The following is a 60,948-nucleotide window of genomic DNA, read 5'->3' as shown; positions in this document are numbered from 1 at the left end:
GACCGCTCTCAATGGAGCCTTGCACCCCCAGGAGTACCCGCTTCCACTACCAGCAGATATTTTCGCCAGGCTAGGTAATTGCACTCATTTTACACAAATAGATTTATCGGATGCTTTCCTTCAGGTCGAAATTGCTGAGCAGAGTCGGAAGTTTCTAACCATCAACACGCATAAAGGGCTTTACTCCTACAACCGACTACCACCGGGCATCAAGGTAGCTCCTGCGGCTTTTCAACAGTTGATGGACAAAATGCTCATTGGATTGCGGGGAGTTTCCCGTTACATGGATGATATCATTATCGGAGGTAGGAATCAGAAAGAACATGATGATATTTTAAATGAAACGCTCGCTAGAATTCAAGATTATGGTTTCACAATTCGCGTAGAAAAATGTTTTTTTAATGAGAAGCAAATACGGTATCTAGGGCACATAATCGATAATCAAGGCATCAGACCAGATACGGAAAAAGTTAAAGCTATAACCAATTTGCCAGCACCATCAGATGTCAGTGAAGTAAGGTCATTCCTCGGAGCAATCAATTATTATGGGCGTTTTATTCCAAATCTACGAAATTTGCGGTACCCACTGGATGCGGTACCCTATTATTAACCCACTATGATCCGCGACTTGAGATAGTGGTATCAGCTGATGCGTCTTCCGTTGGTCTGGGAGCAACTTTAAGTCACAAATTTTCTGATGGCAGTATGAAGGTTGTACAACATGCAACACGATCTCTTACAAAAGCCGAGCAAAGATACAGTCAAATCGACCGAGAAGGGCTAGCTATTATTTTCGCAGTGACCAAATTTCATAAGATGATATTTGGTCGGCATTTCCGTCTTCAGACAGATCACAGACCTCTCTAAGAATATTTGGAAACAAGAAAGGTATTCCTGTTAACACTGCAAACAGGTTACAGCGTTTTGCCCTTACGCTTTTAATGTACGATTTTGAAATCGAATATGTAACCACGGAGAAATTTGGAAATGCCGACATCCTATCAAGATTGATAAGCGAGCACAGCAAGCCAGATGAAGACTATATAATCGCCAATTTGGAGCTAGAGAAGGATGTAAAATCAGTAGTCATCAGCAACATCTCATCCCTACCAATCAATTTTACGGAAGTAGCCAAACAAACGGGAAAAGATTCAATTTTATCAAAGGTACTACATTTTACACAAAACGGTTGGCCACATAATACTATTTATACAGGAGAATTAGCAAGTTTTTATGCAAGAAGGGAAGCGTTATCAGCAGTGGATGAGTGTCTATTATTTAGCGAGAGAGTCATAATTCCAAACAGCGCTCAGGAACGATGCCTCCGACAGTTCCATCGTGGCCATCCTGGCATTCAAAGGATGAAATCGTTAGCTCGTAGCTACGTATATTGGCCATCCATCGATAAAGACATAAGCGAATGCGTAGCCTCTTGTGAGAGGTGTCAAGCTGTTTCAAAGTCACCTGCTCATTCAACTCCTATTCCTTGGCCTAAACCTTCATCACCATGGCAGCGTGTGCATATCGATTACGCTGGCCCTCTGGAAGGGGACTATTTTTTAATTGTCGTGGATGGATACTCAAAATGGCCAGAGATTGTAAAAACATCAAGCATTACGGCATCGGCGACTATAGCAATTCTACGAGGAATATTTTCACGTTTTGGAAATCCAGTCACGCTTGTAAGTGACAATGGCACGCAGGTTACTAGCGAGATTTTTGCTGATTTTTGCACTCACAATGGCATAGAACATCTGAGAACAGCACCATTTCATCCTCAGTCAAATGGCCAGGCTGAGAGGTTTGTAGACACGTTCAAGAGATCGATGAAAAAGATTAGTGCAGAAGATACATCACTTCCGGAGTCATTGGACATATTTTTACAAACCTATCGATCGACTCCAAATCCGTCCACAGAAGAAAAGAAATCACCAGCTGAGCTAATGTTAGGTCTTAAAATGCGAACAACTTTGTATCTGCTTCGTCCTACCTTAAATCCATTTAAACACAGTGTACCTGAGAAGGTGAGAGAGTTGTCCTGCAGAGAGTTAGTGTACGTCAAGACGTACAGCAGAAACATTTGGAAATGAGAGCCAGCAGTCATAACCGGAAGATGTGGCAACGTTATGTATGAAGCTGTAACCGGTGATCAACGTACACTTCGAAGGCATGTAAATCAAATGCGTAGGCGTAACGGAAATCGTCATCAGCAGAGCCGCTCTTCGAAACCCTTAGCTCTGGATGTATTTCTGGATTCATGGAATGCAATGCACGAGCCACCACCGTTGCTTGACGATCAGTGCACTCCATCACCTGTTCAGGCGCCACCGTTATCGTTATCATTGGCTCCAACAACGTCTCTTCCATCACCGAGTTGTTTGTCACCATCGTCATCGTCGACTCCACCATCGTCTACAATACCGCCTGAGTCTGCTATCACATCGTCTGCGTCCTCGCCATCGTCATCGTCCAATTCGGGTTCAGTCTACACTTCCTGTTCACCTACATCACCTGAAGAGTCTCCAACAGATGAACTAGATGACCACAAGGAAGAAGAACAGCTGGTACAAGTACCTCGTAGGTCTTCTAGAAATATAAGACCCTCACGTTGGTTGGAGCAGTACCAGCTATATTAACAGGGGGAGATGTTGTGGACGGAATCAAAGTTGTGCAACATTGTGCTCTGGGCCGCTCGCTACGTGCGACGGTTTTCAGACGCTAGAGCTGTCAGCAACCACGTGCAGCTAAAGGGCGCAGCCATCGCGATCCTTCCGAGGACCGAGGTCGGGACGACGACCTCGGGGTGACCGTTGACATACACTTCACTGCAGGCCATCCGCGATAAGAGGTGCGAGCGCGAGCATTAGGGACTAGCGGGCGTATAGTTTTTTTGTATGTAAAGTGTTAATGCGTTGTACATCGTTATTGTAATATAGTGTTTTAAGTACTTTTTATCCTGGTGTTCGGATTGTTTATTTATGTGTTAAAGAACATGAAAGAAACAGACTACTTTTAGAGTGCTGCTTACTGTAGCTAGCCAGAAAAATATGATTGTTAAACACGTTGATGTAAAGAATGCTTATCTCAATGGAGATTTAGCAGAGACCATTTACATGAAACAACCCGAAGAGTACGCTATAGGCGATAAAGACACGGTATGTCGATTAAGGAGGAGTTTATACGGATTGAAACAGTCCGCGCGTGTTTGGCACCAAAAGGTCGATTCTACTTTCAAAGCAATAGATTTTGTACAATTTAATTCAGATCCTTGCCTTTACACAAGAAAGCACGGACAAGCTTTTGCTTGTGTACTGGTATGCGTTGATGATTTGATAATCATAACTCAGACCAATTTAGGGGATATTCATCATTTCCTAGGTACAGGCGGTCCCCGAGATACACGGTACCTCTTATACGCGGAATCGGAGATACACGGTTTTCTAAATTTGACAGTTCTTTGACCAAATTGTACTGATTTGACACATCAATTGTAAATTGCCAAAGAATTTCCGTTTCGATCGAATGTTAAAAACTATTTAAAAAGGTTTAAAACTGTTATATTCAGTAAGAATCATATCAAATAACTCATACAGTGACTAAAACCGCCCCCTAATTGCAAAATTACACGAACATTAGTGAATTTTTAGCTGGAAATCACGAGATTCGACTTACGCGGAAATTCGAGATACGCGGTATTTTGCGGCCGTTTTCGGTCTCCATTAACCGTGTATCTCGAGGACCGCCTGTATTGAAATTGATAAGGATGAGCAAAGATACAAGTAAGAACAATCTGGATACATTCAAAAACTTGCGAAAAGATTCAACCTGGAAAATGCCAAAATGACTCCGGTACCCATTGAATTAGGCTACTTAAAGCAGAAGGAGGAGGATTGTGAGCCACTTCCAGATAACAAAAATTATCTTAGTCTCATTGGAGGTCTGCTTTACATAGTCGTGCACACTAGGCCAGATATCGCTTTTAGTACATCAATATTAGCTCAAAAATCCAGTAAACCAACTCAACAAGATTGGATAGAAGCGAAAAGGGTTTTGCGATATTTGATAGCAACTATTGATCATAAGTTGCAGCTAGGTTCAACAAACCAACAAGTACAAATGTACGTAGATGCCGATTGGGCAAGTGACTCCAACTCAAGAAAATCTAACTCCGGTTTTCTAATCCTGTTAGGTGGAGGAGTTGTTACATGGGGTTCTCGAAAACAAACCTGCGTTGCTTTAAGCTCTACCGAGGCCGAATTCGTAGCATTAGCTGAAGGTTGTCAGGAGCTTACAGGGTTTATCAAGCCAGCTCAACATCGTAACACTATTTTTCGAACACGTTAAACGATTGTTAACATCGTACATACGATTCAAATCCGTAAACTCTTTTCGATTTTGTAACACTAGGTTTTGAACGAGTAAAATCCCAACTCGAATCTGGAAAATGCATGTTGGCTATCTTGTCACCCATTATACATTTTCCAGATTCGAGTTGGGATTTTACGCATTCAAAACCTAGTGTTACCAAATCGAAAAGAGAGAAACCCTGTTATTGGAAACACACGTCTGGATGGTTCGAGTTCAGATAATAGAGTGAGAGTTTATTTACAAGTGTACACAATAGTTCATGCTTTCGGATTGGACAATATCCAACATCTGTCAAATGACAGTTCGACCCAACTAACCTACAATGACAGTTCGCTTCTATCAACACCTGTATTACCATAAAATTTGCCAATTTTTAGCTAATCGGTTACATACTAATTGTTCTTACTTGCTAAAATGCTGCGTTGACAACATGCCGATCGACCACTGATCGTGCGCGTGCTCGCAGCATTGTTTATTATTATTTTATTCATTTATTTTCGAGCTATCGTAGCCAAACCGTCTTCGATCATTTGATCGAGCGGATGGCTGTCACGAACTAGTAAGCTAATTATTGTAACCGCCAGCGACAGACTGTAGAAAGGCCGGGGGACATTGTCCGTACTCGCTAGTGTATTTTTAATTTGCACTAGCGCAGTTGGCGACGACCAGTGCATGCTAGATGTCGGTATAATTTATGTGCAGTGCTGCAAAATGTCATGAGTATCACGAGATTTTCACCAACGAAAACAATGAACATATCCGTGGTAGCTTGATGCTCATTGCTGATTGTGATATAGAAATGATAACCACGCCGTTTGGTTGTCTTCTGTCTAATGCCCGTTTATTTCTCCTCCATGCGGTTTGTCGCTTTGACAGATTAGCGTTGTCGGAGCTGTCTGAACCTGCACGTCACTGATTGAAGTGCAGGGCTGCCAAACACCACACTGATAATCAATAAAAGTTTGTCATGACATGCTGAACACGACATGCGAGTTCTTGAGTCCAACTCTGACTGACAAGCTTAGCTTAATGCCGGCGCAAGCATAATCATGATTTTTTTCTGGCTGTGAACAGTGGTGTTAAATGCCACTTTTTCAGTCATCAACACTCATGACTGAAACGAAACGAAAAAATCAGATCACGTACACAACTGAGATGATCAGTGACTATACTCAAACAGTTCGAGGATCAATCATATGCTTGGTGACATTTTGACTAACACCCTACTCTTGGTCACTCAATGTTGTCGGCACATTGTTGTCGGCGATAATCAGGACATTCTCGGAATATACTTGGCGTGGGCTCTAACAACAAAATGAGCATGCTTTCTCCCTCTGCCTGCTTTGATTATCTGTCAGGTCAAACAGCGAGAAAACTTGCTCATTTTGTTTCTTGGAACCACTATCACGCATCGCATATCTCGCATGACCATCGCGATGATCACCGACTGAAAATGTCGCGACCAAGCGACTGACCAAGAGTTGGTTGCACACAATGTCCCCAAGCATGTGATGGTCGCACCAACTGTTTGAAACTCGCCTCTGATCATTACAGTAGAGCTCGTAACGCTGAGATGATTTAGTTTCAGCCGGAATTTGTCATGACTATGTCAGTGACATTTTCCAAAACTGATAACAGCAAAAAAAGCCGTGACATAGTGACTGACCCAGCGATGGTCGCAAACATGTCATAAGCATGTTTTGGTCACACCAACCGTTCTGAGTATTACCTCTGATTATCACAATTGGGTACGTGACGCTGATATGGATTTTGTTTCAGTCAAATTTTTTATGACATTGACAGTGACATTTTGCAGCACTGTGTATGTGTCAACATTATTCATACTTGGTGTATCATCAAGTTTCGGCTACTTGTATGCCGTTTGAAATGTTGATAAACCCCCATAAATTGCAACAAAGTAGGCCGTTAATTGTTGCTGGACAAATCGTCACTCATACAAAGCGCTGGGCAACATTTCTCCGCATCTTCCAATATCTTTTCACCATTGGGTAAAATTATAACCTCCTTGACCCTAAACGTTTTATTACAGTTAAATTATACCCGCATCTAGCTTCAGCCCGCCGCCACTAAATGGCGTGCGCGTTCACAAAAATTACACTACCCGTCAGGCAATTGACGTTTAATACTATGGCGAGGGGTGTTGAAACGCATGGCAGAGCAGGAAGAAAAACAGACGAGCGCTAATGAACTGCAACTGTGTGCATGCAACTAGTGCTGCAAAATGTCACTATCAATGTCATAAAAAATATGACTGAAACAAAATCCATATCAGCGTCACGTACTCAATTGTGATAATCAGAAAGCAAAAGGCCATGGGAGTGACAAAATGCTGACAAATTTTTCAAAATGTGAGCTCTTGTCACTTTTTTGAGCTTTTGTCCAAATTTTGTACCCTGGAGCAGCCAGGAAAAAAAGTTGACAAAAGTTGACAAAAAGTGACAAAATTTGACGTTTGCTCAAAAATGAAAACAATTTCATATTCAGAGCGGTTATGGTTTGTTACTTGGAAATTGGTTGTTGGAACATTGGAACATGTTTGTGGTTATTGTATGTTTGTGGTTGTTGCTTTATCTTGATTATTATATATTTTCTCTAGTCTTATATTATATTTTTATAGATAAATTATGCTTTTTCGTGAATTTCCAAAAATATAATCAGATATGAATTTGAGAATATAAAACTTGGAATTATATTTTCAAGACAAATACAGGCGGTCCCCGAGATACACGGTTAATGGGGACCGAAAACGACCGCAAAATACCGCGTATCTCGAATTTCCGCGTAAGTCGAATCTCGGGATTTCCAGCCAAAATATCTCTAATTTTCGTGCAATTTTGCAAGTAGGGGGTGGTTTTTGCCAGCAAATTAATTATTTGATATGTTTCTACTTAATTGAACAATTTTAAACCTTTTTAAATAGTATTTTACATTCATTTAATACGGAAATTATTTGGTATTTCACAATGGATGTGTCAAATCAGTACAATTTGCTCAAAGAACTGTCAAATTTGGAAAACCGCGTATCTCCGAATCCGCGTATAAGAGGTACCGTGTATCTCGGAGACCGCCTGCAATTTGTAAAACCTCGTATTTCTTTCAATTTGAATTAAACGTTGAACGTATCACAAAGGCACATAAAAGCAAGGCAGAAGAGTAAACCGAAGGCTGAAGGTGTTGTCAGTACAACGATCCCAAGGTGGAATGTATAATGAGGTGTAGTTATAGCGCTTTTGGCGATCCCCCCCTGGGCTCCGATTCTGACAGATGGTTTTCCGCTTGTATATGTTTTGATGGATTGTTTACGTTTTGCATGGTCAATATTTGGTGAACATCAATTAGGGTGAATATTTTAGTTTATTAGAACACAGCCCGTGATTTAAAATGGAAATTTTCCTTCGAGAACTTGAAGCGTTCGCCAAACGCGGAAAACTAACTGTCAGTTTTCTTCGTCGATTCTTCTTCCACCTAGCTGTCAAAACGAGCTTATAACTTGACCTGCACCAGCAGCACCGAAGCTGTCAAAACACAAATTTGTGAGCCTTTCTGTCTGAAACAGTGTTGAAATCCAACAAAATCATACACTTTTTAGAGCTTTGTGCAAAGTCCGATAGGTTACGCTACAAAGAAACTTGACAGCAAGGGAAGAGGGAGAATATGTTTGGAAAAGAAGAAGGAAAAAATCAAAACATTTTTTGTAGCGTCTTTTGCAGCTTTGTGGTTCGCAGCTTCGTGACGTCTTTCGCAGCATTTTAGCACCCTTATACGCATTTGTGTTGATATTTAAGTTAGTTTTCTACATGAAAAAGGACTCAAATGAGAAAAAAGTCTCGGTTATAAACAAATTGTGTGGCAAAAATCGCCATTTGCAGGCTCTGCGTAAGTCTGGCGTTTTATACCGAAGAGCCGCAAAACTGTTGAAGCAGTATAAAGAATCGGTGGAAGATATTGTGAAAGTGGTATCACCATCAGAACTACAAGGTAAGTATTCTAATGTAACAGCTATTAAGTTTACAGTTCTACAATTAGCATTTCTTGTTGGCTGCGTTGTAGCAGCGTCGACTTCACCGGAGCTGTTCGATGGCAAGAATACCGATATGGCATCATCAGTTGATCCCGAACACATGCTTTTTCAAGAAACTCAGGATTTGGAACTGAACCTAAGTGAATCGGAAGATGAAGCATCGATGGACGACGAAGATCAGAACATAAGATCTGAGGACGATGAAAACGATCCTGACTACACCAAAATGACAAGCGAAGAGGGCTTACGGTATTGGGAGCTAGCTCGATCAGAATCGCACGCATCTTTAAAAAGTTTGCTAAAGTATCTTCGAGCCAACATAGATCTCCGTGTGCCTAAAGATCCAAAGACATTGCTGCGGACACGACGAAATCCTCGAATCGACGAATTTCGTCTATAGGAAATGGCCAATTTTTTGTATAATGGAATACGCCACTGCTTGACAAGTGAAATGCGGTAAGTTAATCTATCATTGCTTATGAAAGACGAATATATGTATTTGTTTAGAAAGTATATGGCTCCCGAAAAGCTGATGTTAGAATACTAAGTAATAATTTAAATAACCTTCTCTTTTAAAAGAAAACATACCGCAGTGCCACAGACGCTTCAGTACGATCTTAACATCGATGGCCTTCCTCTTAATACGCGATCTTAAACACAGTTCTGGCCAATTTTGTTGTAGGTTGTTGACCAGCCGAATCGGTGTCACAACGAATGGTCTTTTTGGATACGTCTGCGCCAAAGCGCACTCACAAAGGATTTTTAGATGGAGATTATATTCTGCATTGTACGGGGTCCACGCCGTTGATTGATTTGGACGAATTTGACATCATTCTGGATATGATTGTTGTTGATCATCTCCATCAAATAGACATTGGTGTTACAAAAAACTTACTTCACATTTGGTACATGGGAGTGTTACAAGAATGGAAAAGATGGAATCGCCAGCAACGTGAAGAATTTAAACAAAGACTCCTAAAAAAAATTCCCCTTTGAAACGAGCCAAAAAATGCGCCCGATTGACGACCTAGCATATTGGAAAGTGTCACATTCCATCATCTTGTCACAAGGGTTATGACAGATATGCACAACAGTGTATAGGGGGCTTAAGGCACGCCAATGCGGGGCGCGATTCATGTGACGTTTGGCCACTGAACGATGATTCGGGAACAACGCTTGAGACGAAATAGAACTAAACAAGAACTACCAAAATTCCGGCTTGTGTCGAATTTATTAGTGGCGACGAGGATTAAACTAAAGGAAGGAAAATGGCACAAGAAAGTATCCAGCAAGCGATTCTTCAAATGACGCAAATTTTGCAGCAGCTTGCGCAACCAACTCCAGCACCTTCCAACCCGGAGAAGACTCTTGAAGCTTTGGCAACTAACATAAGCGAGTTTTCGTTCGACCCGGATAAAGGCATTACATTCGAAAAGTGGTTTTCCAGATACACAGACCTTTTCGATTCAGACGCAGGAAGCTTGGACGATGCGGCCAAAGTGCGCTTGCTCATGAGGAAGCTGGACACATCATCGCACACCCGGTATGCAAATTACATTTTACCAAAACTTCCTAAGGACATCAACTTCACGGACACCATTGCAACACTTGGTAAAATCTTCGGTGAGCAGACTTCCATCTTCAACAAAAGATACCAATGCTTGCAGCTTATCAAATCAGACGCAGAGGATATCATCACATACGGAGGGAAAGTAAACCGTGCTTGCGAAGATTTTGATTTTAAAAACATGAAAATCGACCAATTCAAATGCTTAGTTTTTATTTGCGGTCTCAAGGGTCATAGCTACGCGGATGTTCGAGCTAGGCTGCTCTCCCGGATCGAGAACGAATCAGCAGACGCACCCATCACCTTGCAGAATCTGATTGATGAGTACCAGCGACTCGTTAATCTGAAAACAGACACTTCCATAATCGAGCACCAGTCAAACTCGAAACCATCGGTGTACGCAGTTACTTCTAAGGTAAACAATCGTCAACAACACTTCCCGAAGCCGGATCAGAAAACACCCCGTACTCCTTGCTGGCAATGCGGTCAGATGCACTACATTCGCGATTGTCCATTTTCAAAACATCAGTGTCAACAATGCAATCGTGTAGGACACAAGGAGGGCTATTGTGCCTGTTTTTCAAAACAATCCAACGCAGGTGACAACACAAATTCAACACCGTCATCATCACAGTCAGCTACACAAAACGGTAAGAAACCTTTCAACAAAAACAAAGCTAAAAAAGAGGGACAGCAGAGAGGAGTTTTTGCGGTAAACAAAGAAGGCGTTGTTGCTAGACGCAAATACGTGGAAGTTCACATCAACAACAATAGTATCGAACTGCAGCTAGATTGTGGTTCAGATTACACAATTGTATCAAAGGACACACTAACCCTTCTTGGCAACCCCGAAATACATGCAACGGCATTGCAAGTCAAAACCGCCTCAGGTAAATCTCTCCCCTTAGTGTCCTGCGATATCTCTTTTCGAGACATACTTCTCGAATTTTCCTGCGATATCTCTTTTCGAGACATAACGGTAACCGGTACATGTTACGTAACGCCGGTGGTTGGATTCAATGTATTAGGTAGCGAACTAATGGAAGCGTTCGGTCTATTTGATATTCCAATCAATGAATATTGTAAACAAGTTACCGGACCATCAGAAACTACCACCATTAACAACCTGGTAGGAAAATTTCCAACTTTATTTGAAGATGGATTGGGACGAAGCATCAAAACAAAGGTGAAACTGTTTTTGGTAGACGGAGCGACTCCTGTTTTCAAACCCAAGCGACCAGTTCCGTATCACTCACAAAGACTGGTAGAGAAGGAGTTGCTAAGACTTCAACGTTTGAATGTAATCGAGCTAATCGAATATTCAGACTGGGCTGCACCAATCGTGGTTGTGCGAAAGGCTCAAACAGATGCTGACGGCGATCCTGTAGTACGCATAAGTGCAGACTATTCGACAGGGTTGAATGAAAGGCTAGAAGCAAACAAATATCCGCTACCCACACCAGATGAGATCATTGCTAAACTAGCAGGAAGTCAATATTTCAGTACAATTGACTTATCCGACGCCTATTTGCAGATCGAGGTGGAAGAACAATCACAAAAAGTCCTCACAATAAACACACACAAAGGACTGTTCAAGTACAAGCGTCTCCCACCAGGCGTAAAATCAGCTCCAGGGGCCTTCCAAAAGGTAGTTGACAACATGCTCAGCGACTTAGAAGGTGCCCAATCCTTCCTTGATGATATTTTGGTATTTGGACGAACACGTATAGAGCATGACAGAAACTTGGAACAAACACTAACAAAAATCCAAGAGTACGGGTTCAAATTGAAGGCAGAGAAATGCAAATTTCGAATGACACAAGTCAAATACCTAGGCCATATTATCAGCGGGAAAGGTGTGTCTACAGATCCGGAGAAAGTAGCATCCATAGCAAAGATGCCAGTTCCGAAGAATATATCAGAGCTACAATCATTTCTAGGAGCAGTGAATTACTATGCAAGATTCATTCGGGAAATGCACACATTGCGCAAACCACTAGATGAACTGCTGAAACAAAATGTAGCATGGAACTGGAACGACAACTGCCAAAAATCGTTTGATCGATTCAAAGAGCTTCTACAGTCAGACCTTATGCTTACACACTTCAATCCAGAGCTAGAAATAATTGTAGCCGCAGACGCATCCAACAGTGGTATCGGTGCTACAATTAGACACAGGTTCCCTGACAACAGTGAAAAGATCATTCAGCACGCATCACGATCATTAACACCAGCGGAACAAAAATATGGTCAAATTGACAAAGAAGCATTGGCTCTGGTTTATGCAGTGACTAAATTTCACCGCATGATTCTTGGCAGACGGTTTGTGTTGGAAACAGATCACCAACCGCTACCTCGCATTTTCGGCTCGCATAAAGGCATCCCAACACACACATCGAACAGATTGCCGCGGTTTGGATTAACACTAATGTGTTATGATTTCGAACTGCGATACACTTCAACAACAAAATTTGGCTATGCTGATTTCCTCTCCAGACTCATCAATACAGCAAACAAGGTAGAAGAGGAGTACATAATTGCATCAGTGCAATTGGAAGAGGAGATGACAGCTGTTCTGCAAGATTCGGCCGACAAAATGCCAATCACATCAAATATGATCGCTAAAGCCACACAACACGATGAAATGTTAAACCGTATCATTGAATACATACTCAATGGTTGGCCAACTAGCGCAAAAGAATGCGAACATCCAGGAGATTCATCTTTCTATCAACCCAAAGAAGGGCTGACTCTAACTCAAGGATGCATTCTGTTTGGAGAACGCGTGGTCATACCATCAGTCTTCCAAAAGCGTGTTCTGAAAATGCTACATCAAGGGCATCCAGGCATTGTAAGAATGAAAAGTCTCGCAAGAAGTATTGTTTACTGGCCCAACATTGACAAGCAGATTGAGGATGAAGTAAAACAGTGTAAGAGTTGTGCATCAGCTTCAAAATCTCCACCGCACGCTCCACCAGAGTCTTGGCCAACACCAACTGGTCCGTGGCAAAGGGTCCATATAGACTATGCTGGACCATTTCAAGGTCAATACTTTTTCCTCGTAGTTGATGCTTATTCTCGTTGGCCAGAAATCTTCGCAACATCAACCACAACAGCGACGGTCACAATACAATTCCTTAGAGGCTGCTTTGCGCGGTTTGGATTACCGAATGTGATTGTCTCCGACAATGCGAGGGCATTCACGGGAGATGAATTCAATAATTTCTGCAAGTCCAACGGCATCATTCACATACGAACCGCTCCCTATCATCCACAATCCAATGGACAAGTGGAACGGTTTGTAGACACCATGAAGAGAGCCCTAAAGAAAATTAACAAGGGAGAGCCTATGCAGGAAACATTGGACACATTCTTGGCATCGTATCGGTCGACACCAAACGCTACAATAGGACAAAGAACACCAAGTGAAATGATGTTTTCTTGGAACATGCGGACTACACTCGACCTACTGCGTCCTTACAAGAGTCCTGAAACAGACAAACCGCAGCACAACAAGCAGAAGCGACAATTTTGTCCCAACGACAATGTATACACAAAAGTATACAAGGGGAACTCCTGGCATTGGGAATCGGGTCGAGTAATTGAACGGGTTGGTACAGTTAATTACAATGTATTTTTAGATCAAAAAGGAATACTCATCAGATCGCACCTAAACCAACTTCGAGCTCGACACGAATCTACATCAGACGAAGGTGATATCGATGAAGGACGTCAAGATCAACTATCACTGGATGTTCTACTCGATGAGTTCAACCTTCCCAAACTGGATCGAGGCCCTGACACTCAAGCTGATTCGGAGGCTACTTCCCAACGACCGGCAACAGGGGTTACGGCAGCTCAACCGGCACCGAGTCAGATTCCAGTACGACAACGGTCATCACATGGTCGCACAATTCGCCTACCAGCGCGATTCCAGCCCTACGTGCTGTCTTAAACCAGGGAGATGTCACATTCCATCATCTTGTCACAAGGGTTATGACAGATATGCGCAACAGTGTATAGGGGGCTTATGGCACTCCAATGCGGGGCGCGATTCATGTGACGTTTGGCCACTGAACGATGATTCGGGAACAACGCTTGAGACGAAATAGAACTAAACAAGAACTACCAAAATTCCGGCTTGTGTCGAATTTATTAGAAAGGATCAGATTGCAAAACGTTTCTCCATTACGCGGCTCCCGTAGTATTGGAAGGATTGTTGAGTGAGTAGGAATATAAGCATTTTATGCTTCATTTCTGTGCTATAACGATACTTTCATCAACCGAACATAAAGAAAACTGGAAAGCTGCTGGTACTATGCTAAAAACTTTTGTAGAAACATTTGCCGATGTATATCATAAAAAAGCTGTTACGTCCAATGTACATAGTCTAATCCTCCTCGAAGAAGAAGTAGAGCGGTTTGGTCCTGTTGACTATCACTCAACATATGCATATGAACGCAAGCTAGGAAATATAAAAAACAGGCTCATTAGAACTAATTGTAGATGTTTAGAACAGGAAATTCGTAGAATATCGGAAATTGAAAATTTTACAGGAGCTCAACAAAACGATCAACCATTTCGTCAGCCGTTTTATACGCAAAGAGGGCAAACTATTACTATGAATGTAAGGAAAAATTTAAAGCTGCGAAATGATGATGTCAACGATATGTTTATGACCACCAAAAACGTAATTTTCAAATTTGTTACAGTAAGACAAGAGGAGGACAAGTTGATGATATTTGGAAAAATGTTTCCTCGTATTTTCGAATATTTTGACGAGCACATTTCTTCCACGAAGCTACATATATACTCTGTTTATAAAGATGATTTGAAAAATGACGAGGTTGTATTAGAATGCCCTGATGTCAAACTTAAATTTGCTAGAACTATATAAGAAGCTGAAGGAGATATGGTATTATTTCCATTATTAAATACACTTAATGACCAATACAAAATAACTTGATGAGTGAATAATAAAAACCATTGTAACTTGTTAACAAAATATCGATTTCATTTATTTTGTACTGCATTGTATTGTATATAAGAGTTCTAAGATATCACATGAATTAAGAGGCGAAAGTCAATGAAGTTTTAAGTCAAAAGCTTTTAAACCTCAATTAAACTTAAAGATTCTTAAATCAACTATTTGTTTGGTTGCATTCCTGCCGGCTTAGACAGTATGTAGCGTATCTCAATTTAAGTATGAAGAAATCTGCAACTTCACGGTCCCGTACTTTGGATAGTTCAGTACTTCCTACAGTTTTAAACAAGTCTATTATTCCTTTACTCTAACTCTAAGCGACTCTAAGCGAAGCCGGAGCCTTGAAAAAACTTGATGACGCCCTAGCCACACTGAGCATGGACCTCGTAGCTCTACAAGAGATTCGGTGGCTAGGGAACGGTGTGCAGAACAGGCGTGGTAAGCATTGCTAAGACATTTACTACAGCTGCCACGACCGCCACCGCGTGCTCGGAACGGGTTTCGCCGTAGGTCCCCGGTTGAAACCCGTAATCATGGATTTCAATTCTATAAACGATAGGCTATGCACCCTACGCATGCGAGGCAAATTCTTCAATATAAGCCTCATAAACGTCCACGCCCCTACCGAAGATAAAGAGGAAGAAGAGAAGGACCTTTTTTACGACCGCCTCGCTAGAATCGTAGATGCGTGCCCCAGGCATGACCTCAAAATCATCCTGGGGGACTTCAACGCAAAAGTCGGTAAGGAGCCAATGTACCGCCAATACACTGGCTGTCACAGTCTGCATGAGCACAGTAACGATAATGGTAGTAGATTGGTCCAGTTCGCCGCAGCGAACAATCTGGTTGTAGGAAGTACCAAATTTGCGCGGAGGGACATCCACAAAATGACGTGGGCGCACCCGGAATTCTTCAACCAGATCGACCACGTGTTAATAAGCCGCCGACGACAGTCAAGTCTGTTAAATGTCAGAACATATCGAGGAGCCAATATCGATTCCGATCACTACTTGGTTGGCTTAGTGATACGTTGTAGAATCGCCCGCCCCCGCGACAATGGGGGTGGAGAAAACACGCAGCCTCGGCTCAACACGGACTCTCTAAGGGACATTACTGTCCAACAGGAATTCAAAGCCGCTTTAGACGAGTCTCTACTACCAGGAAACAGACATGAAACTACGAGCGAGAGGTGGAACGCTCTAAAAACAAAAATAATAAACTGTGCAAGAAATATACTCTCACCACGTCGTGGCAACACCAAATCTGGCTGGTTCGACGATGAATGCAGACAAGTGACCGAACGTAAGAATACTGCATACCGAGCAATGCAACAACGGCATAGAACGCGGGCATGCGCAGAGGAATATTCACGGCTCAGACGCGAAGAGAAAAGAGTTCACCGCTCCAAGAAGCATACTTTGGAAGAGCAAAACATGCGGGAACTCGAGCAAACCAGAGAGGCGTACGGACCGACACGAAAGTTTTACCAAGCGATAGCAGGTCACCGAAACAACGTTGTACCTAAAGTAACCTGCTGTCGCAACAAGGATGGAGATCTGGTTAGTAACCAGCCAGAGGTCCTTTCGCGGTGGGCTCAGTACTTTGATGAATTACTCAAAGACCAGTTTAACGAACAGCTAGAAGCGCCACTAGCCGATAATGTCGTGCTACGGCCACCTAGCATAAAAAAACACGAAAGGCTTTCCGTCGGCTGAAAAATAACAAGGCACCCGGAACCGACGGAATTGCAGCTGAACTGGTCTCTAAGATCATCCAAGAATGGAGGTGCACGACTAGAAAACGAGATTCATCAAATTGTTACTGAAGTGTGGGATAGCGAATCGATGCCTTGTGATTGGAATCTCGGCATCATCTACCCCGTATACAAGAAGGGAGACAGGTTGGACTGCAACAACTACAGGGGTATTACGGTGTTGAATACCGCCTATAAAATATTCTCCCTGATCCTTCAGGATCGCCTTGTCCCGCACGTCGAAGAGATAGTAGGAAACTATCAAAGAGGATTCCGAAACGGAAAATCAATCACTGATCAGATCTTCACCATGCGGCAGATCTTGGAGAAGATTGCTGAATACAGAAACAACACATACCATCTCTTCATAGACTTCAAAGCCGCATACGATAGCATAGCCAGGGTAAAACTGTACGACGCTATGAGCTCATTTGGAATCCCGGCCAAACTGATAAGGCTAGTTAGAATGACTATGACCAACGTCACTTGCCAGGTGAGGGTGGATGGAAAACTCTCAGGACCTTTTGCTACCACCAAGGGTCTGCGCCAGGATTCACAATAATTAACTTATTTACACTATTAATATTCAATATCATTCGATTGATATTAGCAATTTATAAACTGAATTCCTTACTTCCTGAATAATCATCACAACAGTTGAAACATTTTCAAATATCCACATAGAACTAATATTCAATTCAAATTAGTTATTATTACCTTGCCGATCTTTATTATCTCCATATCTAATTAAACCGTCTGGTTCGATTTACATCAGCACTTTGGACATATAACGTCATTTCATTTGACAATTAAACAAATCTGACAACTTTTTTTACACCTGACATTGACAATAAATAGACCGACAGCTTTTTAAATAAAATTATCTTATTTTTCAATTTATTAAGCTTTATTCCTTGTCAAATAACAATCCAAATTCCTTCCCTTGCTGCGGCTATTGGAACGCCAGCGGCAATGCTACCGGTGCTACGAATACGGGCATACTGCTGCCCGCTGCCGCGGCAAGGACCGTAGTAGCAAATGCCACCGTTGCGCAGAAGACAAGCACGAGGGACCGTGCACTAGGGAGCGGAAGTGCTTGGGATGCCAGGGCCCGGATGCAATCGGGCACTCGCTGGGCCAGCGCAGTTGCCGCTACTTTGAAAAGGTAACCCCACAGCCCAGTCATGATTAGAGTGTTCCAACAGAACCTCAATCATGACCAAATGGCACAAGACTTGCTTTTGCAAAGTGCTCGTGCCGAGGGTTGTGATATTCTGATTCTCTAGGACCCCTATTGGGTGCCGAGTAATAACAGCAATTGGGTTACCGATACCACTGGCCGGGTTGCAGTGGTATCAGTTGGGGATTATCCTTTTCAGCGCATCATTGACAACCAACGCGAGGACTTCGTTGTGGTCGAGATGCGAGGAATTGTTTTCTGCTCCGTTTACCTACCACCCGTGGGTTCCGATTTGACTGTCGAAGAGTACAAACGCAAATGGACCGAAATTGTGTCTGTACTCCCACGGAATCGGGACACCGTGATCGGGGGTGACGTAAACGCCTGGTCAGGTGCATGGAGGATGGAGCGGAGGCCAAACGATGGGGAAAGGGTATCTAGGGGGGAGTTGTGATGGACGCGGCGGCCGCTTTGGGATTGGTTCTCCTAAACCAGGGCAACCAGAGCACTTGGATTGGGGCAAATGGCCGCAACTCCATAGTGGACGTGTCGTTTTGCAGCCCCTCTTTGGTAGGGGAAAATAATTGGCGCGTTTGTGACGAAACCCCAAGTGACCACAATACTATTAAGTTTGTGGTCGGCAGGGCTCCGAGACAGCGCGCCAATAACGTGGGACACTCAGCAGTGAATGGGGGAAGATGGTCCACAAGATTCTTCGACAAGAATTTGTTCGTTGAAATCCTGAGGGACCAGGACATTTTTGGGCATGTTGCTACGGCAGAGGAGCTGACCCAGGCCATTACGGTGGCTTGTGATGGCACCATGCCTAGGCAACCCCCAAGGCGACAGGGCCGGCGTCCAGTTTATTGGTGGACGTCCGAGATTGATCGGTTGCGCAGCCATTTTCATGGAATGAAACGGCGGTTCAACCGGGCCCGGACCGAGGAGCAGCGCGAGGAAAGGCGTCAAATGAAGTCGGACGCACGCGCTGCCCTGGAACGGGCCGTCAAGCTCAGCAAGGACCAACACAAGCAGGATCTGCCGGAACAATTGGAACCGCACGGCTTTGGCCCCGCGTACCAAATCCGCAAACAGCAGTGGGAAGGAGCTCGGGTTCCGATGGAACGGGATGCTAATAAGCTCCAGTTAATCGTGAATGAGCTCTTTCCCGAGCGTCCCCCGATGGAGTGGCCCGAGACGGAAGTAGGTGGGAATCCGATGGATCCGGTCTCGGAGGAGGAGTTGGCGGAAGAGTTGAAGGAGATTGCCCGCTCACTCAACCCCAAGAAAGCTCCAGGGGACGACAATATTCCAAATATGGCTGCAGCAGCGGCAATTCTGGCTTTTCCTGCCGTTTTTGCCAAAAGCTATAAGCAGCTACTGGAGGCAGGCACTTTCCCCGACGCATGGAAGCGGCAGCAACTGGTGCTGCTTACCAAGTCGGGGAAATCACCTGGGGAGCCCTCGTCATACCGGCCCATTTGCTTACTGAGTGTGCTGGGAAAAATTTTGGAGCGGTTGATTCAGCGGAGGCTGACAACCCACCTAGAGTCGACGGGGGGACTTTTGGATGCCCAATACGGTTTCCGTAAAGAGCGTTCGACCGTGGATGCCATCACTCGGGTGATGGATAACGGGAAAATCGCTCTTGACAAAAAGCGAAAGGGGGGTCGTCTCTGTGCGGTGGTAACGGTGGACGTCCGGAATGCCTTCAACTCGGCAAACTGGACAGCGATCGGCCAAGCTCTGCAGCGTAAAAACACTCCGCCTTATTTGCAGGCGTTGCTGCGGAACTATTTTATTGGCCGAACGCTCCACTACGATACGGATGAAGGAGTAGTGTCGAGGACTGTATCTGCTGGCGTTCCTCAGGGTTCGGTTCTAGGACCAACACTGTGGAACGTCATGTATGACGACCTACTCCGCTTGCCGCTCGAAGGACTACGAGCGGACATCATCGGGTTTGCTGACGACGTGGCCTTCACATTTTTGGGAAGGACCACGGAACAGGTCAGCGCGCTAGCAACGGCTAACCTGGAGAGGATCGAGCGGTGGTTGCAAGGAGTCGGTTTGGAACTTGCCCGCCAAAAGACCGGGTTCATGATTTTTTGTACTCATCATGTCCCGCAGCTCGCAGAGCTACAAGCGGGCGGTCACTCGTTCCAATACACGGAAACGCTGAAATACCTGGGAGTGGACCTCTGCCGCAAACAGCACCATAGCCGGCATCTGGAGAGGGTGGTCAATAAGGCTTCACGTATTACGAATGCCTTGACCTGCCTGATGCCGAATAAGCGTGGTCCTAAGAGCCGCAGTAGGAGCCAGCTCGTAAACGTCGGCAACAGTATCATCCGATACGGAGTTGCCACCTGGGGGCGATGGGTCCTCGACAAGGAGACCCATCGCAAATCGGTCCAAAGGGCGCATCGACCGGGGGTTCTCCGAGTCGCCAGCGCCTTCCAGACCGTATCTTATGATGCCGCTTGCGTTGTCGCCAACACCACCCCGTTAGTCCTCCTCATGCAGGAGGATATCCGCTGCCACGACGAAAAGGTAGCGAGCGGTGGCGTTCAATCGGACATACGGAAGCGGCAACGGGAGGAAACGATGAGGCGCTGGCAGGACCAGTGGACAACGGGTGCAGGGCAACCAGGAGCACCAGGATTGAAGACGAGGAGACTGATCCCAGACATTAATATCTGGGTCAGCCGCAAGCATGGAGAAGTCGACTTTTTCCTCACCCAGCTCCTCACGGGGCACGGGTTCTTGCGCTCCTATTTCGTCGAGGAAGGCATCCTGGATGGCTCGCCCAACTGCCCTGAATGTGGGGACGCCGTGGAAGACGTTGAACAAGTGCTGTTCCACTATCAACGGTTCGATCGGATCCGGAATGAGATGCAGCAGCGGTGCCATTCCCGAGTAACAATGGACAACATTGTCTCGGTAATGTGCGCCCGCAGCGATACGTGGGAGGCCGTCCGCGCCGCCGCCAGGACAATCTTCTCCACTCTCCAGGCGAGATGGGATGTTGAGCGTCCACCAACGGCAAGGCGACGCAGGCGGGCCAGACGACGGGCGAGGGACGCAAATGGCGGTCCTTGAGGCCCTGCGGCACGGCAGCAACCCGTGCCACAAGGGCCACCGTAAGCTGGAAAGATACTAATCTTTTATTTCCTTTCTTCTCGTTTCTTTCCAGCTTTCTTTTTCTCTTCTCTCCTCTATTTTCAGCTTTTTCTATCTCTTTTCTGTTTTCTTGTTTCCTCTATCCAAATTTCATTTCAGGAGAACTGCCTTACGTGCTTGAAGTGGTGACCAACGATGCAGACCCCCCATTGCCCACTCGAAGTGTGGGCGATAGGATCACAGGGACCGCGTCGAACCACGGAAAGCAGCGTAACAAGCAGAATCAACAGACCAGATCGCCGCAGAAGATGCGTCATGAGCCAGGGTGCAACCGCACACACGACTCCGCATGAAGTAATACGCACCACGGCTTGCCTGTCTCCTATACAACTTGGCGCTAGAGAGGGCCATCCGCGACTCGAGGGTGGAGACTACGGGAATCATCTTCTATAAGTCAACCCAGATCCTGACATACGCTGATGATATAGACATCATTGGTCTGCGGCTCCCCTTTGTAGCAGAAGCCTACCAAGGGATCGAGCAGGCGGCAGAGAACCTCGGATTGCAGATAAACGAGGGAAAGACCAAACTGATGGTGGCAACATCAACAAGCCTACCAATTAATAATCAGAATCTACGTAGGCGTGACGTGCAGATAGGTGAACGCACCTTTGAAGTCGTCCTAGAATTCACCTATCTGGGGTCAAAGGTCAGCAACGACATCAGCATGGAAGCTGAGTTGCGCGCAAGGATGCTGGCTGCCAACCGGAAACCTGAACAGCCTGAAAAATCAGTTCACCTCAAAGAACTGTCGCGACGGACGAAGCTGGGACTATATAGCACCTATATAGTTCCGGTACTCACATACGCCTCTGAGACATGGACACTGTCCAAATCTGACGAAACCCTCTTAGCCGCGTTCGAGAGAAAGATTCTCAGAAGGATACTTGGCCTCGTATGTGTGGAAGTACAATGGAGGAGCCGCTATAATGACGAGGTATACGAGATGTATGGCGACCTCACTGTCGTACAGCGTATTAAGCTCGCCAGGCTCCGGTGGGCTGGCCATGTTGTATGCATGGAAACGGACTACCAAGCCCGTAAAGTACTTTTAGGCCGTCCACAAGGACAGAGGAGGCGTGGTAAGCCCAAATTGAGGTGGCAAGATGGCGTGGAGGCGTCCGCCATTACGGCCGGGATAACGGACTGGCAAACGAAGGCGCGAGACGGTGAGCGGTTTCGGACACTCCTGAGGCAGGCCAAGACCGCAAAGCGGTTGTAGCACCGGATAAGTAAGTAAGTAGTTATACCGCGAGATTTGGGGTGTAAATCTATATGATAGAATGCTGATGTAATGTCCAATTTTGAAAAGAACTTTGACCCTTTTAGTTTGTTCAGAAGCGTGTCGATCATGGGTAACGGGTAGTGTTCCCTTTGTATGGCCTGATTCGGGTATTTCATGTTTATGCAAAGTCTGATGTTGTCCTTCCCTTTTGGGACCACCACCATGGGCGAGATCTGGTGGGCCTGTAACGGGTTCTATAATTTCTTGTTCCAACATTTCTTGAATTTTTGCATCTACTTTCTCTTCCATAGCCGCTGGGATTCGGAGATAAGCAATTTTTTTGGAGTAATGGATGTGTCAATGCCTTGTATGCCACTGTATGCCCACCACTTGTATGCCTGAAAATTTGGAGAAAGGGTTACACTTGCTGTGTAAGTTGTTGGCGCTTAGACCGACTTTAAGAATTTTTAGTTCTTCCGCTGTTCGTTTACTTAACAGAGACTTGTGCGCCCCTTTTACTACAAAAAACTCTGCATAAGCTGTTGGTTTTGCTTCATTAACAGAAATGACTGCTTCGAAGATGAGAATGACCTCCAAGGGTTTATGACTGGCGTAAGCAGTTATTTGGCGATCGCAGCCATATTTCTTTTTGTAAATTGTGATGCCAGCAGTAAGAAGGGATTTCCATACGATTTCCGTAACCGTATTTATTGCTGCTCCAGAGTCAATAAGAAATTCTGCTGGGTATGTATCAATTTTACAAGTTATTATACAGCTGTCACTACGATTAGCCTGTAGTGGGGTATAAGTTATTTCCATATAATTAGTGAATTCATCAAGCTTAGTCGTGCCGAAACTCAGGTTGACATATTACTAGGATTCTACTAGCCCTCGTATGATCATTTCTACTTATCCAATTATCTTATCAGATATTCCCCCCTCCGTCAAGTACTTACGTTATCATGTTGTGCGTTTACCTCTCTTGTAGGACGCGTCTCTTGTGCAGTGGAACGATCCATCTCTCATATGTTGTTTGTTGATCTTGGTTGCTTCCAAACATAGGGAGAATAAGGCTGTCGTCGTTTGTTGCTGCATTTTCGGGCAAAATGTCCTATCTTTCCACATTCGTTAAATCGGGCTTTCCGGGCAAAACAACCGGTGGATTTTCTTGTGTGCTCACGAGATCCGCACCGATCACATTCCGGTGACATTGCGGACGGCCTTTAGTTTCCTGTGCGATCGTGTCTAATGTGTGATACAGACGCTGCTTCGTGCTCATTATTAGAAATTGCTTTCTGCTTTGCAAGGATTTCCCTGTTGAGTGCGAAATTGGCTTATTCGTCCAACTTCATGACATTTTCAAGCCCTTTATCTCGAACTTTAATGTCTCTAGCACCTGCCCTAATTTGATGAACAATTTCTTTCTCTTCGCGCATTCCGAAATCGCATTTCTTCTCCTGAGTGCGTAGTTTCAGCATGAACCGATTGAAGGGCTCATCTGCCTACTTAATATTTCTAAACACCTCCAACTCTATGCGTTCGTTTCGTTTTCCTACAAAGAGTTTGTTTAGGCGTTTGATGGCGTTGTCAAATTCAGGTGTTTCTTGAGCCGCAAATGGCACCTGCGTCTGTGATGGGATGATCTCGACCTCAGCTTGGCCTAGGTTGAAATATATGCATTGAAGATCTCTTCCTCCTCGGGCCAGCATATACACGAATTTCTCATGCTGTGAAAGTGGCCCTTTTAGTACCAATAAGCGCGTAAGGCTTAGTGTGTGCCGAGCGCCAAGAGAGTGTGCACGAAGGCCGATCGAGCAGGAGCTCTCGGCAGGGGCGCTCGGTGCGGCTGGCGTGCGGCCTACGTTGTAAAGTATCGTACGTTTTAACATATGTATATTTCGTGTGTATTTATTACAATGTAAAGTTTTAAGTGTTTAAATAAAGTAAAAGTGTTTAAACATAACAGTGGCGACGAGGATGGGATCCTCCTGCGTAAGGGTGATCCCAGTACGAACCCGCGGACGCCATCGCGATTGGGCACATCTTTCGCTGCATCATCGCAGCGGCCATCGCGATGGCAAAGGTCCGGGATTCCGTGGAAGGATTGGGCCGCCGCCACCGCCAAGACCGAGGCCCCGGCTGCCGTCCCATCAAGGGGACCGAATAGGCAGCGGTGCCCACTCTCGGCGACGTGCGAAATTCGCCGGGCTGCAGTCCAAGCAACGCCGGCAGCGTCATCGGCGAGGAAGCTTTCCGCCTTGCTGCCGGGCTATGGGCGAGAGTGTCATCCGCCAGGCTGCAGCCCCAGCTTCAGCGGGCGAGGGTCAATGCCGCCCTGCAGGTACAACAGCAGTCATGCCACTGTGTCCTAAGAGGGCGAGGGATCTATGCCGCCCTGGATGCTGTGTGGAAAAGGGACGAGGACCCATGCCGTCCCGGGTGCTGCCCTTTACTTTGGGGGCGAGGGTGTCATGCCGCCCCGGGGGCAGCCACAGTGTCCAAAGAGGGCGAAGGTGTCATGCCGCCCTGGACCCAGCACTACGAGCAACAGTAATGTGTGAAGGAAGGGCGAGGGTCCATGCCGCCCAGCATCAGCATCAGTAGCAGAGCGCAGCAGCAACAGCAACAGGAACGTGTAAAGGTAGGGCGAGGGTCCATGCCGCACAGGATCAACAACAACAGCAACAGTGTCACAGTTTCTAAGGAGGGCGAGGCCGCCCTGGATGCAGCATCGCAGGTTGGAATAAGGGCGAGGTGGTCATGCCGCCCCGGCTACAGCTTCGTTCGTGAGAAGGGCGAGAGTCTATGCCGCCCGTGGTTCATCTTCAGCACCGCCGCTACAAGATCGTCATCGCCGACCTGGAGCAAAGGGACGATAGCGGGGCAGAGAAAGGCGCAGGTACACGCAGCATCACCGCCGCCGCAAGTAATCGTAGCCGACGATGATCGAGCGCGATTAAAGGTGATGGCGGGGCGGAAAAGGGTAGGCGTAGGGCAAGCAGAAGCGTCCGCGCCACTGCATCCACCGAATACACCAGCATCGGCCGGAGGGTGTCACCACACCGGTATTCCCTCAGTGGAATATCCCGTGTCGGTTCGACCCCTCCGGATAAATAAAGGGGGAGATGTTGTGAGCAGCCGTGCGTGCCGACCCCTGGACTTGCCGTGGCAGTTGCGCTGCCACCGGTCAACGTCCAGGGGGACGACAGTGTGTACACGCACACTGTCGCACACACTAAGCGCGTAAGGCTTAGTGTGTGCCGAGCGCCGAGAGAGTGTGCACGAAGGCCGATCGAGCAGGAGCTCTCGGCAGGGGCGCTCGGTGCGGCTGGCGCGCGGCCTACGTTGTAAAGTATCGTACGTTTTAACATATGTATATTTCGTGTGTATTTATTATAATGTAAAGTTTTAAGTGTTTAAATGAAGTAAAAGTGTTTAAACATAACAAGTATGAGGTTCAAAAAACACAAAAGGGGTTTCATGATTCAATTGCGCAGGCGACCAGGGAAGAGCGGGTTAGTTAAAGTCTCCCACGAGCACGAATCTGTCGTTTGGACCTAGTGTGTCGCAAATGCTGTTGACGGTGTCCAGTAATGCATTTATTTTTCCTTCGTCCGTGCTATTGTTGGGAGGAAGGTAGGCAGCAGCAATGTATAATCGGTACATCGGGAGCTGAATGCAGATGCAAGCGAATTCAAGTGTTTGCGCAAGCACTGGAAGCGCATGAGAGCGGAGAGCGGAACTCACCGCAATTAGTACTCCACCGCCTCGAGATAGAGAGCTGTTTGCGGCATTTCTATCGCATCGATAGGCACAGTACGCATCGCCAAATAGGAGGGCTGTGGGAAGGCTGGGATCGAGCCAAGTCTCAGTGAGTACCACTACATCATAGTCCGCTTCTAATACAGTTAAACGGAACTCATCAGCTTTGGATCGTAAACCTCGCACGTTCTGATAGTATACAGTTATAGACGTGGAACGGACATTGAGTGGTAAGTGTGTGTAGGTTGGTGCATGGTCATCGGTGAGAGATCGTGTCGTTGACGTGTTGTTATTTCGTGTAAACAAGTGACTAGTCAGATTTAGTGGCACAGTGGTGGTGTTATCGGTTCCTGTGAATATTGGTGGTAGTGAAGGGCGATTTCTTTGGTGAGTATTGTCGGTATCTGTATTTACAGGGTATAGTGGAGCATTGTCAACAACAATGACTTCCGTGGATGCAACAACGTCACGGAACAACCTTCTACGCTTTCCACTCGGGAGGGCATCTGGGGGCGGTACGTTGAAGCGTTCGCTAGGAGCTTGGTGAGCGGCGGCAAAACTGGCAAAGCCCTCACGGATTTCGTGCATCACAGGCGGGACTAAAGCAGCTTTCATCACCTCGACAGCGGCAGTAAGAGCCGCCTGGAAGCCGACCTGCATACCCGTTGTTTTGACTGCTTCACTATGTGGGTTGCCAAGAGCATTCGAACACCCTACACAGCTCCAATAAAGAGATGCCGTCCGTTTTACCTCTTCGATCACAGTGGAAGGTAATTTAGTGCACGCTGAGTGATATACAGCATCACAGAACGAGCACATAATACCACATTCAAGCGATTCAAGTGGCACAGAGCAGTCACAACAAACTCCCTCCATTTTAGTTGCCGTTGCAGATAGATGCCACAGGACTCAGGAACAAACGCAGGAATACAGCAAAGTCAGGAAAGGTTGTGGCGAACAATTGAAGGCAGGACTACCAGAGACAGCTTATGTCACAGTTAAGCGGCAGTTTGACGAAAAATTAGGCCGAAATAACGAAATAATTCACGAATTTACTCGGAGCACAGTGAGAAAGCATCATTATTTTTTCCACTTGCACGCTACGGGTACCACCGGGCTCGTCTTTTGTGCTTCGGTTATACCGGGCTCACTTCTCGAAATTCGTTACCTTCTTTTCCCGACGCTACGGCTATCACCGGGCTCGTCTTTTGTGCGCGCTCACATTCACCCATACAAGGCTCACTCAGAGCATTTTTTTGCTGCGAGTAATACCGGACTAATCGCATGAGCTACGGCCAAGCCGGTCTCACCATTACGATGTTACTGCTTTCCAAAGCCTTAACTTTCCCGTTTGAACAATTTACGAATGCAAAGCAAACTTTCCTAATTTCCGTTTTCCTAGCAACCATTGTCACTTTGTACATGTATACTCTATTTCTAGCTATTTCACCGGTGATTAGGATGATTACGATCATGCGTTACTTACTTTCATACCTCGTCGGGGTTCTATGTATGTGTTTATAAAAAAGGAATACCGGCTGCGCCAATTGTAGAATCCACTGTTTATTCTGTCGCTTATCCAACACTTGTATAATTCGCCGCTGAAGCACACGCGTCCGTTGCGCTTGATTGCTCACGCTTGTCTGCCCGTTTGCTCTGTCTCCAAACTATCTCCTGTCAAGTATGTCTCGTTCTTCCTCTCTCTATATCCTCTCTCTCTCCATTCATATTCCTACACTAGGGTAACCTGCTGTCGCAACAAGGATGGAGATCTGGTTAGTAACCAGCCAGAGGTCCTCTCGCGGTGGGCTCAGTACTTTGATGAATTACTCAAAGACCAGTTTAACGAACAACTAGAAGCGCCACTAGCAGATAATGTCATGCTACTGCCACCTAGCATAAAAAAAAACACGAAAGGTTGAAAAATAACAAGGCACCCGGAACCGAATTACAGCTGAACTGGTCAAGAATGGAGGTGTACGACTAGAAAACGAGATTCATCAAATTGTTACTGAAGTGTGGGATAGCGAATCGATGCCTTGTGATTGGAATCTCGGCATCATCTACCCCATATACAAACAGGTTGGACTGCAACAACTACAGGGGTATTACGGTGTTGAATACCGCCTATAAAATATTCTCCCTGATCCTTCAGGATCGCCTTGTCCCGCACGTCGAAGAGATAGTCGGAAACTATCAAAGAGGATTCCGAAACGGAAAATCAACCACTGATCAGATCTTCACCATGCGGCAGATCTTGGAGAAGATGGCTGAATACAGAAACGACACATACCTGTTAAGAATAAGCAACGTTTTGTTGTTTGGGTTTGACAGTACTGGCGTACGGTAGTATATAAGCGATCGAAAATTGTGAACTTGTACAGTTGCGTCTCAGGAATAAAAGAATTAACATCGAAGCTTGGTCGTTTAGTTCAAAGTTCGTCGCGTTCATTTCTCTCGGTTGATGGTTTGCTTTACGTCGTTGTTTTAACAGGTTATGGGCCCAGTGTTTGTGCCAGTAATAGTTCTGTTGTAGTAAAAACTCCGGTGTAATCATGTCGTCTTTGCAAGTGGTACTCCCTCGTTTGGGAGAGGATAATTTTGAAATTTGGAAATTCCGTGTAGAGATGGAATTATTGCGGCAAGATTTATCCAAGTATGTGATAGATGCTAAGCCGGAAATTCCGACTAATGACTGGAAAACTGGTGATGCAAAGACGCGTGGAGTGATTAGTGCAACGGTGGACGATAACCAACTGGTTCATACTATGAATAAGCGAACCGCGAAAGAAATGTGGGACTCACTCTGCTCTGTTCATAAGAGTAGCGGGCTACCATCAGTGCTATGCGTGCTAAGAAAATTGTGTTCCCTTAAACTTCCCGAGGATGGAAATTTACCGGCTCATCTCAATGAAATGGTAAAACTGCATACACGTCTACAAGCAGTAGATGAGGGACTCAAGGATCGTGTGTTTATGGCGCTAATATTGTCGAATTTACCGCAATCGTATGATAGCCTGATAGTGTCCCTGGAAAATCGCCCTGAAGCCGAGTTGACTTCGGAATTCGCAATGAACAAATTGCGTGAGGAATATCGTAGAAGGTCTGAGAGTGGTGCCAGTGTTGGAACGGATGAAACTGCGTTTAGCGTTCAATCACCAAAAGACAAAGTAATATGTTATCATTGTCGCAAACCTGGACACTTTCGACGAGATTGTCCAAAGTTCAAAAAGAATAAAGGACAGCAAAAGGTATTTGCAAACCTTATGACTGCGATGAGTGGAAATAGTTGGATAATTGACAGTGGTGCCAGCCGGCACATGTGCAACGACGTCAAGATGTTTCAAACGTTAGATAGTTTTTCCAAGCATGATGCCGTACATGTTACATTGGCGGATGGAAAAACGATAAATGCAACAGGTCTAGGACAGTGTGCTGTAAGTGGCCCTAAAGGAAAAGTTTTTGTGAAAGACGTATTATTTGTGCCGACTTTACGCAGTAATTTGCTGTCAGTTGCTTGTTTTTGTGAGGAAGGTTATCAAGTAATCTTCACAAAGGAGTCCTGTGAAATTCACAAAAACAACGTTTGTATGATTCAAGGTTCCTTGCGCAATAACCTATACACGCACCGTACAGAATCAGCATACGTTGTATGCGAGAATAATGGTGATTGTTGTGTGCATCAGTGGCATAAACGATTCGGCCACCGTGAAAATAGTGCGATCCAAAGTTTGTTCAAGAAAAATATGTGTACTGGTGCTGGTGTAAAAACATGCGCGTGTGATTTCACTTGTGAAGTGTGTTTGGAGGGAAAATTGTCTAGAACAAAGATCCCGAAATGCGCTGAGCGACGCACTAACGAAATACTAGAAATAGTGCACAGTGATGTGTGTGGCCCCATGCCGGTCGAAACCCCGAGTGGAAATCGTTATTTCCTAACACTAATCGACGATTACAGTGAATACACATATGTGTATCTCTTGCGTTCGAAATCGGATGCGTGTGACAAGATAATAAATTTTGTGAGATTAGTGAAAAATCAGCTCGGGAAAATACCAAAAGTGATTTGATCGGACGGAGGCGGAGAGTATACAAGTGAAAAATTGAAAAACTTCTATAGAAAAGACCAACTCTAATTCGTGGAAAGCGGCTATGGACTGTGAGCTAAGATCGCATGAAAAGAACAACACATGGTGTTTGGTGGATTTACCGGCGGGTAAGAAAGCGATTGGGAGTCGTTGGGTGTTTAAAATGAAGAAAGATGAAAAAGGACAGGTAGTGCGATTCAAAGCAAGAATAGTTGCGCAGGGTTTTAATCAAATATACGGTACGGATTACGATGAAACATTTGCGCCGGTTACCAAATATAATACTGTTCGCACATTATTAGCGATAGCTGGTAGAGATAATTTAGTTGTAAAACATTTTGATGTTGAGACAGCCTACCTTCATGGAAATTTAGAAGAGGAAATTTATATGCGCCAGCCTCCTGGTTATGAAGAACGCAGAAAAGAAGATAAGGTTTGTTTTTTGAGGAGGAGCATTTATGGCTTAAAACAATCAGCAAGGTGCTGGAATCTTACTCTTAGTAATGTAGTTGAAAAGTTGGATTTCAAGGCAAGTCTAGCTGACCCTTGTCTGTTTGTGCGTTCCAATGTATTCTTAATCGTTTATGTTGATGATATATTAGTCGCATGTAAAGATGAAAACAGTATCACTAAGTGTTGTGTCCGCACAAAACAAACATGAAGACGGTGGTGTACGGCACAAACAGAATATGTATTTTATCACTATCTTTGGTATATGTTCAACCGTTTACAACAATAAATAATACCACACAATAACACGCAATGCGGGGAGAAGACGGCTGGTCCTTCTCGCGCCGCGATCCTCACTGAGGACGTCACAGGATGACAGCCCTGCTGTCAACAGTGAGCCCTCAGGATGAGGCAGCGGTCTGTCCACAACATCTCCCCGTTTTAATTAAGCCGGTACGGCTTAAGCCAACGCAGCGGTTTTAATGTAATTAAAACCGGCGTGGCAAGCGTACGGCTCAAGTGGCGCTGTGTAAAACGGGGGAGAGTGCTGACCGGCCTCCGTGCCTAACGCTCGAACGGGATGAGCGTTACGGGCTGCAACAGGGGGCAGCCGATGTGCTGCGCTCGCTCGTTCCGTTGCAGCCGCTGTGGTGTTGTTGTTGTTGTTGTTGTTGGTGCAACTGCAGCATGATGCTGTTGCCGTAGGACGTTGCACCGGACGCCGATGATGCTGATGAGGCAGCTCTCCGGATGCTGCTGCCGTTGGGGCGTCGATGTGCGGCTGAGCAGGGGGCGGCCGTGGTGCCGCGCGCGCTTGGACCGCTCAGCCGGAACCGCTGTACAGGGGCGACCGTGATGTCGCTGCCGGTGAACTGCTGTGCAGGGCGCGCAGGATGATGATGACGTTGACGATGATGATGAGGGTACACAGGGGGCGACCGTGATGCCGCGCACGACGACTGTGACCCGGGACACATACGATGTTGCTGCACAGGGGCGACAGTGGTGCCGCCGTCGAGATGCACCTGTGCAGCTGGAGCGCCGGCGATGAAGATGGACAGGGGGCAGCCGATATGCCTCAGCACTGTGCCTGCTCACCGGGCTCGACGATGATGCTGGTGCAGCAAGGGCGGCCCTGATGCCGCGCACGACAATACTGCACCAGTGTGTCCGATGACGCTGCAGCGGGCGGCGGTGATGCCGTGTGACGACGGTCCAAAGCGGAATGTCCCCTCGCTTTGTCCGGTATAGTGCTGCAGCGGAGTGAGGATCCTGGGGCTTCGCGCAAGCTCGAGCGAGCCCATCCTGCGCGATGGCGGTTGTGCGATGGTGACCTTCGTGCTGCGTCGGTTCGTTGTAGGATCCCCACCTACGCGAGGAGGATCCCATCCTCGTCGCCACTGTTGTGTCCGCACAAAACAAACATGAAGACGGTGGTGTACGGCACAAACAGAATATGTATTTTATCACTATCTTTGGTATATGTTCAACCGTTTACAACAATAAATAATACCACACAATAACACGCAATGCGGGGAGAAGACGGCTGGTCCTTCTCGCGCCGCGATCCTCACTGAGGACGTCACAGGATGACAGCCCTGCTGTCAACAGTGAGCCCTCAGGATGAGGCAGCGGTCTGTCCACAACACTAAGGTTTTCAGAGAATTAAAGAAACATTTTGCGATTAAAATGCTAGGCGACGTAAAACATTTTTTAGGAATTCAGGTGATTATAAATGATAAAGGTTTTTTTAGTTTGAGTGCTAAAACACATATAGAAGGTCTCATTTCAAAATTGGGTTTAGAAAATGCAAATATAACTAAAACTCCAATGGACGTAGGATTTTTACGTGATGAAAACCCAAGTAAAATGCTGACGGAAAGTACAAAATATAGAAGCGTTGTTGGAAGTCTGATGTTTATTGCTAATTGCGCTAGGCCAGATATTTCCGCTAGTGTAGGATTTCTTGGCAGAAAGTTTAATGAACCCACGGAAAAGGACTGGGTTGCTGCAAAACGTGTAGTCAGATATCTAAAAGGCACAAAGGATTGGTGTTTGAATCTTGGAGGGACAAGTAATCAAAAGTTGGAAGCCTTCTCAGACGCTGATTGGGCAGGTGATATGAGCTCAAGGAAATCTACAACAGGATTCGTAGTATTTTATGCAGGAGGAGTAATATCATGGGCAAGTAGACGCCAAACTAGTGTAAGTTTGTCTTCAATGGAGGCTGAATACTGTTCATTAACTGAAGTATGTCAGGAGATAATTTGGCTTAGACGTTTATTAAATGATATGGGTGAGTCAGTTAACGAACCTACGGTGATATATGAAGACAATCAAGCATGTATTAGTTTCGCGGAATCGGGTAGATGCACAAGACGATCAAAACACATTGAGACTAAAATTTTCTTTGTCAAAGGTTTAATAGACAATAATGTAGTTCAGATCAGGTACTGCCCAAGTGCAGAAATGAAAGCGGACATTCTGACCAAACCTTTAGGTGCGATCAAACATGTAAATATGTCTAAATACTTGAATTTTACATGTCGAAACGTTGAGGAGGAGTGTTAAGAATAAGCAACGTTTTGTTGTTTGGGTTTGACAGTACTGGCGTACGGTAGTATATAAGCGATCGAAAATTGTGAACTTGTACAGTTGCGTCTCAGGAATAAAAGAATTAACATCGAAGCTTGGTCGTTTAGTTCAAAGTTCGTCGCGTTACATTTCTCTCGGTTGATGGTTTGCTTTTCGTCGTTGTTTTAACAATACCATTTCTTCATAGACTTCAAAGCCGCATATTTTATTTTATTTTATTTTATTAATTGCTCGGCCACGTTGGGTTACATCAATAGTGCTTACTGACTATAGTATACAATTATTCGCGAAGGAGTTGGAAGGAGTTTATAGTACGGAAAAGGAGCGAAGACGGGATCGGTAGACAGGATAGGATAGGTTGAAATCGAACAGATCTGAAGTACTATTAAAAGACGACATAGCTCTTACAAAAGGCTCATTGCGAGTAAAACGTGTACGACATATAGGTAACTGGAGACGAAAACGATAACGTAGGGTGCGACAAGGTGCATACAAATGTAAGCGCGATAGAAGGGAAGGAGTATCAATCGTATTGAGCAATATGCCAGCAACGAAAGAAGCCTGAGCGACCGAGAGGCGGTGCTCCAGCTTGGCAAGGCCTAATAGAGTGCATCTATCGCCATACGAAGGAAGCGGAATAGAGTGATGACCCAGCGACCTACGAAATACGATGCTTGTAAAACGTCTCTGGATCCTCTCAATCCTTTGGAGCAGAGATAGTTTGACAGGAGACCAGGAGATAGTTTGACACAGGCATTTTCTAGTACGGAACGGACCCAACAACAATAAAGGGACTTAAGACAAAAAGGATCACGAATTTCCGTGGACATGCGACAAATATAACCAAGACTTTTGTTGGCCTTGTTGATGACATCCGTGTCCGTGTGCTCTTTGAAAGAGAGACTCGGGCAAAGAAGACGCCAAGATCCTTAGACAAGGACACACGGGGAATAGGGGCATCACAGACACTATAAGCATGAGTTGTACTTGTAGAGGATCAGAAGAAAGACAAGACAGAACATTTTTCAGGACACAGGACTAAACCGTTAGAAGCACACCGTGTAGAGAATTTACAGAGCCAGGATTGAAGGACTAGACAATCAGCTGTAGAAGATACAGGAAGAAAATTTTTAACGTCATTCGCATATAGCAAGAAGCCGTTAGGAGGAAGGATCGAAGTACAGTAATTGAGGAAGAGAATGAACAGTAAGGGACTAAGGACACTACCTTGTTGGACACCCGACGAACTAAGAAAACATCAGAGAAAGAGCCACAGATTTTAACTACATATTAACAATTCTCAAGATAGGAGTTGAACCACGGCAATATAGAGCCACCGAAACCTAATTTTCGAAGCTTAGCAACAAATAATCATAGAGGTATACTGTCAAATGCCGCTTTGAAATCGGTACAGACAGTGTCTACTTGCTTACCACTAGACAGGTTCAGAAGACAAAAAAACATATTAGGTTGGTGGACACTGAGCGATGGGGCACAAAGCCGTGTTGCTCCGTAGAAATATATTTTTTTACACAAGGCATTACAGATAAATGGACAATTGACTCGAGGATTTTAGAACATGCACAAATAATAGAAATGCCTCTGTAGTTTGATGCTAGTGTGCGATCACCTTTCTTATGAATGGGAACAAGCCAAGCTAGTTTCCATTGACTAGGACAAATCCCTACACTAAGCGAGCGAGAAAAAAGACGAGTGAGAATAGGAGTGAGGGTATTGCCACATTTTTTTTCAAAACCAGGCAGGGATGCCATGGTTAAAACGAAGTTTTAAGTTTGGATAAAGCAGATTTTACTAGGCTTTCGCTTACAACGACTGAATTACATGATATCACATCAGAGGGCGTGTAAGACAAGCCTACGTCCAAAGGAACCTTAAAAGAACTGGGATCGACAAATACACTAGAGAAATGTTTGGCAAACAGGTTACATATATCGGGATTGGACGTAGCAGAGGACAGATGACGATACAGTTGACGATTAAGAAGACTATAAGCCTTAGCCGCATATTTATATACACAAAGATTGTGTTAAGTAAGTACTATTTAAACGGTAGGCGCGTTGAGCGCGGTTTTTGTCGGATTTTAATAGACGTAAAGCTCGGTTCGACCACTTAGGATTAGGAGCGGGTTAAGGAGCGGACAGCAGGAAGGGAAGGCGGAAGTGATTACATTAGGAAACGCAGCTACAGCTTGATTTATGTCACAGTCAGCATTAATAAAGGACCAATCGGTATCAGCTAAAATACGATGAAGCTTTTGGTAGTTCAGCTTCCTAAAATTGAACATACGCGCCGTAGGTATTCGTAAAGAGGATGCAGGGCGAGAGTGCGCAAGGAGCACACTTGTCTCAAGAGCAGGATGATGATTGTCTAGCGCGACGAGTGGAACAGGTGAAGCTATGACGGGGGAGCAGCGCTCCAAGAAAGCAGCATTGGCAAATAGAAAGTCCAATTGTCTTCCGCGTATATTTTTTATGCCAGATAATTGCAACAAACCGTTTACCGACATTCTATCAAGCAGAGAAACATTTTCACGAGATACACCAGTAGGAATGAATTGATTAACGCGCAATGCCGACGGTAGCCAGGAGAGTGATGGTGAATTAAAATCACCAAGTAACACCATAAGATCATTTGGTTTAAGTTTGCCAGCAACGAAACTAACACTCTCATGCAAATCGCCAAGGACTTCTTCGGAAGAACGCAGATCGGGTGGGATGTAAACGGCACCGATATAGATTGAAGGTTTTGAAGCTTAACAATTGCCCAAACAGACTCCAGCGAGTCAAACGGCAGTGATAAAGTTGACGTGTTCAGCATGGAAGAGCAGGCAATGAGTACACCACCACCACGACAGCGGTTACTGTTGAGAGAATTTCGGTCGCATCGATAGATGACATACGCATCCTCCGAGATAAGAGAGGACGGAATTGAGCCATCGAGCCATGTTTCAGTTAACACCAACACATCCAAATCAAGCTCAGATAGTGAGAGGCATAACTCGTCTAGTTTCGTGCACAATCCTCTTACCTCGGGAAAACCCTCGGACTCATCGACTCCGAGTCCGGATTACTCCGGATTCGGAATGACTGTCCATTATCGTTTAGACAATTCTTGATGAGTTCAATGACTTTCAAGTCGTACATCGAATATGTATGAAAACTGATCCGGACTGATCCGGACTGATCCGGACTGATCCGGAGTGATCCGGAGTGATCCGGAGTGATCCGGAGTGATCCGGAGTGATCCGGAGTGATCTGGAGTGATCCGGAGTGATCTGGAGTGATCCGGAGTGATCCGGAGTGATCCGGAGTGATCCGGAGTAATCCGGAGTGTTCCGGAGTGATCCGGAGTTATCCGGAGTGATCCGGAGTGATCCGGAGTGATCCAGAGTGATCCGGAGTAATCCGGAGTGATCCGGAGTGATCCGGAGTGATCCGGAGTAATCCGGAGTGATCCGGAGTAATCCGGAGTGATCCGGACTGATCCGGAGTTGAATCCGGAGTTGAATCCTGTTGTGATCCGGAGTCGGAGTCATATTTTGCGCACCGGAGTCGGAGTTGATCCATGACTCCGCTCCGGATTACCCATCACTACTGCACAGTGAGGGGTCACAACAACCGCAGGCGGAGCACAATGTTTATTTATTTTTTTATTTATTTCATATATAAACCGACGGACCAGCGTGTCTAATCGGCAACCTTATAATTAAATTAAGGAGCATATAAATAAACCTCTAGTTATAAGCAAACATTAAATGTGACGTAGACGCAATTTCTCCTTGAACGTGGAAGTAGACATACTAAAATCGAACAAATCTAACACTTCATTGAACTCGAGGGACATACGTATAATAGGGTGTCCCTGGCTATGGTTGTTGCGGGTACGCGGTACACGGAGATGGAAATTGGATCTAAGAATCCGACAGGGAGCGAACAAATTGATGCTGGCTAGTAATGCCGGGGAGTCGATCTCTCCGTTAAGGAGCCGGAATATGAAAAGGCATTGGGCGTTTTTACGTCGAGAGCAGAGTGGTTCAAGTCCGAGAAGCAGACACCGCTGATGGTAGGAGGGCCGAGCGTGGTGGGATTGCCATGGAAGGAGTCTAACCGCGTACCTGGTGAGTCTCCGTTGAATGGCTTCGAGGCGATTGATGTCACCAACGCCAAACGGGCACCAGATCGGGCAGCAGTACTCCAAGCACGACCTTACGATGGCACAGAAGATCGACTTGACGCACATGGGATCGGTAAACTCGCTACAGATCCGCGTAATTAGACCGAGTAGCTGATTTCCCTTCGCAACAACGCTGTCAATGTGAGGGCGAAATGACAGCTTCTGGTCGAGTAGCACCCCCAGATCACGGATACATGTCGTGCGAACCAAAGCCGTGTTGAGCATAGTGTATGTAAATGAGATAGGGTAACGGGCTCTGCTGAATGATATACACTGATATTTATCAGCACACACTTGGAGCGCGTTTCTGCTGCACCAGCTGTCGAGATTCTCAAGGATCATTTGAAGGCGTACACAGTCACTGTCGTTTCTAACTGGAGCGAATATTTTTACGTCGTCAGCGTACATTAGGTGTTGGCCTGGCGGTAAAACAAAAGATAGGTCATTTATATAGATGAGGAAGAGTAGCGGTCCCAAGTTACTCCCTTGAGGCACTCCGGAGGAGCTGGTGAAGGAGTGAGAGCGATGAGATCCTATGCTTATGTAGTACAAACGACCAGTTAAGTATGAACGCAGCCAGGTGATTTGCCAGTCCAGGAAACCGAGTTTTATTAGCTTCGAGAGTAGAATATCATGAGAGATACTATCGAACGCAGCCCTGAAGTCGATATATACTGCTTCAACTTGAGTACCACGATCCATGTGGTCGAAGCAGAAACCAACAAATTCAGCAAGATTTGTGGTGGAAGATCTCCTTGGGAGAAATCCATGCTGACTAGGGCTCATATAGTTTTGAGCTGCTGTGAGTAGCGGATTGTATAGAATGAGCTCTAACACCTTTGCACAAGCGCATAGGGAAACAATGCCACGATAATTGCAAGCATGAAGTCGACTGCCTTTTTAATGGATAGGAACCATTCGCGCGTGTTTCCAGGACGCAGGATACGTGCCACGCATAAGGGAATCATTAAATATTTTGGCAAGAATGGGTGCGAGTGATTGACGGCAGTGCTTCAAAATGTATGCGGGAATATTGTCAGGTCCAGATGATGTAGATGGTTTTATATCGCTGAGTGTGCGCGCAACTAATGCTTCGTCAATTGTGGGTATAATAAAATCGATAGCATCCGATGGAGTATTGCGAGTGGCCTCAGCTAGTGTGTTAGGATTGTGAACAGGAAGGGTGAATGCATCAGCGAAACGATTGGCGAAAGTGTTGCAGATATCGGATGTATCGATACTAGTTTCGCTATTGTAGCTCATTGACGGAGGGATACTTCTTATATTGCGCCGTTTGTTCCAGAAGCTCCAGAACTGTGTCGGCTTAGAAAACAGCTGCCTTTCAGTACGGCGAATGAAAGAGCGGTAGAGTACACGATTTTGTCGACGATAATTGTTCAGTGCATCGAAGAAAATTATCCTATGCAGCGATGATCTCGTTCTACTGTAATCCGCGTAGGCTTTAGATTTTACTTTTTTCAACCGTCTTAAAGATGCATTAGACCAATCGGGGCCAGACTTTCGTTGAGCAACAGGAACGTAGGAGTTAATCGCTGAGCGCATAAAAACGCTAAAGAAATCGGTGGCTTCGTCGATAGTGGCAAAGTTGGAGCAGTCAAAATTGCGGTCAAACGACACAATAAGAGAATTCATACGTTCCACATTCGTTTTGAAAAAATTTCTATTGACTGTACTGCGAGTGTGACTGTTGGTGGTGTGGGATAATTGTGCGGGATTATAAATCATCATATCCAATGAAGGATGATGAAAGTCCTCACTGAGAAGTGGAATACTACAGTGTGTTACGTATGCGAGGGAGTTCACTAGAGCCGAAGTACCTTTCACAGAGTACAGAGGTGTGATTGAGTCGCACAAAATATTGGTTGCGGCAAGGTTTGCGAAGACCAGATCCAATTGACGCCCAGATTGATTAGCAATACCACTCAACTGAAATAAACCGCAACTATACAACCCATCAACGAAATTGGTATTAGCCACGGAATTGCATAAAGGTGCATAATGCATGACATAATAACATGGAGAGCAATCGGTGGCTTCTGATGTATTAGTCAGCTCCCATCTGATATCAGGTTTCTTGAAATCTCCGAAGACGTATAATAAATCGTTCTCTTTAATGCAGCTTCAAATTTCACGTACACTATCATGTAAAGCGTTTATCACTGCAGGGTTATTCGCAAGACTAGGCGGAAAGTAAACAACGCAGATGTAAAGAGAGACACCTGGTAGCAATGTTTTGATCCAAAGTTGTTCCAGTATGGTATTAGGCGATGCGATTTCACATGTCGGTATTGAAGAGGAACATGCAATTAAAACACCCCCACCGCGTGAGAGGGCACTGTTGGAAAGATTCCTATCGCACCTGTAGATATGATAATGATTGTCAGTGAGGAGCGAAGAAGGTATGGACTAAGTAAGCCAAGTCTCTGTGAGGATGATAAAATCATATTCAGATTCTGATAGCGCCAGGCGAAGATTTGTAGTTTTCGTTCGTAGACCACGTACATTTTGGTAGTAGATAGAGAGACTTGGATGAGCTGAACGAGGTGCATCGCCGGATGCAGTGCAAGATTGCTATTCATCTGACGGGCCAGCGTCAGCAGATTCATCAGTCCGTTTAGCGTTTCGCTTCGGTCGTTTTTTAGGAGCGGCTAAGCATTCGGGAGGTGACCTGGTAGGTGTGGTGGTAACAAGCATTCGCTCAAAAAGGTCTTGATGTGGTTCGTTTGTAAACAAAGCTGTATCTGTAGTGGTCATGATAGGTGAGGAAATCGTAACGGGCTGTGCGAGCGTATCTGTTGTAGTGGTTGGTATCGGGGCACTCCCTCCAGAATGTGAGAGAGGATTATGATAAGTGTCGGTAGCGAGGGTAACGTTTTGATCGAGCATCGAATTTGTATCAGTTGTTGCACAGGTTTAGGTGTTATAATTATTGGTCCGATAGTCACGGAACTCTCGGTAGGTAAGAGCAGAGGGCCATGTCTCAGGTGAGAGAGTCTTGTTGCGTAGAGTGGCTGGTATGCCCACCTTAAATGAGATAAATGAGAGTGTACTAGTGTCGGCACCAAGCTTCGTCAGACGGTGTACAAACACATCCCGCTTATCGATTGCTAGACGTACTTGCACCATGAGAGAAATCTGCTCAGTGGTAACCGATGGGGAGAAACGCGTAAAGAATAGCCACATTCGCGTATCAGTGTGTGGGATGGTGTCTAGTGTGTCAGAATCGAGCGGCGATCCCGATCCTCTGAGTAGTGGTGTTTGCGGGTTGTAAACTGGTGGCATATTGGTGAAGGATGACGGTTCGTTCGCACTCACACTAAGAGAAGCGGCTAATGATGGATACTGTTGTAGTGTGGGTGTAATAGTACCAGGGATATTTTTGACCACTGAATTAAACAATTTAGGCGCTGAATTGTGTTGAATGGGCCGTTGAGACGGTAAATCGGTGGCGGCATGCGTCAATCGCAAGCAGGAACGGATCTCCGCCTTTAAAACTTCCAGAAGCTCTAACTTAATGGCTGTGGTATGTGACAGCTCGCTACGGAGGCCCGCTTTAAGGTCGGCTATGCTGGACGATAGGTCGGCAGAAGTGTGGGTGTAGGGGGTGGAAGACCTCAAGACGGCCGTACGCGGATCCTTACGAAACTTCACACAGGCCTTACAGGCCCAAAAAAGTTGTGCACAGGACTCAATTGTCGTATTCAGCTCCTCAGAAAGTCCGCTGCATGAGAAGTGAAACTCAGAGTTGCACCAACCCTGACACTTCACAACGCGATCAGCAACTACGATATCATTGGCACAGGCGGAACAGATACCGGCCATTGTTCGTGGTACAGTGAATGTTGAAGCGATGTTTTGATTGTAGGCCAGGAATCGTTCCCAGGTGATTGTAGGTGGGTGATCTAATTGTAAATGAAAACCAGGTTCTTGGATCCACTGCGCAAGCAATCAGGTTGTGCAGAAAATGTGTTTTCACTGAATAATATTGAAAACTTTCCGGAGCGCAAAGAATCTTCGATCAGACACAAGGCGTTTGACGTTTAACGTGTTTTATATGTTGAACCCTACAATTCACAGGTGCCGCACAAATTTGTGATACGTGAACGCGCGAGTGCAAATTAACCGAATCAGAACTAAAAAAGTTCAAGCACTTGATCATCAAGAAAATCGCGGTAAAAATTTACTTGGAAATAGCAGAGTGAGAAAGCACAACCAGCCGCTATGAGTGACAAGTGACAAGTGATAGCATAGCAAGGGTAATACTGTATGACACTATGAGCTCTGTATTTAGAATCCCGGCCAAACTGATAAGGCTAGTTAGAATGACTATGACCAACGTCACTTGCCAGGTGAGAGTGGATAGAAAACTCACAGGACATTTTTAATTATTATTATTATTATTTATTTAATCTTCAACGGGCCGTATGGCCTAATTAAGATGTAACAGTTCAATTGAAAAAAAAATACATAGCAAAAATAACATTTGCATCACAATTCACTGCGGCCACGGCAAAAGCCGGAGACGTTCCTTGAAGCACTGAGTTGAGATGTCGAAGTCGAAGCAATCCGAGACAGTGTTGAAGACAGCCGACATGCGGAACATAGGGTCAGACCGACCAGCACTAGAGAGAGTTTCTCTAGACCTAAGTGTTCGGGATGGTGCATAGATATCGACTCGATGCAACAAAGGCGATGAGTCGATAGAGCCATTTAGCGATGAAAGAGCACTGTGCATTGCGTCTTCTAAACGAAAGAGGTTCAAGGCCTAGAAGACGGCACCGCGCAGCATACGGAGGAAGATTATTGCGATCCTGCCAGGGAAGTAGGCGTAGGGCATATCTCGTGAGCTTACGTTGAATCGCCTCAAGTCGAGCAATTGAATAAGCAGTAGTTGGGCTCCAGACTACGCACGAATATTCCAGAACCGAACGAACGATGCAATTGTACACAGCTTTAATGCACATGGGGTTGCGGAATGTTAAGAATAAGCAACGTTTTGTTGTTTGGGTTTGACAGTACTGGTGTACGGTAGTATATAAGCGAACGAAAAATTGTGAACTTGTACAGTTGCGTCTCAGGAATAAAAGAATTAACATCGAAGCTTGGTCGTTGTTCTTTTTGATCAAAGTTCGTCGCGTTCATTTCTCGGTTGATGGTTTGCTTTTCGTCGCTGTTTTAACAGGTTATGGGCCCAGTGTTTGTGCCAGTAATTGTTCTGTTGTATTAAAAACTCCGGTGTAATCATGACGTCTTTGCAAGTGGTACTCCCTCGTTTGGGAGAGGATAATTTTGAAATTTGGAAATTCCGTGTAGAGATGGAATTATTGCGGCAAGATTTATCCAAGTATGTGATAGATGCTAAGCCGGAAATTCCGACTAATGACTGGAAAACTGGTGATGCAAAGACGCGTGGAGTGATTAGTGCAACGGTGGACGATAACCAACTGATTCATATTATGAATAAGCAAACCGCGAAAGAAATGTGGGACTCACTCTGCTCTGTTCATAAGAGTAGCGGGCTACCATCAGTGCTATGCGTGCTAAGGAAATTGTGTTCCCTTAAACTTCCAGAGGATGGAAATTTACCGGCTCATCTCAATGAAATGGTAAAACTGCATGCACGTCTACAAGCAGTAGATGAGGGACTCAAGGATCGTGTGTTTATGGCGCTAATATTGTCGAATTTACCGCAATCGTATGATAGCCTGATAGTGTCCCTGGAAAATCGCCCTGAAGCCGAGTTGACTTCGGAATTCGCAATGAACAAATTGCGTGAGGAATATCGTAGAAGGTCTGAGAGTGGTGCCAGTGTTGGAACGGATGAAACTGCGTTTAGCGTTCAATCACCAAAAGACAAAGTAATATGTTATCATTGTCGCAAACCTGGACACTTTCGGCGAGATTGTCCAAAGTTCAAAAAGAATAAAGGACAGCAAAAGGTATTGGCAAACCTAATGACTGCGATGAGTGGAAATAGTTGGATAATTGACAGTGGTGCCAGCCGGCACATGTGCAACGACGTCAAGATGTTTCAAACGATAGATAGTTTTTCCAAGCATGATGCCGTACATGTTACATTGGCGGATGGAAAAACGATAAATGCAACAGGTCTAGGACAGTGTGCTGTAAGTGGCCCTAAAGGAAAAGTTTTTGTGAAAGACGTATTATTTGTACCGACTTTACGCAGTAATTTGCTGTCAGTTGCTTGTTTTTGTGAGGAAGGTTATCAAGTAATCTTCACAAAGGAGTCCTGTGAAATTCACAAAAACAACGTTTGTATGATTCAAGGTTCCTTGCGCAATAACCTATACACGCACCGTACAGAATCAGCATACGTTGTATGCGAGAATAATGGTGATTGTTGTGTGCATCAGTGGCATAAACGATTCGGCCACCGTGAAAATAGTGCGATCCAAAGTTTGTTCAAGAAAAATATGTGTACTGGTGCTGGTGTAAAAACATGCGCGTGTGATTTCACTTGTGAAGTGTGTTTGGAGGGAAAATTGTCTAGAACAAAGATCCCGAAATGCGCTGAGCGACGCACTAACGAAATACTAGAAATAGTGCACAGTGATGTGTGTGGCCCCATGCCGGTCGAAACCCCGAGTGGAAATCGTTATTTCCTAACACTAATCGACGATTACAGTGAATACACATATGTGTATCTCTTGCGTTTGAAATCGGATGCGTGTGACAAGATAATAAATTTTGTGAGATTAGTGAAAAATCAGCTCGGGAAAATACCAAAAGTGATTCGATCGGACGGAGGCGGAGAGTATACAAGTGAAAAATTGAAAAACTTCTATAGAAAAGAAGGTATTTTGCTGCAAACATCAACCGCATACACGCCGCAACAAAACGGAGTTGCAGAAAGAAGAAACCGGTATTTGCAGGAAATGACAACCGTGATGCTTTTGGGTGCTGGTTTGAACAAAACATATTGGGGGGAAGCAGTAATTTGTGCGGCTTACTTGCAAAATCGTTTGCCATCCAACGCGGTGAATAATACTCCATACGAAATGTGGTTCAAAAGAAAACCAAAAGTGGATCATCTCCGGGCATATGGTTGTAGTGCTTGGGTACATATTCCCAAAAATAAGCGTGTAAAGTTTGCGAGCAAGGCGAAGAAACTCACACTTATCGGCTATTCTGAAGAACAAAAGGCATACCGTTTTGTTGACGTAAAGACGGCCAAAATAACAGTGAGTCGTGATGCCAAATTCCTGGAAAACGAGCATCCAAGCAGCCGATGTGAGGAACACACGAGTAGCCAGCGCGAAGACAATAGCATTGTTGTTTTCGATACAGCTCCTCATTGTGTCGAAAATGCAACAATATCATCGGATGGAGAGGATGAACAATCGCTGGATTCCGGAGAAACTGAGTTTCTGGATCCATACGCTGACTTCGATGAACAATTGACCGACGAGGACAATGCGGTGAGTAATTTGCCTGTACGCGAAACTCGTGGAAAGCTGCCGAGTTACTTGGACGAGTTCATCGTTGGTGTTGCACACATCGAAGAAGAGCCGACAACGTGGGCGGAGGCGATGAATTCGACCAACTCTAATTCGTGGAAAGCGGCTATGGACTGTGAGCTAAGATCGCATGAAAAGAACAACACATGGTGTTTGGTGGATTTACCGGCGGGTAAGAAAGCGATTGGGAGTCGTTGGGTGTTTAAAATGAAGAAAGATGAAAAAGGACAGGTAGTGCGATTCAAAGCAAGAATAGTTGCGCAGGGTTTTAATCAAATATACGGTACGGATTACGATGAAACATTTGCGCCGGTTACCAAATATAATACTGTTCGCACATTACTAGCGATAGCTGGTAGAGATAATTTAGTTGTAAAACATTTTGATGTTGAGACAGCCATCATGGAAATTTAGAAGAAGAAATTTATATGCGCCAACCTCCTGGTTATGAAGAACGCGGAAAAGAAGATAAAGTTTGTTTTTTGAGGAGGAGCATTTATGGCTTAAAACAATCAGCAAGGTGCTGGAATCTTACTCTTAGTAATGTAGTTGAAAAGATGGATTTCAAGGCAAGTCAAGCTGACCCTTGTCTGTTTGTGCGTTCCGATGTATTCTTAATCGTTTATGTTGATGATATATTAGTCGCATGTAAAGATGAAAACAGTATCACTAAGGTTTTCAGAGAATTAAAGAAACATTTTGCGATTAAAATGCTAGGCGACGTAAAACCTTTTTTAGGAATTCAGGTGATTAGAAATGATAAAGGTTTTTTTAGTTTGAGTGCTAAAACACATATAGAAGGTCTCATTTCAAAATTGGGTTTAGAAAATGCAAATATAACTAAAACTCCAATGGACGTAGGATTTTTACGTGATGAAAACCCAAGTAAAACGCTGCTGATTGCGCTAGGCCAGATATTTCCGCTAGTGTAGGATTTCTTGGCAGAAAGTTTAATGAACCCACGGAAAAGGACTGGGTTGCTGCAAAACGTGTAGTCAGATATCTAAAAGGCACAAAGGATTGGTGTTTGAATCTTGGAGGGACAAGTAATCAAAAGTTGGAAGCCTTCTCAGACGCTGATTGGGCAGGTGATATGAGCTCAAGGAAATCTACAACAGGATTCGTAGTATTTTATGCAGGAGGAGTAATATCATGGGCAAGTAGACGCCAAACTAGTGTAAGTTTGTCTTCAATGGAGGCTGAATACTGTTCATTAACTGAAGTATGTCAGGAGATAATATGGCTTAGACGTTTATTAAATGATATGGGTGAGTCAGTTAACGAACCTACGGTGATATATGAAGACAATCAAGCATGTATAAGTTTCGCGGAATCGGGTAGATGCACAAGACGATCAAAACACATTGAGACTAAAATTTTCTTTGTCAAAGGTTTAATAGACAATAATGTAGTTCAGATCAGGTACTGCCCAAGTGCAGAAATGAAAGCGGACATTCTGACCAAACCTTTAGGTGCGATCAAACATGTAAATATGTCTAAATACTTGAATTTTACAAGTCAAAACGTTGAGGAGGAGTGTTAAGAATAAGCAACGTTTTGTTGTTTGGGTTTGACAGTACTGGTGTACAGTAGTATATAAGCGAACGAAAAATTGTGAACTTGTACAGTTGCGTCTCAGGAATAAAAGAATTAACATCGAAGCTTGGTCGTTGTTCTTTTTGATCAAAGTTCGTCGCGTTCATTTCTCGGTTGATGGTTTGCTTTTCGTCGCTGTTTTAACACGGAATTCATTAGTTGTCCGGATAACCACGCCAAGTAATTAATTTCCTCTGGCTACAACGTCATCGATATGCTGTTTAAAGTTCAAACTAGAGTCAAGCAGAACGCCCAGGTCTTTGGCATGATTCTGTCGATTAACTGCAGTGCCGTCCATGAAGTAGGTCCCAGTCACTGGGCTCCTGCATCGACTAAAAGACACACAGTAGCATTTCTCGATGCAGAGTGTCAGTCCATTACGCTTGCACCACGAACAGAAAATTTCGATGCAGTCTTGCAGGAATGTACAATCACCTGTGTTGTGAATAGGCGCAAAAATTTTTGCGTCGTCGGCAAACAGACTGATACTGTCGGAAGGTAAAGCGAGGGTAACATCGTTGATAAACAATATGAAGAGAAGCGGGACAATATTGCTTCCTTGTGGCACACCCGAGCTACTGACTATTTCTTTGGACATGTGCTTATCAATTTTCACGATGTATGTGCGATTAATTAGGTAAGACTTAAGCCACTGTACGAGCGAGCTGGGAACTCCTAGCTTGTCGAGTTTAGCGAGAAGAATTGCGTGCGGAAGAGAGTCGAATGCTGCTTTCAGATCTGTATAAATTGCATCGACTTGAGCTCCGGCATCAATTTGACTAGTGCAATAGGTTACAAATTCAACCAGGTTCGTGGTAGTCGACTTTTTTGGCACGAATCCATGTTGATACGGGCTTAGGTAGCTGCGGCATGCATGTAGCAGATGTTTGTATATCACTAGTTCGAACACCTTGGCAATGGCACACAAAGATGTAATACCCCGGTAGTTGATGGCATCTGTCCTGTCGCCCTTTTTGTAAATAGGAACCATCCAAGATTTCCTCCATGTTTTGGGAAAGTTGCCATTGGCTAGCGATGCATTGAATAATTTTGCAAGGATAGGTGCTACTGTCGTTTGACAGCGATTCAGCACGGTAGAAGGAATTCCGTCGGGTCCAGGAGCGAAGGAAGGCTTTAGTTGCGCTAGGGCAGATAAAACGATCTCACTGTCGATGAAAGGAGTGCTCATGTTAATTGCGCCAGCCGGAGTGTTGACGAGAGCAGCATCAATGGTATCGGTATCATTCATGGCCGGTGAAAAGCAATCTGCGAAGCGATCCGCGAAGAGATTGCACATTTCATTAATGTTGGCACTTGTTGCTCCTTTGTATGTAATGGATTTCGGTGTATGCGTGGATTTTGTTTTGCTGTGGTAGAAGCGCCAAAACGAGTCAGGCCACCTGCAGAGGTTACGTTGGATTTTACTCAAATATCTGCGATATCGAAACCTGTTATAGCTGCAGTATAAAGAGTGCGTGTCAAAGTAGATCGAGCGAGATCTTTGGCAGCGGCGCGTTTGGTAGTGACGATAAGCAGCTCTTTTTACACGTTTGAGTCGTTTGAGTGTGCGGTCCGCCCAGGGGGGGTTAGGTTTAGGACGCTGAACTGGGACGCATACAACAAAGGCTTGCAGCATGAAGGACGAGAATGAACATACTGCTTCGTCAAGTGAAATAAAATTGGAACAATGAAAGCTATTGTTAAACATTGAAATCATGTCGTTCAGTTTCACATAGTCAGCTTTAGCAAAGTTATAACGATAAAATGCGGTTGTCGTCGAGTTTTGTCGAGTCGTCGAATTGCGTCGGGTCGACGAGTTAATACGTATATTGAAGTCGAACGCCGGGTGATAGGAGTCAAGAGGTACAAGCGGAACAACACTTGGGAAGACAGGCGAACACAATTTAGCTGCAGCATTGTTAGCGTAGAGCAGGTCAAGCATGCGTCCGTGCGAATTATTGATGTGATTAAGTTGCACTAATCCGTTAAATTTAAATCCATCCACAAAAGTGTTGTTGGCCAGTGAGCGCGCAGTTGGTTCATAGTGCGTGATTGATGAGTATGCTGGCGAGGACGAAGGATCAGCTGTGGACCAGCTTATGCTAGGCTGATTGAAATCGCCAATAACAAACAGCAGATCCGAAGGCTTCAGTGTGAGAGTGAAGCCGCTGATACAATCATGTAGAGAGCGAAGAGTCGATATCTCGGAGCTAAGCTACCACCAATGGTCTGCGCCAGGGGGACGGGCTTGCCTATCTCCTATTTAACCTGGTGCTAGAGAAGGCCATCCGTGACTCGAGGGTGGAGACTACGGGAATCATCTTCTATAAGTCAACCCAGATCCTGGCATACGCTGATGATATAGACATCATTGGTCTGCGGCTCTCCTATGTAGCAGAAGCCTACCAAGGGATTGAGCAGGCGGCAGAGAACCTCGGATTGCAGATAAACGAGGGAAAGACCAAACTGATGGTGGCAACATCAACAAGCCTACCAATAAATAATCAGAATCTACGTAGGCGTGACGTGCAGATAGGTGAACGCACCTTTGAAGTCGTCCCAGAATTCACCTATCTGGGGTCAAAGGTTAGCAACGACAACAGCAAGGAAGCTGAGTTGCGCGCAAGGATGCTGGCTGCGAACCGGTCATTCTACAGCCTGAAAAATCAGTTCACCTCAATAACCTGTCGCGACGGACGAAGCTGGGACTATATAGCACCTATATAGTTCCGTTACTCACATACGCCTCTGAGACATGGACACTGTCCAAATCTGACGAAACCCTGGAAGTACAATGGAGGAGCCGATATAATGACGAGCTATATGAGATGTATGGCGACCTCACTATCGTACAGCGTATTAAGCTCGCCAGGCTCCGGTGGGCTGGCCATGTTGTATGCATGGAAACGGACTGCCCAGCCCGTAAAGTCCTTTTAGGCCGTCCACAAGGACAGAGGAGGCGTGGTAAGCCCAAATTGAGGTGGCAAGATGGCGTGGAGGCGTCCGCCATTTCGGCCGGGATAACGGACTGGCAAACGAAGGTGCGAGACCGTGAGCAGTTTCGGACACTCCTGAGGCAGGCCAAGACCGCAAAGGTTGTAGCGCTGGATAAGTAAGTAAGTAAGTAACCGTTTCAAACATATTTTCTCACATTCCACAACTCCCCGATCTTGAATATCTACATCGTGTAAACGGCTTTTGGAGGAAAATTAATACATTATTGCACTTTATTTTAAATAAAATATAGGATATCATAGATTTTGCCTCTTAAACTTCGGTTATAAACTCAACATCGGGGCCCTTCACGATTCTAGTTAGTTTTTTTGTATGGAGTTTGACAGTTGGAGGCTGAAATCATGTAAACAATCCATACAAAACCACACAAAATACTAGCCTGCAATTTTCAGTCTAGATTATTCTAGCCACAAAGCTAGAATTAGATTCGAGTACCTGCTCGAAAACACGATGTTGTTTACATTTATCCCAAGGTGCATTTAAGAGATCAGGTGGTGGAATCTGGAATCAAAGTGTATGTAGTTCAAGTGGTCTCATAGCATTTTTTATTACCAATTTTGAACATCACTTTTCGAGAGAACGAGTGAAAACTTTTGCTCCAACGAGCTTTCTGGAGGCTTGACGAATACTCAAAACACGCTTAAAATCTTCATTCAGAAGCAGAAGCGATAAAAATCAGCCTTCTAAATTAATACACCTTGGGATAAGCCCACCTGTATATTATTCCCACTTAGATAGCTGCTCGAAAACTGCTATACAATGCAAACAGCTGGCAGGCTGAAATTTCAGCCTACGAACTTCAAACGGAAAAGGCCCCATTGACAGATATTCGACATACGACTATTTCAACTTCCCAAGCGAAATTTTTCGGGGATAATGAACACAAACTCATGCCATCTCTTTCTATTCATCAGCCCTACTCTCTCACACGCATCGATGAACTTTTACACATCTCTTTGTTCATTATACTATATTTGAAGGGTTTAAAAGTGATAGATAACAATTCATGTTCATGAAGTAGTTATGGTCAAATGTTAATGGTGTATGGCTTGTACCATGGTCGACCTGATGTAATATGCTGGTTCGTACGCGATGGGTAATTTAACAATACTATATTTGGACATCTCTCTTTAGGAATAATTCTTAGAGCACGATGGTGGAGGTTTCGGATGTTTTCTGAACATCACCGATGTTTCAGGTATAGGACAAACACAACTGAATTGAACTACACATTTCACTTAGTTTGCAAATCGAGACTTGACCGACCAAGACTTGGCAGCACCACTTTACAACTGCACGTACTGTGCGTAACTGTGACTTATACTGTCTCCGAACGTCTGTGTCTGGTCTCATCTTACATCTTTATTTATACGGTACTTTTCTCTTCAATTCGATTTTGCGTTTACTTTCGTTTTCTTTTTTATGTCCGTTATGCTGAGGGTTAGGTTTTTCGGTTAACATATGGTTGCAATTATTCTGTAAGGTCAGTTCTGGGTTCTGGCGCTTACGCGGTGTTTTGTTTCCTACGTTTACGATTAACGGTTCTGTTTGTACACACGAGGTACGGTGTCTCCTATTTTATTATTTATTAACTGTTGGTTGCTATTATGCAATGCTGTGTTTTTTTACACTTTACGCACTTGAAGTGCTTTGTGCTGAATAATGTTTTTCGCACCTACAGGGCTGTGTGTGTCTTATGTGTTTTAAGTGTTTTCGGACAAGGGTTTTTCTGCTGTTTTCGCACCTACGGGGCTGTGTGTGGTTTGTGTGTTTTTAAGTGTTTTGGACAAGGGTTTTTTCTGCTGACTTACAATTCCTGGCGTAAGGTTATTTATGTGGTTTGGGTTGTGTTAATTTCTTGAGTGGTTATTTTATCCTTTTGTGTGTGTTGTGTGGTGTTGACAATTTGTGTTTATTAAGTGCGATGAGAATTGTGTGTGAACTGATCATAAACAGTATAGCATGTGCATGTGCATGCTACACTGAGTTCAATTCCATTTTTATTGTTTTTATTGATGATTTTAAGTTTTATTTAGTTTTTAAAACATCCAGCTCCAATAACTTCAAACCCATTTACTCATTGTTAGAAATGCGTGTTTAATAGTTAATCTGTTATTTTTATTGTTTAATTTATTTCTTTTAATTTATTTAGTATCAGTACCCCTTCATACAACCAAACCAGTAAATAGCACGATAATGAATAATAATATGGTGGCGCAACTGACAAAGTGATTCGAAGTAGAACTAGCAATGTGGTTGGTAGCATCAAGGATGAAGCATGTGCATGAATTGGAACATGAGTGGAGGGAGTGAATCCCGAATGTTCATTTCTACTTTTAACTCTTTTTTGCATGGGTTCATCTTTCACGTGTGTTCACTATCCCCGAAAATGATCTGTATTTCGTTGGTCTTTTCGGGGATAATTCGTTAACGAATTATACCCGAAAAGACCAGCGAAAACCAGCGTAGTCGGGAGCTTGGGTTACGCCTTGCTTTCTTCTTCTTTGCACCTAATCACTTTATTTTTGTACTAAGTAAAAATGTTTACATTTGGTATTATAATTCTTTTTTTTTATTGCTACGATAGGGAAAAAACGGTTTGTTAATATGTGCAGGCTATAAGTTATGTGCGCTAGACGATATGAAATTTCTGTTTCAACAAAAGTTTCAACACATAACATAGAACTGTCAAACTACATCGTTGGATCCAGCTTGAGTCGTGTTGAAAATCATACTGAGGAAATTAAAAATTATGATGATGGAAATGAAATATCAGCTTGATGTGGATTAACATCTTGCAGGCGGTGAACAACGTTTACATGCGAAAGTAAGTAGGGAAACCATATAACCATAGAATTAAGCATCTTAAGATCTATGAGGAAATTTAAAAATCACCCATTACTGCGTAATAGTCGTAGTATGGAAAAATACGCGTACAACATATGAAATAAGCGTCAACATACACATTCTCAACGTCGAAATAAAGCTATAATTATTTATTTATTTATTGTTCATCCGATATTTATTTATTGTCCGATTTATTTATTTATTGTCGATCCGATTTATTGTTCGATCAATTGTTTGTATAATTTTGAAAACTAGAGTAAACATTCTTAAAAACGTTCAATGGCCCATTTTTGTTTTTCTATGTGTTCTGTTTTTTCATCAACTTCATCTGGTCAGCCTAACCCAAACAGAGGATAATGCATGTTTTTAGTACCATACACCAAATACACGCAAATAAATTATGTGTTGGAGAACTGTTGCAAGATATTTTATTTATTAGAAAATTTTCTATTTTTTACTAAATACGAAGCACATTTATGTGTATGTGCATTAAAGAGCCACTTCAATTATTCGCAAATAATGTTCCAGATGCATTTTCTAAGAGAAAAAAAAGGTGATTATTTTTTGCATTGGCTTAATTACTTCCATTGATCGTACTCACTTTATCATGGATTGAAGAATTATCCAGTTCATACAGCAAATACTCACACATCGTTAGTGGGAAAATTGTATGCTGATTAAATCGGCCGGCACTAAAAAAATTTGTCCGATACAACTCTATTGTATATTCGTAAGCTTCTTCCAAACGACCGTGGCGTAGATAAGCACGAATGAACTGGATGGGTATATTTTCGAAGCACCAGTTTTTCAGCCATGACGGAATATACGCACATCTTGATAGAATACGATTAAATACCGCCAAATATGCGTCGACAACCAGGGTATCCTCTTCTTGGTCCAAAGTATCACGTAGATAGTTCCATACAGATGTAACGCTATGAGAAACAGACAATACATCTGACACACCATTATCATTTAGCCATGGTATACCAGCATCATCTTCAATTGCATCAATCGTCGACGCAATAAAATTCGCGGAAGAAGATGCTTCTATGCAGGAGCTCGTTAAATGTTCGTAAATAGTTGGCACCATGGACCGCGCACGGCAACGTGCTAATTTCATTGCAGAGCGATATAGTTTTTGTTTCAACATTAATGAAATTAGATTGGTGGCATCAAGCGATGTAACAAGCTTGCAACCTTCATTTTTTGTAGAGAGCAAAAGAGCACAATGCACAGTTATTAGCTGTTCTTCAAGTCGTTTTGCATCAACTATTTCAATTTTGTCATCCTGAGCGATATGATTTGCCTGAAAAGAAAACATGAAAATAAGTAGCAATTATTGTTATTCTAATTTCTATTAGACGATGTTTGAATACCTCGATTTTATCGATGATTGGACAATTAATCCAAGCATAAGATTCTTTGGTGACGCTCAACGAATTTAAACATTTCATTACACAATCAAAGTATCTGTTAAGGTGATTGAGACTGCTACATTCAAAACAATTTCGCATGCTTTCTTCATAAGATATAATAGCACCTAAATAAGAAATAAATAAATATATCATACATTAAAAAGGTTTTAGTGACTCAGTTATTAGTGAGAACAATATTTCACTTACTTCTACGTAAATTTTTTTTGTTCATATAAAATGAATATAGAAAATCATATTGTATGCAATCACTGATATCTGCAGAACGAGCACTCATGCCAACAATGTTAGTGAATTCTTCTTCCAATCCATAGTAAGGTAAATCTAAAAGTATATCCAAACGTCTCACAGAAAACAATAGACAAACTAATTGTCTCAAACAATCTTTTTTGCGAGCTGGTTCACAATTTTTTATTAGAGTGTTATAGGCTTCTTCAAAATGTCCCAAATGAACGTGGCAGCTGTATTCAATGCTCTGAAACATAGTCTAAAAGAAAGACAAAAAGATGAATAAATTTGCTCAAATGAGGCGCAAATAAATATAAAACTGACCTGTTGTACTGGTAGAAGCGTATTGTCGATTCCAGAATGCACTAATTTGAGAACACCATCATGAGCTCCGTATTTTTGAAAAAGACGAATAAGTTTCAAATGAAATGCAGAAATTGAGGCATATGGCGTTAGAACAGTTAATTTTTCATCTTGGGACAATATTGTTTTCAACATTCGCTCATTATGTATTCCTTTCCAAGATAACGGGAAAAGATCAAGTGCTTTAAATGTATCTCCTATTGCCAGGCAAGATTTTGCTTTAATGAAGTTTCCTACCAAAAATAGGAAATTAATGAGACTAAATTGTCGAATCGAATTAAAAATAATATAATTACTTGAGCAGCTGTTCCATTGGCACCAATTACATAACAAACGAACATACTCGTCTATATGTACATGTAACTCATTCTTCGAAAGCCATTCACCGAACAAGAAATCATCACTAGAGGGGCAGCTGGAATCAGCAAAAATATGTAATATACATGAATGTTGGAATTGAAATTTAAAGATATAACTACTAAAGAGACGATTCTTACATGTACGCAATAATTAAGTTTGTTTTCTGCCGCAATGTTAGTAGGTTGATTGTATGAAGTGACGATACTGCGTTTGTCCTAAACAATATCTCATTACTCAGTTGAGTTACTGCGTAAGCTTGTAGTAAAGTGACAGATGTTCGAGCGTTGAACGAAAAAGAGGTTTGGAAGTTGTTGCTGAAACCCGAAAAAAAATAACATAAGAATATATATGTAGAGCAATATATCCGTTATGGGTTCAAGTCTATAATGGACCCCCCAGTAATAAGGACTGACTATCCGGCTGCGTGGTACTAAATTAGTCTGCGTCCGTGTCTATAAAAATATGTTTACAGTGGAGCGCCGTTTATCCGGGCCCCTTTTATCCGGTTGTCCGTTTATCCGTGCTGTTGAAAAATGACAGTTCAATACATAGATGACATTGCGTGCTGAAGAGGATATTTTAAATAACGGTTAACAGAGCATTTTGTCATAACACATTTGTCATGGCACATTTCAAATATTCTCATCGGAAAATCATGAAGTTGATAAAACTGGCTAGGTTTTACCAAAACATAATATTAATTTCAAAAAATAAACCAGGATTTAGTTATAAAATAAATACTTTGACTCATTATCCGTGTTAATCGACTATCCGTGCGAGGTCTAGTTTCGAAGAGCACGGATAATCGGCGCTCCACAGTATATAAAAAAAGAGCTATCTATCTGTCGATCGATCTATCTGTATATGTATATTTCTCTCTATACTATGTATATGTATATGAATATTTCAGCTTACCATTTGGTCCAGTCAATATCTAATTGCCTGTGTGCTATCCAATTCATAACATGATAATATCTTAATGTGTTTTCAGTGTCTGGACGAATTTTTGACTGCATTGCATCGATGATATGATAATGGAAATTGTTATGACGTTCAATTACGTGTTGTACCAGTAACAGGTTACGTAGTAGGATATATCGCAACTGTATTGTTTGTTTTGCTGTTGATAATGCTATTTCATTAGATAATTCATTACTACTGTATGCTGTACATCCATGTGATTTTCTCTGACATTCTGAAATATATTGTTCTTTATTTACTGGTTGTAAGTACTCAAGAAATGTCTCGATTGCTTTCGGCAAATTAGAAATGCGTTGTAAAAAATCAGGTAACAATTTCTGTAAATTAGAAAAATAATAGTAATAATAGATTAATTGTTTTAAAAGACACTTACTGTAACATAAATATGTTACTTACAAGCACAAGAAGTTGATTTTGAGCTGCTCCTATAAGCGATAAATTATTATCGTTTTTTTCCCATCCTTGCCGTTGATGTATGAAACTGTCGAGTTTATCTTTTTGATCCATGGTAAGTGCTTGTTCGACATCACTCAAAAATGTCACAAGGAGCATCATTTCATGGTCGTCTTTAAGCACATTTTCGATAGGACATAAGCGATCATAAATGATTGGCGCAAAAAACGCAACCTCTACGCCGTCACAAATGCGAAAAAAACTAACATATTTTTCTCTTATAATTCCAGCATTAAAAAATGATGTATTTTTTTGTTCTTTTTCGCAAATGAACAATCCAATTGGTCGAGAAGATTCAAAACGGTACTGCATGCAATACAAGTAAAATTTCTCCCAAAGACCATTTGATATTTCTTGTATTTGATCCTCGTCCAAAGGGCCATTTTGTCGCAAGGTGACACATTCTAATTGTAACTGGTTTTCCATGCAAGTTATTGCGTAACGCTTCAACCTAAGCATGCTAGAATACATTCCACTTGAGTTAGTTGTTACACTTGCAATATTACGATTAAACATCTGGAATAAATTAAAAACAAATATGTATATTATCATCTATAGTGTCTATATAGATGTAGTGTCTACACTACTTCCTACATCTTACCAACAGCGATTTTCTGATAACTGTATCTGAAAAAATACCAGACTGAAAAATGCGATTACAGTAGACATCTTTCAGGTTAATGCCAGCTTCTAGTGGTTGATGTTCTTTATCGCTGATGTTTTCCAAAATTACGGGAGACCACACATTATGTATATTTTCATTACCTTCGACGTTAAGTTCATAAAACAAAGCTTGTGTTTCACCTTCAGCGTTGCACCATAATGTCCATAAACGCTCATCACTTAGTTTGAAATCAATAAGATCGTTATTCGGTGCTAAAATAGTACATTGTGGTTTTAATACAACTGATGAAATAGCTCCCGTACTAGAATCGTATGAAACTTCTGGACGTATTACAATGAACTCCGAAAACGTTTGAAACGAAAAATATAAGGCTAGCAATGACTGTGAGCACCGTAAGATAGAAGTATGAACTGTAAAAAGTATGAATACATATTAGTTAAACATATATGATTTTATGTGATTTTACATAATTACATTCTGTTTCACTGCTTTGGGTGTATTTTGACAAATATTCCGAAGCCAAACATCGACCACTAAGGAGCCATACGCGCAATGTTCCATTTCGATGCAACGTATAAAGGAATGTTTGATTCTCTGACATCCCTTGGTCAAATGACAATGTGATTACTTGACTAGAATCAGATTTTCCTCGCCAAGAATCAGCAATTGAATGAATTAATTTGGAAATGGTTAAAGGATTGTGATCGAGTTCAGAACAGTTAGCCTCAATTTTATCGCCTTCTATTCTTAACGCCAGTAAATGAAGAGAATTTGTACATGCGATTGCAATTTGGCATTGCATATTATTACTTGTATTGGTGACAGTTGCAGCGACTGGAACTACTTGTCCTGTTGAAAAAATTATTAAAGATTAAATATATATTATCATAAAGTAGTTTTTTGTGAATGATATAAGAGTATAAAATAGGGTAGTAGTACCGGTGGCACCAATTGCCAAAGCAGCCGATAAAAATTATGCACTAGTTTGACCATTTCGACCAATACATGTATCTACTCGAATTGGTATCGAGGACGAATTTCACTTATCGGTAGATAAAATTATAAATTTAAATCGACAAATTTAAAAATCAATCAAATAGCTAGAGCCGGTCTCGTGGTACAGTCATCAACTCGTACGACTTAACAACATGCCCGTCATGGGTTCAAGCCCCAAATGGACCGTGCCGCCATACTTAAGACCAGTGCTGCAAAATGTCACTGTCAATGTCATAAAAAAATCTGACTGAAACAAAATCCATATCAGCGTCACGTACTTAATTGTGATAATCAGAGGTGATACTGAGAACGGTTGTTGTGACCAATACATGCTTCATGCCATTTTGGCGACCATTGCTTGGTCAGTCACTATGTCACGACTTTTTTTTATTGTGGACAGTTTTGCAAAATGTCACTGACATAGTCATGACAAATTCCGGCTGAAACTAAATCACGTCAACGTCACGAACTCTACTGTGATGATCAGAGGCGAGGCTCAAACAGTTGATGTGACCATCACATGCTAGGTGACATTATGTCTTAGTCAACAACCAAGTCTTGGTCAGTCGCTTGGTCGCCACATTTTCAGTCGGTGATCATCGCGATGGAGATATGCGGTGCTTGCGAGTGGTTCAAAGGAACATAATGAACATGTTCTCGCGCTCTGGTTGACCCGACAGATAATCAAAGCAGGCAGAGGGAGAAAGCATGCTCATTCGGTTGCTTGAGCCTACACGCCAAGTATATTCCAAGAATGTCCTGATTATCGCCGACAACAATGTCGTGACCAAGTGAGTGACCAAGAGTTGGGTGCTAGTCAAAATGTCACCAAGCATATGATTGATTCTCGAACTGTTTGAGTCTCGTCACTGATCATGTCAGTTGTGTACGTGATCTGATTTGAGCTTCGTTTCAGTCATGAGTGTTGGTGACTGAACGGGGGCATTTGGCAGTACTGTTCACAGCCAGAAAAAATCATGATTGTGCTTGCGCCGGCATTAAGCTACCCAAGTAGCAACCGAAGCCTGTTTCTCCCAATTTCAACCCCCTCATGTCCAAAAACTGTCTGCGCTCACTATTCCTATCCCATTTCTACATTCCACAACGTTTGTTGCGTTCTCGCTCATCAGGGTGTTAGTCAATTCTCTCTTGCCATACGAAGAGAATTCTCCTGCACACTTCGTGTGTTTGATTCTACCCATCCCTGTTGAACACAAGTCATTTTCTTCCATCGCACTCGTCTGGGTGTTTGCTCTTTTCCATCCAAGCCAAAGAGCGACTTCAGTGAGCTCTGAACCGTGAACGTGAGAGTGTGTGTTACACACGTGAACTATTTTTTCTGCGTAAAACACTTTCCCCTACTGCACCATCCGCGATGTTCTTTCTGCTTTATCGGAGGACGAATTGTTATCATTTAATTGTTTCGGTAAGTGTCCTTTTTTAAGTGTCTAGTGCTATGTGACATTTATTCCAATTAAAGCATTGCACTTTACAAGTTTCAGATATGTGCTGCTACCGCTAGCAGTTCCCCAAACCTCGCCAGGCTACCAACCACCGTTTGTGTGTGTATGTAAGTATGAGAGAACACATGTGTGGAACTGGAACTGCAAAAAGAAAAGAATAAAGAGTGTAAAGCAGCTAGGCTGCCGCAACCAAATAAAGAGAGTGAATTCTCATTTCAATCCGAATAAACTGGGAGATAGTGATGACAATGCGAGAGAGAATAAAACTAGAAACACGAAAGAGGGTCATACGAAGTGCTTTTGGATTTTTTGCCATCGCGCCAAGGACCGTAAAGATATCAGGTCAAGTTATAAGCCCGTTTTGACAGCTAGGTGGAAGAAGAATCGACGAAGAAAACTGACAGTTAGTTTTCCGCGTTTGGCGAACGCTTCAAGTTCTCGAAGGAAAATTTCCATTTTAAATCACGGGCTGTGTTCTAATAAACTAAAATATTCACCCAAATTGATCTCCACCAAATATTGACCATGCAAAACGTAAACAATCCATCAATACATATACAAGCGGAAAACTATCTGTCAAAATCGGAACCCAGGGAGGGGGGGGGGATCGCCAAAAGCGCTATAACTACACCTTATTATACATTCCACCTTGCATCGCGCACATTTTGCTTTATGCGCGCGACTAAGTGATTCTTGATGAGCGCGATGGCTCCCATTCAAAGGCCTTCGGCTTTGCTAGCTGGCTAAGCTTGTCTGTCAGAGTATCGCGTTGGACTCAAGAATTCGCATGTCGCGTTCGGCTTTTCATGACGCACTTTTATTAACTATCAGCAATGATCATCAAGCTACCACGGATATGTTCATTGTTCTCGTTGGTGAAAATCTCGTTATGCTGATGACATTTTGCAGCACTGCGTTGGACTGACTATTCTGCTATGGGAGGAAAACAAAAAGTCACTGAAACCAAGCCCACAAGTGGTGCGGGCAGGCCTTGATCGACAACGGTTGTTGACCCAAAAAAGGAGAATGTTTAAGGAATTCTTTAGCTTTTTCCTCATCATTATGTATAATGTGGGATTTTTTGGGATTGGTACTAGTATTATTTATAATTTGGGCTATATACCTTAATGCTTTGGTTGTTGTCTGCTCCTTGATACGATCAAACATGTCTTGAAATTGATTTATTTTAGATTTTTTTATTTAATTTATAAAAATGGCTGTTATTTTTTTACTTCTTTGTCTGTTCAATCGTGCGTGATTTGTTAAATATTTTCCTGCCTATGTTTCGAATGGCAAATGCAGTTTTTAATTCATGATTCCATCGATTGTTTTGTTCGTTTTATGTTGTACGTGATATTTTTTTATTATTTTTTAAAATTGTTTATTGTTTCTATTTTTATTTATTTAAATATTAAAGATAAAGCTTAGAAACTAACACTTCTTCTTCTTCTTCTTCTTTGGCACAACAACCACTGTCGTTCAAGGCCTGCCAGTACCCAATAGTGAAGTGAGCTTGGCTTTCAGTGACTTTTTGTTACCATAGCAGGATAGTTAGTCCTACGTATGGGGGCACGGTCTATTCGGGACTTGAGCCCATGACGGGCATGTTACGTCGTACGAGTTGACGACTGTACTACCAGACTGGCCCTAGAAACTAACACTGCCTAGCTTTAATTAATGAAGAGTAATTCCTAA

General features: G+C 43.6%; 3 protein-coding genes across 7 annotated transcripts in view; 2 read left to right on the top strand and 1 right to left on the bottom strand.

The window, feature by feature from the left end:
* Positions 1–892: 892 nt before the first annotated feature.
* LOC121600886 (uncharacterized protein K02A2.6-like) lies at positions 893–2,090 on the top strand. Its single transcript, XM_041929670.1, has one exon. It carries the CDS (start codon positions 942–944, stop codon positions 2,088–2,090), a length of 1,149 nt encoding a protein of 382 aa, XP_041785604.1. The 5' UTR covers positions 893–941.
* A 5,829-nt stretch (positions 2,091–7,919) lies between these two features.
* On the top strand, positions 7,920–14,907 carry LOC121590496 (uncharacterized protein K02A2.6-like). 3 transcript variants are annotated; one of them, XM_041910236.1, is made up of 3 exons: positions 7,920–8,367; positions 8,443–8,866; positions 8,990–14,907. In XM_041910236.1, the coding sequence occupies exon 3, from the start codon at positions 9,679–9,681 to the stop codon at positions 13,930–13,932; it is 4,254 nt and encodes a 1,417-aa protein (XP_041766170.1). In that variant the 5' UTR covers positions 7,920–8,367; positions 8,443–8,866; positions 8,990–9,678; the 3' UTR covers positions 13,933–14,907. The 3 variants fall into 3 exon arrangements, with proteins under 3 accessions (XP_041766170.1, XP_041766169.1, XP_041766171.1); XM_041910235.1 differs by having other exon boundaries at positions 8,440–8,866; XM_041910237.1 differs by lacking the exon at positions 8,443–8,866 and having other exon boundaries at positions 13,619–14,907.
* Positions 14,908–52,783: 37,876 nt separating this feature from the next.
* LOC121603588 (nuclear pore complex protein Nup160 homolog) overlaps positions 52,784–60,948 on the bottom strand; it is a 31,318-nt gene continuing 23,153 nt past the window's right edge. For all 3 annotated transcript variants that reach the window (XM_041932551.1, XM_041932550.1, XM_041932552.1), the window contains 11 exons: positions 57,269–57,643; positions 56,771–57,204; positions 56,113–56,685; positions 55,651–56,033; positions 54,873–55,049; positions 54,672–54,790; positions 54,337–54,608; positions 53,974–54,271; positions 53,728–53,891; positions 52,950–53,657; positions 52,784–52,885 (listed from right to left, as the gene is read on the bottom strand). In XM_041932551.1, coding sequence (XP_041788485.1) covers positions 52,838–52,885; positions 52,950–53,657; positions 53,728–53,891; positions 53,974–54,271; positions 54,337–54,608; positions 54,672–54,790; positions 54,873–55,049; positions 55,651–56,033; positions 56,113–56,685; positions 56,771–57,204; positions 57,269–57,643 — 3,551 coding nt within the window. In that variant the 3' untranslated portion in view covers positions 52,784–52,837. The remainder of the gene's footprint in view (positions 52,886–52,949; positions 53,658–53,727; positions 53,892–53,973; positions 54,272–54,336; positions 54,609–54,671; positions 54,791–54,872; positions 55,050–55,650; positions 56,034–56,112; positions 56,686–56,770; positions 57,205–57,268; positions 57,644–60,948) is intronic.

This window comes from Anopheles merus, chromosome 2R (assembly GCF_017562075.2).
Source record: "Anopheles merus strain MAF chromosome 2R, AmerM5.1, whole genome shotgun sequence".
NCBI lineage: Eukaryota > Metazoa > Arthropoda > Insecta > Diptera > Culicidae > Anopheles > Anopheles merus.
The sequence above is the reverse complement of the archived record's forward strand: the minus strand, read 5'-3'. Positions and strand labels throughout refer to the sequence as shown.

Excerpts from the sequence above, each read along its gene's own strand:
- LOC121600886 (XM_041929670.1), top strand. The coding sequence starts at position 942 with ATGTACGATTTTGAAATCGAATATGTAACCACGGAGAAATTTGGAAAT.
- LOC121590496 (XM_041910236.1), top strand. The coding sequence starts at position 9,679 with ATGGCACAAGAAAGTATCCAGCAAGCGATTCTTCAAATGACGCAAATT.